The sequence below is a fragment of the Cannabis sativa genome, chromosome 1 (assembly GCF_029168945.1).
Source record: "Cannabis sativa cultivar Pink pepper isolate KNU-18-1 chromosome 1, ASM2916894v1, whole genome shotgun sequence".
NCBI lineage: Eukaryota > Viridiplantae > Streptophyta > Magnoliopsida > Rosales > Cannabaceae > Cannabis > Cannabis sativa.
This window is the reverse complement of record NC_083601.1, coordinates 15767264-15839352: the sequence shown is the minus strand read 5'-3', so window position 1 is coordinate 15839352 and position 72089 is coordinate 15767264. Positions and strand designations below refer to the sequence as shown.

The 72089-nt window shown below is 31.9% G+C and overlaps 7 protein-coding genes and 1 long non-coding RNA gene across 9 annotated transcripts; 2 read left to right on the top strand and 6 right to left on the bottom strand.

Annotated features, from left to right (window-relative positions):
* Window positions 1-17748: 17748 nt before the first annotated feature.
* Window positions 17749-19852, top strand: LOC115705183 (uncharacterized). The gene is made up of 3 exons (XM_030632434.2): window positions 17749-17913; window positions 18960-19154; window positions 19385-19852. Exons 2-3 carry the CDS (start codon window positions 18973-18975, stop codon window positions 19569-19571), a joined length of 369 nt encoding a protein of 122 aa, XP_030488294.1. The 5' UTR covers window positions 17749-17913; window positions 18960-18972; the 3' UTR covers window positions 19572-19852.
* A 5933-nt stretch (window positions 19853-25785) lies between these two features.
* Window positions 25786-26390, bottom strand: LOC115704235 (uncharacterized). The gene is made up of 2 exons (XM_061119112.1): window positions 26015-26390; window positions 25786-25929 (listed from the first exon to the last, which is right to left on the bottom strand). The coding sequence occupies exons 1-2, from the start codon at window positions 26345-26347 to the stop codon at window positions 25786-25788; spliced, it is 477 nt and encodes a 158-aa protein (XP_060975095.1). The 5' UTR covers window positions 26348-26390.
* An 18094-nt stretch (window positions 26391-44484) lies between these two features.
* Window positions 44485-47684, bottom strand: LOC115704234 (uncharacterized). The gene is made up of 6 exons (XM_061117944.1): window positions 47494-47684; window positions 46603-46777; window positions 46287-46390; window positions 46027-46198; window positions 45807-45941; window positions 44485-45695 (listed from the first exon to the last, which is right to left on the bottom strand). The coding sequence occupies exons 1-6, from the start codon at window positions 47682-47684 to the stop codon at window positions 44598-44600; spliced, it is 1875 nt and encodes a 624-aa protein (XP_060973927.1). The 3' UTR covers window positions 44485-44597.
* Window positions 47685-52775: 5091 nt separating this feature from the next.
* Window positions 52776-53873, bottom strand: LOC133031236 (uncharacterized). Its single transcript, XM_061104692.1, has one exon. The coding sequence runs from the start codon at window positions 53871-53873 to the stop codon at window positions 52776-52778; it is 1098 nt and encodes a 365-aa protein (XP_060960675.1).
* Window positions 53874-53926: 53 nt separating this feature from the next.
* On the bottom strand, window positions 53927-54868 carry LOC115704233 (uncharacterized). The gene is made up of 2 exons (XM_061104695.1): window positions 54205-54868; window positions 53927-54119 (listed from the first exon to the last, which is right to left on the bottom strand). The coding sequence occupies exons 1-2, from the start codon at window positions 54535-54537 to the stop codon at window positions 53976-53978; spliced, it is 477 nt and encodes a 158-aa protein (XP_060960678.1). The 5' UTR covers window positions 54538-54868; the 3' UTR covers window positions 53927-53975.
* A 1091-nt stretch (window positions 54869-55959) lies between these two features.
* Window positions 55960-57343, bottom strand: LOC115705184 (uncharacterized). Its single transcript, XR_004009414.2, has 2 exons — window positions 56951-57343; window positions 55960-56706 (listed from the first exon to the last, which is right to left on the bottom strand). It is a non-coding gene; the product is annotated as an uncharacterized LOC115705184 (long non-coding RNA).
* Window positions 57344-58142: 799 nt separating this feature from the next.
* On the bottom strand, window positions 58143-60971 carry LOC115704232 (uncharacterized). The gene is made up of 6 exons (XM_061117894.1): window positions 60922-60971; window positions 60676-60814; window positions 60358-60461; window positions 60090-60261; window positions 59865-59999; window positions 58143-59753 (listed from the first exon to the last, which is right to left on the bottom strand). The coding sequence occupies exons 1-6, from the start codon at window positions 60969-60971 to the stop codon at window positions 58653-58655; spliced, it is 1701 nt and encodes a 566-aa protein (XP_060973877.1). The 3' UTR covers window positions 58143-58652.
* Window positions 60972-66140: 5169 nt separating this feature from the next.
* LOC115704661 (probable phospholipase A2 homolog 1) lies at window positions 66141-68216 on the top strand. 2 transcript variants are annotated; one of them, XM_030631863.2, is made up of 5 exons: window positions 66141-66377; window positions 66563-66602; window positions 66716-66835; window positions 67550-67672; window positions 67780-68216. In XM_030631863.2, the coding sequence occupies exons 1-5, from the start codon at window positions 66279-66281 to the stop codon at window positions 67806-67808; spliced, it is 411 nt and encodes a 136-aa protein (XP_030487723.1). In that variant the 5' UTR covers window positions 66141-66278; the 3' UTR covers window positions 67809-68216. The 2 variants fall into 2 exon arrangements, with proteins under 2 accessions (XP_030487723.1, XP_030487722.1); XM_030631862.2 differs by having other exon boundaries at window positions 66150-66377; window positions 67550-68216.
* The last annotated feature ends 3873 nt before the right edge of the window (window positions 68217-72089 follow it).

Here is a 72089-nt window from a genome sequence, read left to right as displayed (position 1 = left end):
CATATCATATGTTTCACGATATCAATATGCTATCTCATTTAACCATTGTTATAATCTTAACGTGATTTAGAGATCCTCTATATAGATGATTTACATCGAGACGGGACCAATTTACCGTTTACACCCCTCAATGTATTTTGCCCATTTGAACACTTAGTTACCTGTAAATGATGTTTTAGTGATCTAATATATAGTCACTGAAACAAGAGCTCATCCATTTACTTCTATTTAACTAAGCTCAAAAGGAATCATCACTTTACTTCTATACACCAGTAGAAGCTATAGATTTCCATATTTATGTTTAGCACTCCCTATTCAGTTATGCTATCATGTTCCTAAAATATATGTATTATCCTGACTCAAAATAGGCTTTAACTAATAAATCAAAGAACAAGAATAGCACTCCTGAGATTGAGCCTAAGCATATCAGGATTTAGATTCTCTTAATCTAAGATCAACTTCTGACATTGACTTGGAAAGATACAACGGTAAGTTTACAATATCTTTAACCAAGTTCAATATCGGTCCAGTCCAATGCATACTCCATGCATTCGAAACCAGTATACTTTACCAATGTTTTGGAAAGAGCATAACACTTACTCCAAGTGTAAGTATACTTCATCGCTAATTATCACATCAGTGTAAATCCAAAACACTGATGAACAGGGACCAAATCTTTTGAATCATATAATCACAATCACATTCCACTGTATTGACGATACTGTAATTGTGAATAACTATATATTCTGGATTTAACTGATTTTTTGCATATATCAAGTATATGTATTAAACCATAAACATGTAACATACATGTAAACATACTTCACTTCTAAATTGATAACTAATCAGATTGTAATGAGTTTTATTTAGGGCATAAAACCCAACATCGTCCTCTAGAATTCTTCCTTCGGGGACTGCGGGATCGTGATCGCGGCACTGGCGATTTACGCTTATCTTTGCCTTTCTCCAACTCCGTCAAAGAATTCTCAATCCTCTTATGCGGTTCTGCCATGGCAAAGAACTTGACCAGCGATTCTGGTCTTCGAGCTTGCAGCTCCTTCCAGAAATCGGTTCTTGGCAGGACACCTGTTATTACCATACATACTAACGAAGACTCGGGAGCCTTCTCAACTTTTGTTACTTCAGCATTAAAACGCTTAAAATAGTCTTGTAAAGACTCACCAGGTTCTTGTTTGATGTTAGCCAAAGTGGTATAGGGCGGGCTATAGGTCATCGTGGCTTGGAAATGCGTGAGGAACAGGTCGACAAAGGTCTCCCATGTCGAGATAGAAGCCTCGGGCAATTGACTGAACCAATCGTGGGCGTTCTCTTCTAATGTTGCCGCAAGAATGCGACATTTTGCAAGCTGAGGTACCTGATCCACTTCCATAATAGTATTGAATTTCTCTAAATAATCAATGGGATTAGAGGTCCCTTTGTATTTTAGGGATTCGGATAACCGGAATCCCTTGGGGAGTCGAGCTTGTCGCACTTCTGCAGTAAAAGGAGAGGTCCCATGCAGCTTGTATATGGGTTTTCTCTGCTGTTCGAGCATTTTCAAAGCCTGCAAAAGCATGCTTTGATCAATACTCCCGGCTAAGGGAGCAGTGATTGGTGTTGCTACAGATGTTGTTGCTATTGCAGCGAGGTTTGCTGGGATATTAACCCCAGTGGTCGCAGCTGGTGCGTTAGGCGGGTTGGTGCAAGTATTTACACCCTGATCGCCCATTTGGGGATCACGAGGCTCTTCAACGTCACGAGGTACGTGGGACCGTGCCCTAAAAACAGCGTTAAGGTGATCACGTAGATCACCCCTGTGAACTTGATATCGTTCTCCCTGCGGTGTCTCCACAGAACCGAACCTAGTGTACCTGCTGGGTGTGCGGCCATGCAAGGATGAGGACGCAGATTCTACGTCATTGTCTCGCGAAGGTCTACTGCGAGGATTGCGTCGTTCGGGGTCTTCCTCGGTTTGTGCCTCCTGGTTGGGATACCTCGCCGATTGGTCCCTCGAGGTTGGTTGATTCAAGTCGAGTCCTTCTGGGTTGGTCCTCCGTTCCCTACGAGTACGGTTATTGCGACATCTAGAGTTAGTGACCTGAGGGTTTTCTGTGCGAGCAGTGGGTGCTCGAGGAGGACGTCGGGCCCTGTTCTGTCCATCCACCTCGGCTTGCAGGGCACGCAGCTGGTCCTGGATTGCGGTATACTGATCGGTGGTCAGGTGGACGATACCTTCGGACACTGCCGCCGGAGTGAAGGGTGGAAAGTGCCCCGTTGTGGCTGTTGGTGTAGACGTTTCCCTGGCGTGAGGGCCAGTAGTTTCAGGGAATAAGTTGAGAGGTCTGACATTACCTCGACCTACTTCGCAATTGATGACATCCACTGGTGGTGCTCTACCTCCTGACAACGGAACGTTCATCATTCTGATGTTGATGGATTCGTTGTTAAAACCTCTGTTTGCTTGGTTTCCAGCCATTATGATTTTCTTTCTGTATTAGTACTTCTTCCGTTTCCCACAAACGGTGGCAAATGTTGTCGAGCAAATTTCGCAACACCAAAAATGAATAATAATAATAATTATAAGGAGAAACAATATGATGAGCAATTGCGAGTATTCAACCTAGAACAGCGAATACTCGAACTGGGAACGTAAATGCTTGGTAAAAACTGGAAATATCAAGAAGACAAAGGAATATAGTGGTTCAGTCAGATCACGGTCTCCTTAGTCCACTGTTGCAAGAGTTTCATAGGTGTCATTTCATGGTGGATCACTCCTTTATATACAAAGCAAGTGTCCAATTAGTTACACAAGAATTGCATTCATTGTCAATCCGTTTGTATATTGATTTACAGTAATTAAACTAAAAACGTAAACATCAATAAATGAATAACAATTTCTATTCACTAAATACAGCAACGTATGTGTCTTCTAATATGCGAGTTGACTGTTCATATTCTAGTGTAAGCTCGCGGACTCAAGATAGACCTAACATTTAATTAAGTCTAGGATGCATGCGTTCTTGTATAGTCGCATTTATGGACATCGTATAACGAGCTGATAGAACCTAGACATGAGAGTCTATATTGGTTTATCGAGGCTGTCGGGTCGTTGAGACCAGCTCGCATCATAGAGACTCGATCTCTAAGTTTTCGCAGGAGGATCGAGAGGATACTCACACATATCCTGGTACATCCGAGTTAAATCCGTTCCTTGGTCCTACATAATGCGAGTCATACGAATGCGATTAGACTTGGTCATATTCGCATCATCTCGCTGATTCTAGCTCATGCGAGGTTTAAACTCGAGGAGTCTCTCATTGACAACTCAACTTTTCTTAGGAAAATTGAGTACACGTGTCTTTCAAACAGGAGTCTGGTCTCGAGTTTCTAGGTGAGAGAAATCTCACTATAACACTAGAAGAAGAAGAAGAAGAAGAAGAAGATGAACAAGATTATGGGGGAGTGGGTTTAAAGAAATGATTATACAACCTTTAATATATTTGAAAATAATATATAAAAATAATAATACCCAAAAAAGACAAAAAAAACTGTCACAAAAAGTGACATACATGTCAAATCCCACCTTTTTAAAGCAATAGTTTTAAAAAAAAAAAAAACGTGGCAAAAAGCACGTGTAAGTCACAAAATATATAAAAAGATATGCCCAATGGTAGTATACTGCCGAATAAAAAGAAAACAGTAAAAATGTAAAAACTAGCATGTTCCAATATAATTGTAAGAAATGGGGAAAAGTTAGTACTCCATGTAAATTTCCCTAAATAATTGTATGGTAAGTTGTATTTCGCATTTATCAACGGTATATAATCTGGTTGTTGTGGCTGTTTTTTCTTTGGCTATATTTTAATTAACAATTAAGCTTTGATTTAATTTTTGGTAGAAATTAATGACAGAGAGAGTGAAGCTTGATTGTGTCATTATACTAATTTTACAAATAAATATATCATTTCCTCTCTCTTAAGTAGTAATTTTTACAAAATTTAATATTTTTCTAAAAAAATTTAATTGATCATTTTTCATAGATATTTGTTTTAGGACTCGTTTGGTAAGTTGTATTAGGTCGTATTATATTGTATTGTACTATATTGAATTAGATTATATATCATATTTTTATATAATATTATGTTAAATTTTAATGTATACTAAAATATTATGTAGTTAGGAGCTCATAAAATTCAATATCACATATAGTTTTACATAAAAATATTGCATGAAATACAATTTAATATAATATTATACAATACAATACGATATAATACGGCGGACCAAACGAATCATTATTGTTTTCATATAAGGTCATGTATCCAATATGCAATCCTACCGTTATTATTTCTTTTTTTTAAAGGGACCCGTTATTATTCCTAATTATTGTTAAGATGAGTACTAGGAAAACTCTCTTTTGTAATCTCTTTTACACTTTCTTATTAATTAAGTGACATGTGTAACATTCTAAATTATGTTTAAAATAGTTATAATTATGCCCTCAATTAGTTTTTATTATATTGATAATTAAAATGACTCATCTCATTCACTTATTTTTTTTAATTTTTTAAAATTAATAATTAATTTATTTATTTTTACTGATAATTAAAATGCGTGATTCTATTTACTTGCTTATTTGTTTTTCATACAATAAAAAAACTTAATTAAATTATATTTTTTTTATTTATTAAAATTTTATTTTTTTTAATAGATAATATATGTACCACAATAATTCATTCTTTTAATTTCTTTTACAATAAATATTGGTTATTTACTTTATAAGAAATGGAAAATATTTCTTTTCATAAACATTTTGCACCATTTTTTTTATTATTTTTTTTTTTTGCTTCGTATCATTCTTTTTTAAAAAAAAAATCATGTTTTTTTGTTTTTTACATTTCCTTAAATTGTTCTTAAATTTTTCTCTGTTAAATCAATTAGTTTTTTGCCTATTCATGAAAAGAATTTTTTTTACTTAAAAAAAATTAAATAAAAATAAATGGATCTAACACATATTATTAACTAGGCATAATTATATTTAGTTTATTTTTTTTCTTTTGTTGTTTCTTTATATGTAGATTATAACAAACATAAAATAAGAAATAATTTAAAGAATAATATAATATGAAAAAAAAACTGATGCAAAATTTGTTGAAAAAAAGAAAGAGTTAATATTTTTTATTTTTTATAACATAACATAGTACATATTCAAAGTAACAAGCCAAAGAAAAAATTGGTAAAAAAGAATTTTACATACAACAATATACTCATGAAATTGTGGAAATCTTCACCGCACTTCAAAATTTAATAAAGAGTTATTGATGCATGGTTGGAGGTTCTGCAAATTTATTCACGAATTAAAAAGATGTGTTTCAAGATCTTTATCTTATGTTGTCATTAATTTTCTTATTCATATTCTACATTCCACTTTGCCCTTTTTATGTACTTTTACAATTGATAAGAACAAGTAGATTGTAAGAGCATTAATCAATACGTTTTCATTTTTAAAAAAATTTTGTCATTCTTGCTCTATGAAAGTAATTTTTTTTCTTTTTTATTTTTTGTACTAAAAACTAAGAGCGAAGTGATATATATGACATCCTAATTATTTATAAAAATTATTGGGTATATATATATATATACTAACTATAGATTTTATCATGAAAATATGACTAAAATGTAAGTTATTTTTTTTACATATTTTATCTCCTATTTATGTTGTATTTGTATTATTTTAATTTTTACAAACATATGACTTGATATGAAATAAAAGTAGATAATAATCAATGTATAAAAAATGGTATTAATTCTCATAAGAACTAAAAAGAAAATTCAATATAAATAGGATGTAAAATAAAATTATTAGTAGTTTTTTTAGAAAATAAAAATTATTGATATTTAAAAAATATAAACATGTAATATACACTTTTAATAGGATATACTAATTAAAAAATATTTTAATAAACAATATTATGTTAAAAAAATGATGTAATTGTATCTAATATATAAATTTTATACTAAGAGTTGCACATGCAATAAATAAAATATTTTATGCTTCCATATCCACTAATATTTCGGGACGGGCACACTTATAGACTTATAGCCCCAGTAAAAAAAATTGCGTTAAAAAATTAAATATTTTTCTTTTTATTTGATAATTATAGCACAAAAAATTAAAAAAAAACCATAAAAATAAATACATTAAATAAAGTAAACATAAAAAATAATTAATAAGAATTAAGCTCACACATAATAAAAATTCTGGGTCTGTCACTGCTAATATCTATATATTTATATAAAGAAAATTACTAAAGAATTAATTTGAGGTGACATTCTAAAATATTTTTTATCTATTTTATTTAAATTTCAGTGAATTTAGTTCATATGACTCATAGTAAGTTTTTTTTTTCTTTGTGAAAATTTCACACTATGAGTAATTGTTAACTTAATCTTGCCTAATTAGTTATAATTTTTTAGTTATTTATTTTGAGTCGTAAAATCAAAATTTATAATTTAAAAGTCGACTAATATTATTTTTTAATAGTACATATAATTTTTAAAAGTGGATTAATAATGTTTCTCAAAAGTATACATATATATTATTATTATTTAGGAATTTATTAATTTTTAATATTTTTTTTGTTAGCATTTTTTAATATTTGTCCCAAAATCATAATCTTTTTATATATTTTAAAAATAACAAATTATGTTTTTAATTACAATACTATTATTTTGTTTATAATACACACGCCAAAATTAATGTTATACTTTAAATTATATTACTCAATGCGTAAAAATATATAGGATATGTCTATAGTAGGTACATTAGTTTTGTCTCTATGGTAGGGATATTTTTATAGCCATAGATATTTAATCTAATGGTAATAAATTAGTGAGTGTATATAAATAGTTAATATTCAAAATGTACTAGATTATTGGTGAATTTATTCTTTTAATAATATTTTAAAATTAAATAACAATTCTTTTAATAATATTACTAATATAATATTCTGACCTCTTCGTTAATTCATTTTTTAGCATCTCTCTCCTATTATCGTTCTTCCATTGAAGAACCAATTCTCAAATCCACAATGACCATTCCCGACCTCCTTGTCGCCAACCCCGATCTCCTCGGCCTAGAGCTTGCGCTGCTGCTCGGGGTCGGTCAAGGAGTGCGAGCGGCTAAGGCAGCGACTGAGCCACCGCCTATGACAGCAATGGTGTGCCATCTACGTCAGCAGCGAGAGGAGGAATGGCGGCCGACGGTGTGGTGAGGAGTCTGGGGAGAAGTTGAAATAGGATTATAATTTGAAGTCAAGATATATTATGAACATGTATTTATTGAAACTTTGTTCTGCATTAAAAACTTATATTTCAAAATCGCAGTTGGCCCCTTTTCATAGGTTTACTTTGATAACCAATCTCAAGATTAGTTAGTTTTGTTTCATTGGTTCTGTTATTTCTGTTAAGTACTGTGTCTTAACTAACTACTTGTAACGGTTTTCTGTTTTGTAATTGTTCAGCTCTTTTGAGCTATATATACAATAAATGAATCCCTGAATGGGATAAGCTTTGCTTCAAGCCTTTCTTCCTCTATATTCTTTCTACTCTGTTTTGGTTCTTTCATGGTATCAGAGCTTTTGACCTTCGTCAATGGCTTCATCGGGCGACAACTCGTCACCCGCCAGTATTTCCGATCCAACTGCACCTTCTGCTGCTACTCCTTCTTCTTGGAATCCGTTTTCTCATTCTCTGACGTCCTCACTCACGATCAAACTTGATCGTAACAACTTCCTGGCATGGAAGTCTCAAGTTCTTCCTACGGTAATTGGTCATGAGCTTGATGAGATCTTGCTCACTGATCTTTCACCCCCTCGGTCCTTGGTTAATGGTGATCCAAATCCTTCCTTCACTCAATGGCGCAAGAAAGATCAACTCCTCCTTTCGTGGATCAGATCTTCAATGACAGAAGGAATTTTGGGTACTGTGGCAAACTACACTACTTCGAATGCTGTATGGAAGGCCCTTGAGCAAAAATTTTCCAGCCAATCAAAGGCTCGACTGTTGCAGCTAAAGAGTCAACTCTCCAATTCCCACAAAGGTAACAAGTCCATTTCTGATTATGTTGATAAACTGAAAGTAATTTGTGATTCCCTTGCTGTTGCTGGACACTCCGTCTCCGATCTTGATCTGGTTCTTCATCTATTAAATGGACTCGGACCCGAATTCGATTCTGTGGTCTCTGGTATAACTTCTCGAGGTGACACTTTGTCCCTTGAAGAAGTTCAAGCATTGTTGTTGGCTCATGAAACAAGGCTGGAAAGGCACTCTACAATGTTGGATTTATCGACAAAAATGGCAGCCAATCTCACCTTTGGCTCAAGAAATGGAAACTTCAGGTTCAGTCATACTGCTGGGAGAGGATCTGGTGCAGAATCCTCTTCAAGATTTCCTAATCGTGGCAATCAGCAAACCTATAATCCAAGAACTACCAACTCTAATCGCCCTTTGTGTCAAGTCTGTATGAGGTATGGGCATACTGCCCCAACTTGTCATTATAGGTTTGATAAAAACTGGGTTACGCCCAAAGCTCCCACTGCCACTTCTCAACCTCAAGCTCATCTCACAGAACAGTTTGTTGACTATGACCCTGCTGCCTTTGTTACTAATACCGTTCCTGATTTTGGCGATGATCAAGGATGGTTTGTCGATACAGGAGCTACTCACCACATTTCCTACAGTGAGACTCCTCTTGATACTTCGGTTCCTTACTCAGGCCATGAATCGGTTGCTGTAGGTGATGGTAAGAGACTCATTATTTCTCACATTGGTAAAGCATTTCTACCTGCCAAAAACTCTTCCTCTTTAGACTTGAATTCAGTTTTACATGTGCCCTCTATTACAAAAAATCTTATTAGTGTTTCCAAGCTTACTAATGATAACCATGTTTTTCTTGAATTTCACAAATCTTGTTGTTTTGTCAAGGACAAACAAACCGGGGCTGTTCTAGTCAAAGGGAAGCTTAAAGATGGTCTTTACCTTCTTGGTGATGATGGCTCCACTCTGTCAAACACATCTGTCCAGTGTCATCTTGCTGAGTCTGAATGTACCTTACTGCCTAATCAATGTACTTCTCCACTGTGTATTTCACATTGTGGTTCAAACTCTTGTAATTCGTTTGATATCAATAAAGATTGTTTTTCTTCCATGTCTAATTGTAAGGCTGCTGTTTACAATTCTGCATTTACTCATGATATCAATGTGTGGCATTGTAAGTTAGGACACCCCTCACCTGCTATACTTACCAAAATCTTGACCCAAGCTCACATTCCACACTCCTTAAAACACCTCAAGTTCTGTACTGCCTGTCAACAAGGGAAAAATCATAGACTCCCGTTTCCCTTGTCTACCTCTAGAGCAACACAACCATTAGAACTTATTCATACAGATGTGTGGGGGCCATCACACATTGCTTCCAAAGACAATTACAAGTATTACATTGTCTTCATAGACGATTTTAGTAGGTTTTCTTGGATATTTCCCATGACTGTCAAGTCTCAATCCTTTGAACTGTTCATTCAATTCAAGAGTTTGGTTGAAAAACAGTTCAATCTTCCTATTAAGAAAGTCCAAGCTGATGGTGGGGGAGAGTATAGAGTATTTGGCAAATTCTTGAGGGACCAAGGAATTTGGTTTCAACATTCTTGCCCTCATACTCATGAACAAAATGGTAGAGTTGAACGAAAGCATAGGCACATAACTGAAACCGGTCTTACTCTCTTAGCTCAATCGGGTCTTGATATGACTTATTGGTGGCATGCTTTTCAAGCTGCTACCTATAGCATAAATCGAATGCCTACCCCTGTTTTACAGCACTTGAGTCCATTTGAGTGTTTATTTCAACAACCACCTGACTATGGCATTCTCAAGACTTTTGGGTGTGCTTGCTTTCCACATTTGAGACCTTACCATCACCACAAACTTGAGTTCAGAACAGAAGAGTGCATTTTCTTGGGCTACTCTCCCAAACACAAAGGGTATCTCTGTGAAAATTCCCAAGGCAGGTTGTTCATTGCTCGAAATGTGGTGTTTAATGAACTGTGTTTTCCTGCAACTCGAGCAACAATACCCTCTCAGGTACATTCTGAACCCTCTATATTTCCTACAGCACAGTTCTCTACCACTAGTCATTCTGCAGTATCTAATCCTGTGCATCATTATGTTTTCCCACATGTTTTGCCTGAGACTCATGATGCATCTGCACCAGCAAGTAATCATGCTCCAGTTGTCCATGACGCATCTGCACCAGCAAGTGACAATGCCCCAGTTGTCCATGATGCATCTGCCCCAGTTGTTCCAGTTACTGCTGTGCCTGATGTCACTGCACCATTTTGTCATGACTCTCAAACACCTGATGTTGCTGCTCCTAGTACTATTGATAGCATGGTGCCTGCTGCTGTTACAGATGTTTTCTCTGGTGGTTCTGGTGCCTCAATACCATTAAGAACTCATCCTATGACTACTCGGTCTCAATCAGGAATATTCAAACCAAAGGCTTATCTTGCTACTCGACACAAGCTGCCTGAATCTCTCTTTCCCACAGAACCTAAGACTCTTAAGGCAGCACTTAATCATCCTGGCTGGTTTAACTCGATGAACACAGAATTCAAAGCTCTCATTTCACAAGGAACTTGGACTCTTGTTCCTTATGAACCTCACATGCACTTAATTGGGAATAAGTGGGTGCATCGGGTTAAGCTTAATGCAAATGGAACTCTTGACAGGTTAAAATCTCGGCTTGTTGCTAAAGGGTATCTTCAAAAGCCTGGTATTGATTTTGAAGATACATTTAGCCCTGTAGTAAAACCTGTCACAGTGAGGCTAGTTCTTACTCTTGCTATTTCATCACAATGGGAAGTTCGACAACTTGATGTGGCCAATACCTTCTTAAATGGCACTCTTCAGGAGACGGTTTATATGAGTCAACCACAAGGCTTTGAGGACTCAAACTATCCTACTCATGTTTGCAAGTTGAATAAGGCTCTTTATGGCTTAAAACAAGCCCCTCGTGCATGGAATGACAAGTTAAAAACAACTCTGCTTAACTGGGGATTTCAAGCATCAAAAGCTGACACATCTCTCTTTGTGTATGGTACTGGTTCTAACCTTATGATTCTACTTGTATATGTGGACGACATTCTTGTTACAGGTCCTAACAAATTTCTTATTCAAAATCTGATCTTGGATCTAAACACTCACTTCTCACTCAAAGACTTGGGCCAAGTTCATTATTTTTTAGGTGTTGAAGTGCATAGGAGTCATGAAGGCTTATATCTGTCACAAACGAAATACATCACTGATCTTTTACTCAAAGTTCACTTAGAGGGAGCTAAAAGCTGTGCTAGTCCTACTTCCACTTCCCACAAGCTGTCTCTAAATGAAGGGGCTCCTTTTGATGATGTCACATTATATAGGAGCACTTTGGGTGCACTGCAGTACCTAACTTTGACAAGGCCTGACGTTGCATTCATCATAAATAAGTTGTCCCAATTTATTCATGCACCTACTCATGTCCATTGGGAAGCTTGCAAACGGCTTCTGCGTTACTTAAAGGGTACTATTTCTGATGGAATCCTTCTAAAACCAGTATCCAGACTGTCCCTTTCTGCCTATTCCGATGCTGATTGGGCCAGCTGCGTCGATGACCACCGGTCCACGGGAGGCTATGCTATCTTTCTTGGTCCTAATTTGATTTCTTGGTCTGCTAAAAAGCAGCAAGTTGTTGCTCGCTCGTCCACCGAATCAGAATTTCGTGCACTTGCTAACACTGCTGCAGAAATCAAATGGCTTCGGTCTCTCCTTGGTGAATTGCAAGTCCAACTTGTTGATGTCCCTGTTATCTGGGTTGATAACCAAGGTGCAGCGTCATTGGCTGCCAATCCCATTTTTCATGCACGGTGCAAACATATTGAAATAGACCAGCATTTTGTCCGTGACCAGCTGCTCAACAAAGAACTTGATGTTCGTTATGTGCCTACCATTGATCAGGTTGCTGATATCTTTACAAAGGGTCTTCCCAAAGAGCGTTTTCATTATCTCAAAACCAAACTCAAAGTGGTGTCTACCCCTTTTCGTTTGAGGGGGGATGATAACCAATCTCAAGATTAGTTAGTTTTGTTTCATTGGTTCTGTTATTTCTGTTAAGTACTGTGTCTTAACTAACTACTTGTAACGGTTTTCTGTTTTGTAATTGTTCAGCTCTTTTGAGCTATATATACAATAAATGAATCCCTGAATGGGATAAGCTTTGCTTCAAGCCTTTCTTCCTCTCTGTTCTTTCTACTCTGTTTTGGTTCTTTCATACTTTACCTTCTTTTATCTTAAAATGTTTCTTTCATTTTTTTTTTATTTTCAAGAAACATTCAAAGTAATGTATCTGTATATAAAAGTAATCCGGTATTAGATTTGTATTAGAATTGTGAATAAAATTCTGATGCCATTCTTAAAAATTAATACCAAATCTGTCACACAAAAACGCCATCAACAAAAACTAATACCAGATCTGAAATCAACTTCCCCAAAGAAGCCAAGCCTTATCAGAACAAGCGACTGGGTTGTTGGGTTTTATGCCCTAAATAAAACTCATTTCAATATAATCAGATTTACTTAATATAGATCAGAAATAACATTTAATGTTGCATATATAATGTATGAATTCATCTGAAACCCTTTTCACATACTTGATCCTGTTTATCAAACACAAGGTTTTACTGATATGATAATCTACAACAGAGTTTACTTGCATTTGGAGAAGTGCTATGTTCTTTCCAGAGCATTGGTTAAAGTAAAGCTCAGGTTGGATGCATGGAGTATGCATCGCAAGGGACCGATATTGAACTTTGACTTAAATTTATTAAACTTACCGTAATATCTATTCAAGTCAATATCGCCTAGTTGATCCTAGATCAAATGTTCTTAATCCTGTTATGATTAGGCTCAATCTTGAAAGGCTATTCGTGTTCTTTGATTTGTTAGTTAAGCCTACTTTTAGGTCAGGGTGATACGTACATTTTGGGAACACGGTAGTGCAATTGAGTGGGAGCGCTAACATAAACATGGAATCTATAGCTTCTATCTGGCGAATAGTAAGCAAAGGATGATCTCCTTCGAGCTTGACCAAACGAACATAAATGGTGGAGTACTCATTTCACATAAGCTGAAATATCATTTATACGGGGTCAAGTGTTTTAAGGATAAAATACATAGTAGGGTGTTATGGTAATCTAATCCCTTTACAGTGTAGATCATTCATATAGAGGATCATTGATCACATTAGGATTATAACAATGGATAACTAATGATGCGTCTATATGGTGGAGCATATAGAGCATTCTATATACTGAGAGTGCAATTCTAAGTTCTATGCGTGGATTCAACGAAGAATTAATAAGTTGGTAAATTTTAGTAATAAATTCTTGATCTACTTATTGGAAGCTCGGTTATATAGACCCATGGTCCCCGCACTAGTTGAGATAATATTGCTTATAAGACTCATATAATTGGTTTTGATTAATCAATTATAATTCTCAAATTAGACTATGTCTATTTGTGAATTTTTCACTAAGTAAGGGCGAAATTGTAAAAAAAGAGTTTTAGGGGCATATTTGTTAATTATGATACTTTGTATGGTTCAATTAATAAATATGATAAATGACAATATTATTTAATAATTATTTATAGTTATTAAATAGTTAGAGTTGACATTTAAATGGTTGAATTTGAAAATTAGCGCTTTTGAAAAAATCAGATGCAGAAAAGGTAAAACTGCAAAATTGCAAAAAGTGAGGCCCAAATCCACTAAGCATGGCCGACCACTTTTGTAGGGAATTTAAACTGATATTTTCATTATTTTAATGCCAAATAATTCAAACCTAACCCTAGTGGAATGCTATAAATAGATAGTGAAGGCTTCAGGAAAATTACACTTCTGATTCAGAAAAAACTGAGCCTTCTCTCTCCCTATCTTTGGCCGACCCTTCTCTTTCTCCTTCCCTCTTCAATTTCGAAAATCTTAGTGTGAGAATAGTGCCCACACACAGCAAGTGATACCTCAATCATAGTGAGGAAGATCGTGAAGAAAGACTTTCAGCAAGAAAGAGTTTCAGCACTAAAGATTCAGAGAAAGAGATCCAGGTTCAGATATTGATAATGCTCTGCTACAGAAATGAATCAAGGGCTAGATATCTAAAGGGAAGGAGTCATTATATTCCGTTGCACCCAATGTAAGGTTTCCTAAACTTTATATGTGTTTATTTTGTCGTTTTAGAAAGTTCATATTTAGGGTGTTAATCAACATACTTGTGAGTAGATCTAAGATCCTGGTAAAATAATTTCCAACATGGGTTCCAATGGAGAATTTGGTACGAAAATAGGAAAAGTGAGGAAAAGTGGGGAAATGGAGAATTTGGTGAATTAGTTTTTTTGATGTGATTTGATGAAAAATTAGATTTTTGTTTTTTTTTTAAAAAAAATATAAGGTTAATTTTAGTTGATGACATCTACTTAATTTGTTTAATAACCAATAAAAGTTTTAACTTTTTGTGTCAGATTTTTTTTTTAATTTATGAAAATAAAAAATTGAATATGCTACATACAACTACATGTTAAACAATGTTAGACTCTCAAATGTCAAATAGATGAAGGGCTAAAAAAGTTTTATGTATAGTATAAAGACAAAACCAGGTCACTACCATAGAATTATTCAAAATATATATTCATATATATATTTACATAAAAAATTATAAAATATATATTTTAAAATATAATTGTATTATATGTATTAGACTTTTAAATTACTATTTTCTTTACATTATTCAAATGTTAATTGTATATATAATTTTTTTAATTTTTATATATAAATATATGTAGATTGGATTAGATTAGTTACTTTTATATGTTAATCAATATTCAATCTGCACAAGTACGGATTTTGAATTTTCCAATCCAATCAAATCCGCACAAGTGTGGATATCTGTACTTTGCAGATAAGATTAGATCAGCTATTTTATGACATCCCTAGGCTAGAGGGCTAGTTGGGGGGCTTCCAACTGATCTGCCCAGCGAGGAACACCTAGCACATGCCTGATTAAAGGAATGCCACGTGTCGTGATTACATTACGCTAATTCTGCTTAATCAGTTCAATAAGCCGAGTGATTAAAACAAGACAACTTAATTAAATAAAATAACTTGTTATAATAAGATTTATCTTTAACTTAAAACCAAAATAATATTAATACATATTCGAGATCTTGTAAAATCTTTTTGCAAAATATGATAAGTTGTTGTTTACATACAAGCCAGCCTAAGCGGCAAAATAGAATTTCTATACAATCCCCCTATTGGACTCAACTTGTGGTCTAGCTTGGCCGGAACAATTAACCATCAAAACCCTCAAACTCATGGTTGGCATGACACTGCTTTACCCTTGCTCGCACAATAGAGCACCCGTAAGCTAAGCCCCAACAAGAAAGCATACATATCACACTTAATATGCCACTGCGTAACTGTGCCACTGTAGTAATATAACACGCCACTGCACTTATAATGATGTCACTATATCTTATGTCTATATTGCATAGACACGACATGTTATGCTCACACGTCTATTTATTACATAAGACCTTATCAAGATTTTTCTCGATTTTGGTTATTGAGTCTAATCTAGTTATACCTTGATCGCATAACTCTCAACAAATAATTAATTAGCTATGCCTTAATCGCATAACCTTGTACATATACTCAATGGGAAATTTGACAATATATGCTTAAAAATGCATAAGAATTTAATACTCTAAAATTAATTAAATCCCAAAATACCCTCCTCATACCTTCTCTCTTTCTCTTGGCCCTCTCTTCCTCTCTCTCTAACTCTCACCAAACCCAACCAATACCCACGACCACTGAACCAGACCCAGACCAAACCCACGACCACCGCACCACCTTCGGTGAAACCCACTTTAAAGACGAAACGTAGGACAAAACTGAGGAGGATATCACGAAACTATAAAGAGAAATCGTGAAACCCAAAACCCCAAAATCTATGAGTTTGCAACTAGCTTGTTTTCTGCATTTATTTCTGGTTTTTGCGATGTTGCGAAACATCGCTAAATGTCGCAAAACATCGCTAAATGTCGCGAAACATCGCGAAATCATGAAACATCTCTAAATGTCTCCAATTCACAACATCGCTTATTTTCTGCATTTTTTCTAGTTTTTAACGATATCGCAAAACATCGCTAAATATCGTGAAATCGTGAAAACATCTCTAAATGTCTTCAATTCATAACATCGCAAAACACATCGCGAATATCATCGCTAAACATCGCAAAACATTGCTAAATATCACAAATCATCGCTAAATATCACAAATCATTGCTAAACTTCATCCCTAGCCTCAAATTTGTTCTATCATTGTAAATACATCGTTAAATATCGCAAAAAACTGATAAACCAGAAGAAAAAAATACAAAAAATGAGAGAGGTCATGAGAGAAGATGACGACGAGGCAATGTGACCGTAGTTCTGGGTCTGTGTGTTCGACGGTAGAGGTTCTGGGTCGGGGTTAACGCCGGAGAGTAAGAGAGAGAAGTTTTTTTGAAATGTAAAGGTATTTTTGGGAGGAAAAAATATTAAAAGTATATATGTACTATTTTCTAATTTGGTGTTATATTAAAACAACATATTTTATATATAAGCATACTAAACCAAATTTCCCTACTAAATTAATTCATATATTGCATGTATAAATATAGAAACTTTAGGGTAATAACCCCAACTCACATTTCTAACTAAGTATTCACGTAATATACAAGTGCATCTTCGCACTATACTCTATGTGCAAGGTTTGAATTCTTACTTAAATTCTAAAGTATGAGGACAATTTATAGTCCACAGGTGATCTGGAGCAAGTACTGATATTCTTAGTCAAAATTTTTGGTTTACATAATATAGGGTTAATCCCAAAATTACATTTAACAAATATTCACATTTAGGACTCCAACTCTAGACCAAGCAATAGAGCTCAAAACGAACTTGCTAACGGTATAAAGAACGTCCAAAATAAAGTTTGGAGTCAAAATTTATACCGAGAATTAAATGAGAAAAATTGAATTGTCCCCTCAGAGTTGTAAATAGTAATTTTGTAAAGAAAATATGTATTTTTGTAAATGATAAAAAAAATTAGTTATAACTGTAAATTTTCATAAAAGAAAAAATTATTGAAAACTTGACTCTACATTGTTTAGGGCTTAAGTTTAGAAATTATTGAAAATTGGGGTTAGTTGAAAAATATCACTTTTATTAATCAATTAATTAAATTTATCTTTAATTTTATATTTAATTGAAACATACCTCTGTTTATATGTATTGTACCCAAAATACCCTGACATAAGAGAGTCACATGGAGAGTATCTTGAAGTGATAGGGGCAAAATTGGTACAATATTTAAAAAAGAAGTAAAAATAATAGACTTTAAAAAAAAGGATAAAAATAAAAGAAGACAATATAAAATATAAAAAGGGTATAGAGTGTAATTTCCTGTTGAAATCTCTACAAATCAGATGGAGTGGGCTTGCTTAAAGCCCAATGAGCAGTTGTACAGACCACTTAAAGGGCCCGTTTTTTAACTTTTCAGTTCAGGGAAAGGTAAGTAAGAAGACATGAAATTAACGAAGGGGCTTAAAAATGTTGATATTTACAAAATGGCCCATCTCTGAAGTAAAACCACTTTCGTTCTAAAGCTCTAATCCCCCAATACTTTCTCATCGCCCACAACTCAGCTCCTAGCGGCGTAGAGTAGCAAAGTCTCACTCTTCGTATCTATTGGTTTGCATTCGAATCCAATCAACACAAAGGTAATTCCTTTCGATTTTGCAATTCGATCTGTTTCGATTTACAGCTCATCAATCTTTTTCGTTAGTAATTTTGTTTTGTTTTAGATCTGGTCTTTTAAACACGATATGTTTGTGTATGTGATTGTTCCATGTTCTTAATTTTGAAAATGAATATTCGTCTTTTCCTGATTGCTGTGTGTTTGGTTACCTTTTTAATTTATTTTGTTGTGTTTATGTGATTGAATATTGGTTTGCGATTGCTTTTGACTTTTGAGACCAGCCATCAGAATCATGGGTGTTCGGGATATATCTGAATTTAAGTTATACATACAGATATGTATTCGAGTTTTTTAAGTTCTTTGTTAATCGGAGTGTTTTGAAGATGTAGGGTGAGAGTCGGTTACTTGGTTTTTTTCTTGGCCGAAATTCTATATGGGTTTATGATTTTGATGCTAATTTTAATTAACGAGGAAGTGTAGCATTGATAATTTATTTTTAGCTGCTCTATTTCTTCTAAAAGCTTCTGATAAAGTTTGGAAATGTGGTCTAATTACAAAGAAAACATTAGTCCTTTGGGTGCTTTATGGGTATGACCAATCAACTGTTTATAATGTTGCATTGCAATTCTCAAATTCTTCATAGGTTTTAATTAAAAGTAAGAACAAGAAATCCAATGTTCATAATGATTTTTTAAGTGACATTTGTTGTACTTGCTCACAAAGTCTACTTTTTTCATCGTCTGATAGTTTAGGTCTTTGTTGCTCTTTGGACGCTAAAATGATGCTTGAAGAAGAAGTTTGGAATGTAGGCTTTGAAATCAGCTTTTTGATGTTTAAAAAATTATTAGTGTTAAATCCTTGTTTAGCAATCTAGCAGAAAAATTGTACTCCATCTATAAAATTATCACCTATAACTCAGAAAAGATTACATTCTTGCTTCTCTTTTTCCATTTTCAACCAAATAATGGGTTTGAGGAAAATGGGATTGCTTTACTAACTGGAATATTATTATGTATGGATTTTTTTACTGCATTTAAGATTAATTGAGTTTATGTTCTTAAATTTCAGACAATTGGAGTCAATGGCATCAAAGTTGCGACAATTGCAGTCTAAGGCTTGTCAAGCATCACAGTTTGTTTCCAAACATGGATCTGTCTATTACAAACAGTTGTTAGAGGAGAACAAGCAGTACATCCAGGACCCCGCAACCGTGGAAAAGTGCAATCTGCTTTCAAAACAATTGTTTTACACTCGTCTTGCTAGGTTATTTTCTTGTTACTAAACTCTGAATGCTCTTGCCTCTTCTAAAGTAATGACTATATCAGTTTGTTAGATCTTGTATAAGCTGTATTGAAAAAATATACATATTTAATTACTTAATTTGCTTAGAATTATAATTGAAAGCATAAAGGGCCATATAAAACATTGGATTTGCCTTCCTCTCCGGTCTTGTCAATTGTTATGCTATTCTGATTTATTTCCATACTTTGCAGCATTCCCAATCGTTGTGAGTCATTCAAGAAGGAACTCGACTATGTCAAGCAAATGTGGAAGAACAGGCAGGAATTGAAGGTTGAAGATGCTGGTATAGCTGCTCTGTTTGGGCTTGAGTGCTTTGCCTGGTTTTGTGCTGGCGAAATCGTGGGAAGGGGATTCACTTTCACCGGTTACTACGTTTGAGGATACCCTCCTTGGATAAAATGTGTTTAGAGGTTGCATGCGTAAGCCTTTATTTTTATTTGATTCATGGAAATTAAGGGAACACTACATGCAAGTTTTTTCTTTTTGCCTTGTTCTGCAAAATTTTTGAAGCTGAGAAATCGGTTGAGCTATTATGACAGCATTAATAATCCATGAATTCAAAGTGACTGGATGGAGCTTGATGTTTTGTTATTCTCTATTGGGAGCTATTGCTGCCAAATCATAATTAGTGATCACAATGCAAGATTTGTTGATTTTCACTTCTTTATTCCATATCACTAACCATCTCTTTGAGTGTTACACCAGAATCGCTTATATCCATCTGCGTTGATGTCGAAATATAGTGGGTTTTTTTATTTATCTGAATTTTCACTGTTTTAAGAAGTAGATTTATTCTCTCACATTTTCCCTAATCCACACATCCCATTGTGTAAGCTGTTATTGATGTTCGCATAATATTTCAGTATAAATTCTTAACATATTATGGAGAATTTCATTTAGCATACAGAAAGTACTGTATTCTATCAGTGTATTTCAGTATTCATACACAGAATTATCATATTGTATTCTTTCATTCCTAAACGAAACCTTTCTTTTGAAGAATGAAAAAACAAATCTGACCCAGACATAAACATCTTGGCTTTTCTTTTTTTTTTTTAATCCTAACAAAATTGCTGTATTTATATTTAAAAATTGATTCAAAACTCCTAACATAAATCGAAATCAATCGTAACCTAGAAAAAATCCCTTTCTCCATATCCTTCTCTCACTGTGTCTCCTTCACTCGGAGCTTTTCTATCAATCCCAGCCTCGTGGATGACTCCCTTTGAACTAATGGGAAATATTAGACATTCTTCCATGTTCTTCATAAAATACTCAATCAAATTTAATTTGCACGATTGAGTTCAATTTAATTAAATTTTTTTAGTGTGCATGTCTGTATTTGTATAAATTGGAATAGATTGAAAAATCTAAAATCCACACTTGTGTAAATTAAATGTTGATTAATAACATGTAGAACAATAAAACCTCTATCTAAGAATACCCCATTCAAGAATAATTTCTAATTTGTTATATATAAAAAAAAAGTCCTAATTTGAGCCAATTATAAATAAGAATAACTTCTATATAAGAATAATTATATCTTAATAAAAAATATATTTATTTTATAAATATATTTATCTAGAATTAATAATTTTATTCTAAATTGTAATATATGTATTAATATTATATTTACTCAAAAATAATTCTATTATGATATAGTAGTAAGGATTGTTTAATGTTATTGTTTTGTTGTTACATTGATATTTTTTAGTATTTTAATTTTTTTTTTTCTAGTAACTTCTTAATTAGAATATAATTTGTTTAGTCTCAAGTGTATTCTTGGATAGAGTATCTACTTATCTCCAATCCAATCCACACATATTTGTATATATTTTTTTAATATATATACAATTAATATTTTAATGCAAAAAAATAGTGATTTGAAAATTTTATAATACATATGATGTAAACATATTTTAAACTTAATAAATTAAATGTATATTCTATTTTTATATGTAAGGAAAATATAATCTAAAATAAAATTAAATATTTTTTTCTACATACAATTTTTTTTTCCTTTGAATTTGTTATTTTTATTTGATATAAAACAACAACAATTTATTTATTTTTTTCCTAATCACGTGAAAGAAAATATATTTAATAAATATTAAATAATTTAATATTAAAAAAATAATAAATCCAAAATATATTAAATCGTCAATGCAAACTCAAATTACTAAGCTGAATCATCCTAACCAACATCAATATTCTACCAAGACTAAGAAAACCCTGAGAAATTACACGATGGGTTATGCACCATAATTTACCAGACCCTAAAATTATATGGTTGGTTATCTAACAACTCCAACATCAATTTGAAGTAAAAGAAGAACGTACATGTCAAAAATGAAAGTTCTGAGACGGGAATCTGAACATCGTGCTTTGGGCGAATCAACGGTACCATACCACAACTAGAATGCAATCCAGGCCCTGAAGCCTTGAACCAAAAGCACAAACCTGCTCGATTAATATGTCGATGTCAGTTTGAAGTCCCCGTGATGGTAGCAAAGGATCTATGTTGAGATTTGGTTAGGTGCACTTGGGTATTCTTTTGAGATTGCATCCCTTAACCTATCAAATTCAATCAAAATTTAACTTTTAACATTCAATCCAAATGTAATTAAATATCTAATTTTTTTATATATATAATTAAATTAGATTAGATCTGTTCAATTCAGTTAAATTAGATTAAATGTTGCCGGTCCCTAATTGTGAGTATAGACAACACAGTGGGCTAATAATTATAGTTAATCGTTTTTCTCCAACAATGGCTCTTATCTATTGTCATTTTGTTATGTTAAGAGTGTCTCTAATGATGTACTATTTTACTAAATTAGTGTAGAATTATCACACAATTTCACTCCAATGACACATTATATTATGCACGAAATTGATGTCCACCAAATTCTACACTATTAATAGTGTTAAATTTTGAATCTACACCAATTAAGTGCAATTTTTTTTTCTTTTTTTGTATTCTAATTCTTATTTTATTTTATTTAAAAAAATAATCTTACATTTTAGTTCTCAAATTAAAATTTATCTAAAAAAAAATACTTAGAGATTTAAAATACTAACATATTTGAAAGTACAAAATAACAATAACAAAAATACTAATATGAAATAAACAAACAACATAATACTAAGTTATAAAACTTTAAAAAAACAGCATAAACTAAAAATAAACATTAAAAAAAATAATAATTTAATAGTCAAGTTGATAACTTTATTGATCTTAGCCTTGAAAAATATTAAAATGTTAGTGATATGGACTTGAAGTATTTTGAGAATCTTGATATTGGTGATGAGTTTTTTTTGCTTAGTCCTCATTTTCTCATTTTGAAAATGATCTCGTTTATTAGGATCAATTATAGAATTTAAATCCTTTTATTCATTTCTTAAAAGAAAGATTGTGTATGTGTAATGTTTAATTGATTTAATAAATATAATTACAAAAAAATTGATTTAATAAATATTTTATTTTATTAAATTATTTTAAGATTTTAAATTACCTATTTTAAGTTATTTATGTAAATTATATAAAATGCTAGATATTTGAAGTAAAATATATTTATTTGGTTGGATATTTAGTATTATATTTCGTGTGAATTATTAAAGTTATTGTACCAAATCGTAAAAAATCCTACACCAAAATAATATTACTATTGGAGATGGTGTAAATAATCTTTTGGGGTTTTTTCAATATTATACCTAAAATTGATTTTATTTATAAAAATACCTTTAAGAAAATTATTGGCACAAATACCGTTATGCCACGTCAGCATACATACCGAAATTTCAAATAATTACCGTATAGAAAAAACTGGAAAATCCCGTTTCCAGAAATTTTCGCTTTTTAAGAGAGCTGAAAAAGATAATCATTTAGTTGCTTTTAATGTAAATAAGATATCAATTGGTTACTTTTCCATTAAAAAAATTATTTCAGTATTTTACACATATATGTAAATAATAAAATAACTATTTTAATATGTAAGAAATATATATTTTTCTGTTTTCAAAAAAAGACGACTAATATTAAAAGAAATTTTTTTGTTTCATTTTTATATTTTTAAGCTATATTATGTTATTTTATTGTTTGAGATACCTTGGGATTACTTTTTTCTTTTTAATGTAACTCATATGATGTTTCAGATATTATTCAATTTATTTACAAATTATTTTATAAACCTATTAAAATAATTTTATAAAAATAAATTTATTTTTATTTAATCTTGTAATGTCTAAATATAAAAATATTGATGTCCATGTGATTACCTGAAAAGTTTACGGGTTAACAGTAAGTATATTTATTTTTGTTTAAACTTAATGTGTGACTTTTTTTAAAATTGTAACTCATATGATATTTAAGATATTATTTAGTTTATCTATAAGTTATTTTATAAGCCTATCAAAATAGTTTTATAAACAAAAATTATTTATAATTTAATCTTGTGACATCTAAATATAAAATAAAAAAAAAAAATACTTTTTAGTAACCTATCAAGTTATTTAGTACATTAATTTTGTTTAAATTAAAAGATTAATTACTGAACAAAATATAATAGAAACAAAAATATTAAATTTGATTTCAATTATGTTTTTATGTGACGTTCAAAAAATATATACTTCCCACATATTGAAAATGATCATCTTAAAAAATTAATTACAATAATATAACTCTTAAAAAACCAAAAGAGTTATTTGTGAAGAAAAAATAAATTTTTTAAAACTGTTTTTTTTTTTTTTGTTTGAGATGGATAAATTTTTTAAAACTTGTAAAAGAAAAAAAAGAGAGAAATGAGTATATAAAGTTAGAAATTTATTTATAAAGTTTTTAAAAAATATAAATAAAATAAAATAAGAAAGATATTTAAATGTCATGTCTTCAAAAAAATAAATAAATAAATAAAGTTGTCAGATGTTTGATGTTTGAAAGAAAAAAGTTCAGAAATAAAATAATAAAAAAAAAAGAAAAAGAAAAAGAGTCTCTAGAGACTCTAACTCTCGTCAGCTAAAAAAAAAGAAGAAAGGCTGACTTTTTATTTAGATACACAGTACCAATTTTGTTAAAAGGGTTTCGGTATTGACAACATTTAATTATTGGACGACATTTAGATAAATATTTTAGAAATTACGTATTGTGATGTAAATAACTCTAATCTTTTTCCTCGGGCTCAATTGGGTTTTTTTTTTCACCCATATTCAAATATTCAGAAAGAACAATATCATTATATATCGGTATGTACACAATTATGTGATACAATTACAAAGAATGAATGTTATAAACTCAACACATAAACTATCTTATGATCAACATTAATTGTCCCTCAAAAGAAAAGAAAAAATGTGAGGAAAAAAATTGTTGCATCCTTGTTTGTAACTTAGAATAAGTTCAATGGCAGCTCTTCTCTCTTTTGAGAGCCATGAATTTAGCGGCTATAACATCATAGTCTGGCAGCTTTGGATGAACATGCTTGGGTGTTTGAATAGGGAAAGTATTACACCCTTGAAAGTCTTCATTGGAAATATCCTTATTAGGCCTTTCTTGAATCTCCACTTCTTCATTCAGTTCTTCTCCATTCGTGAACATATGCTCTCTGCTATTATAATGACTCCTGGACACATTGTTTGGCTTCCTGAATGATGGAGCTTCGTAAATATCGTTGTCATCATCGGCGAAAAAATAGCATGGACTTTCCAAGCTGCTGCAGCTATGTCTAGTTCTGTGGTTGCAGCAGCAGCTGCAGCAGCATTCAGGTCTTTTCGGATAACATCTACGGTTTCTTGACAAAGAAGTAAACCCCATTTCTGAGTTGTAAAATTGGTTTGGTCTATTATTACCTTCATAATCAGCTGAAGTTTTCTTGTGTTGTTTTATTTGCTGGTGATGATATGATCTTTGGTTATTTGATGGTTGCTCACCATAGTAACTAAGGCATTCATTATCTTCTATGGTTTGATTTTCATGAAACACCAATCTTCTCCTTGTTCTTTTCTTACTAGAGACACTAATACTTCTCTCAGAATCTTTTAAGCTTGACTTAACCTTTTTGTTCCCCAATTGATCAGATTCATTAAGAGAACTGTCCTTGAATTTGAACAGTCTTTGGTCCTGAGAATCTTCATCTTTTGGAGTTGAAGACTGAAATTCTTCAATGTCATCCATATAAACTAACATTTCATCATGAACTTTTGGCAAGCTTTCTGAAGAAGAAGAAGAAGATGTAACAATTCTCTCTTCCTTGTTCATCTCCAAAAGATTTCCTTTCCCTTGTTGAGAATCTCCACAAGAAATATCTTCTTTCTCTGCTTGAGACTCTGAAATGATTGGCAACACCTTCTGTTCTGAAGTAACAGAAGAACCAGATAAACTTAGATCTTGCAAAGGCTTTGAAGTATGCAATTCTGATCTTTCTTCAGATATGCCATGATAAGAAGTTGGAACATCTGTAGTCAATGCTTGGTCTTCACTGCTTGTTAGCTTCATCTATTGATCATTTATGGAACAAAAGACATGAAATTTTAGTTTAGTAAAGAGAAAGAGAAAGAAAAGAAAATGTCACATTGTATTTTATATCAAACAGAAAATTTAAGGTACCTTCTGTTCTGCCCAATCATAATAGTAATCAAGTGCTAAAATATCTGGTGTGAGGCAATACTCCTTGACAATTTCATTCACCAATTTTTGCTTCATGTCCTCAGAAATTGACAGTGTGGAAAGTTTTTCCTTCACCTGTGATTTCAACAACTGTGTCAATTACCATTACATTTTTCTTAACTAATATCTTTATGTTATGTGAAATAAGACAAATGAGAACCTGAAGGTTAACATGATTCCCAGGAGACAATTCAAGAGCAACTGTTGCAAAATTCTGTCCATATCGCTTTGCGAAGAGCCTTCGAATCAGCAGAAGCTCAGGTAGTTCACCACACCATGGAGAGGCATATATGAGACTAGAAATTGCTTCATGAATATCATTTGGACAGTCTCTGAATGAACCAAAGGAACAAAAACCTTTAATACTTAGAAGAAAATATATACATTGAAAGACAATCCACCATATTTGATGGTACTTACTTAGTTTTCCGAATGTATGAGAATTGGACGAGAATGAAGTCACAAAAACATTCCAGCAATTCATAGGCTGCATTTATTGCTTCATCTTTGATCAACTGCTCAACCTATTTAAGAGAAAGTTGTTCAAATCATTAGCAAATGTTTAGAGATATTTAGCAAATGCTTTCACTGAGATCACATCAATGAATATTTAAAGACATAATTTGCTTAATTTCAGTTTAATAGAATATTAACAAAATTAGAGTGTAAATTCTATGTTTATATTTTGTAACTTTAACGGTTTCATATATAAGAAAAGCAGAGGAATAATATATACCCGACGAATAAAGGCAGTATTTTTTTGATGGCCAGTCTTAATAAGCTGAGCTAAGTCACTACGTGATTGTCTGACTATTGCATGTCTCTTGTTCTTTACTACTTTAAGCCGGCACTGTAACTGTTTGATCAGTCTTTTACTGTCAAAAAAAGAAACAAGTTTAGTCAAGAACAATCTTTAATTAAATCTCCATATACATTAGTAAAGATATTTTTAACAGTTTTTTTTTTTTATTATGTTCTCACCACTTTGAAGCTTTACGCCAGCCCCAAAAGAAGTCAAAAATGGCAGACATGGGGTTTGTTCCTGGGATGATAGTACTTGAAAAGAATAAATAAATAAAAGACAAAAGGTCTTTATAAGCTTATTTATTTGTTTATTATTTATTTTTTTTTTTTGATGAAATTTATTAACTTTTAGAGAGTGGGTCTGGAAAACGAAGGTCGTGGGTGTAACGCCCTTACTTACGTAAAATAAGATGCCATAAATAAACTGGCGTTAAGATACTAATGTTGCCTTTATTTTAAAAAAAAAAAAACACTTTTCAAAACATGGGTACCCAGTTGAAAATAAAGTATTACCACTTAGGGAAAAGTAATAGAAAATTTAAACGACAACATCCTCGATAAGTTTAATAAATTTTAAAAAAAACTTTCAGCGGAAGATGGCCAAGACCACACGCAGTTACATGATCACACGAGATACACCCCATGCTGCCCAGACTCAACTTGTCACCAAAAGCTTACAGGCTTACTTATCTGCACATAGGGGGTAAATAAGGGGTAAGTACGCAAAGCCCAGTAAGGAAAACAAAATACTATGTACCAGCATTCACACATCATAGCACAAACATATACATCAAACATACAACAACCTAATCATAAGTATAAATAGAGGCAGCCACACAAATACTGAAATACCACATACTCACACTCACAATCACACACCAGCTTCCATACAAATCTGGAGTGTCTTACGTTCTTAACCAGAACGCAGTACCAATAACCAGTGCACCCTTACGTACACTGCCTTACTTACCACATCACCATACATGTGTGGTTTCCAACCACTTCCAAGTACCTGGAACATGATTAAACAGCCATATACAATCCATCGACAAAACACTAATATTTCACCGAAACTATCACATTCCACAGTTTCAATACAATTTATTCAAGCAGTCATACTAGGTACTCAAACCATATAAAAAAAGCAAGTATAAAGTATAATTATTTTTCCTTACCTCAACTCCGCTGTAATTAACTCCTACGATACCTTCTAGGCCCTATAACAATTAGTGAAACCCTTAGTCCACCGATAAACTCAATATATTTATTATTCTTACTGTACAGCAAGTTTAGCCTAGAATTTGACTTATAAAACGTTTGAATTAGAAGTTCTACTGTTCACAAAGTTTTTAGTTAATTGAAAGACCTTTCTAACGGTATAAAGATCACCAAAATCGGAGCTATAACCTAGGAGTTATGCATGTTTTCTCAAAACAGTTTCTTTAAAATCCTGGATCATGCCGATTTCTGAATACAGCCTAAAAATAAAAGTTTTAAAAATAGTTACACCCCGATCTAGACAACACTTTCTTCATAAAAAATGTAGCTATTTTTCTAAGCTTTAAAACGAGATAAAGATCTTTTAAAATGGATCAAAATTGAGAGAGATATTGAATTTTTACTGAGGACACTTTTTCTGAAACGAAACTTAAAACGAAATACCATAACCGAGTAAAGATCCTAACTTTTGACTGGTAAGAACTCCGAACTAGGGAAAGGTTTCTTCAAAGAAAATATGGATTATTGAATTATCTTTCTAACAGTACAAGAATCGCTTGAAAATAATAGATATCGAGAGAGATATGAGACTTTTACTAAGGTAATATCGAAAAGAAATTTAAAAAAAAAACTGTAATTCGAAAGTCAGTGTAAAACATGAATTTTTGACATCGAAATACTCAGAATTAGGAAAGAGTTTCTTCATAAAAAATATAGATCATTAAATTATCTTTAAAACGGTACCTAGATCACTGAAAACGGACCTATGGGGAGAGAGATATGATAGTTTTATGAAAGCCTATTTCTCTGAAAACGAAAATAAAAACAAGTACGAATTTTACCTGAAGATTTCGAAGACACGGAACGATGATCGGTTGATTGCTAACCCCGAAGCTCTTAAGATTAAAACAATTGATTTGGTTCAATAGAGAGAATAAAAAAAAAGGAAATTGAGAGATGGTGAGAATAAGGGAATACGATACTATCTGGCTGCTAGGGTTATAGAGTATATACGTATATAACATATCGTATAATAGGTTTAAATTTAAAAATAAATATGTAACTAATCAGATAAAATTATGCTGATTTAAATTTAAATTTTAAATTTTAAACTAACTAACTAATCTAATGCTTCACTATTTATTTATCTCACTATTTAATATATATATATATATATCATTTTTTTTCTAATCACACACGCACAACAACAACAACAACAATAATAATAATAATAATAATAATAATAATAATAATAATAATAATAATAAAAATAATAATAATAATAATAATAATAATTTAATTGTATCACACTTAATATACCAAATACCAATATATGTATATAAACTGGATATTACATTCTACCCTCCTTAAAGGAAATTTCGTCCTCGAAATTAGACTTACCAAAAAGTTCGGGAAGTCTTGTTCTTTCATGTCTCCCTCCATTTCCCACGTTGCCTCCCTTTACGAACGGTTGCTCCACGAACTTTTACTAGAGGAATACTTTTGGACCTTAACTCCTTCGTTCCTCTCTCTATAATGCGAGCCGTCGCCACTTCATAACTCGAGTCTGCTTTAGCTCCATTCTTTCATAGTTCGGCACGTGTGATGGATCCGAGGCACGTATTTTCGTAGCATAGAAATATGGAACACATTATGCGTCTCGGCTAATGCGGTGGCAATGCCGATCGATAAGCTACTGTCCCTCTGTCAATATCTCAAAAGGACCTATAAATCTTGGACTTAGCTTTCCTCGCTTTCAAAACGCATAACCCCTTTCATAGGTAACACTCGAAGGAACACTTTATCACCCACGCAAATTCCACATTCGTCTCTTTGCGTCGGCATAACTTTTACGGCGGCTTTGTGCGATTTACCATTCTATTTGGAATCTTTTCTACGCTTCGGTGGCCTCTCTTACTAGGTACGGGCCTAAGTATCGCTTTTCGCCAACCTCATCCCGGTGTAGTGGTGATTGACACTTCCTCCCATACAACATTTCATAGGGTGCCATCCCTATTGTAGATTGATAGCTATTGTTGTACGAGAACTCCATTAGTGGCAAATAGTTGCTCCAGTTACTTGGGAAATCCAACGCACAAGCTCGTAGCATGTCTTCTAGTATTTGAATAGTTCGTTCTGATTGTCCATCAGTTTGAGGGTGGAATGCTGTACTCAACTTCAGTTTTTTGCCCAAAGCACTTTGCACACTTTCCCAAATTTTAGAAGTAAAAACTGAACCTCTATCAGATACAATGGTCTTTGGGACTCCGTGTAGCCTTACAATTTATTTTACATACAGTTCAGCATATTGCTCTGCATTGTAATTAGTGCGCACAGGCAGAAAATGTGCTGATTTAGTGAGTCTGTCGATAATCACCTAGATGGAATCACTGTTGTTTGTTTCTTCGGTAACCATCACAAAATCCATAGCAATATCTTCCCATTTCCACTCGGGAATATCAAGAGATTGCAACAGCCCTGCGGGTCTCTGGTGTTCGGCCTTAACTGGCGAGGTAAGACATTTCGCTACAAATTCTGCTATATCATTTTTCATTCCCGGCCACTAATACCTACCTTTCAGATCATTGTACATTTTGGTTGATCCTGGGTGTAAAGAATAGGGTGTAGTGTGCGCCTCTTGTAAGATTTTTGATTGCAACTCCGCTTTCTTAGGTACACACACCCTTGTCTTGTATAGTAGAATACCCTCTTCATTAACTGAGAAGTCCTCGACTTTCTCATTTTATAGTTTGACCCGCTTCTTGATTAAAAACTCATCTTGGGCTTGTTCTTCTTTGATCTACTCTAATAAATTTGATTCGATTGTGAGATCAACTAGCTTTCCTGTTACCAATTCTATGTCGGATCTCATGATTTCCTGTTGCAACGACGCTTCTAATGCCCTTAACATCGATAAGCTTGCATAGTTACGTCTGCTAAGTGCATTCGCCACTACATTAGCCTTTCCAGGATGGTACAGTATCTCACAGTCGTAATCTTTTACCAGTTCCAACCATCGCCTCTGTCTCATGTTGAGCTCTTTCTGCGTAAAGGGAATTATTTTAGGCTTTTGTGATGCAGTGTATATTTCACACTTCTCTCCATAGAGGTAGTGCCTCCGAGATTTTCAATGCAAAGACCAGCTGCTTTGCCAACTCTAAGTCATGAGTTGGGTACCTTGTCTCATACTCCTTTAGGCACTAGAGGCATAGGCTACCACCTTCTCATTACGCATCAACACACGTAGAGCCCTTGCTTTGATGCGTCGCAATATACTACAAATTTGTCTTTGTTAGTTGGAACACACGGGACGGAGTCTTTGTTATGAGTTTATCTTTCAATGTACGAAAGCTTTCCTCACATTTATCTTGTCCATGCAAATTTTTGTTGCTTTCGAGTCAAATTCGTCAATGGTGTGTCTATTTTTGAGAACCCTTCAACGAATCTCCTATAATATCCGGCTAGTCAGAAAACTCCGAACCTCACTTGCGGTTTTGGTTTTGGCCGGCTCTTCCTTTACTTCAATTTTCGCAGAGGTCCACCTCTACCCCATCTTTGGACAACCTTATATGCCCTAAAAACGCCACTTTCTCCAACCAGAACTCACACTTTTTGAATTTAGCATACAATCGATGCTCTTTGAGTCTTCTTAGAGTTAGCCTTAAGTGCTCCTCATGCTCTTCCTTTTTCATTGAATAAATGAGTATCTTGTCGATGAATACCACCACAAACTTATCGAGATACTCCTTGAATACTCTATTCATTAAATTCATGAAGGCTGTTGGGGCATTGGTTAACCCAAATGACATTACTAGAAATTCATAATGCCCATACAGTGTTTGAAATGCTGTCTTTGCGATATCTTCCTCTCACACTTTCAATTGGTGGTGCCCAGATCTCAAGTCGATCTTTGAGCAGACGATCGCCCCTTATGGCCCGATCAAACAAATCATCGATGCGAGGCAAGGGATACTTGTTCTTTATAGTCAACTTTGTTCGGCTCTCGATAGTCTATACACATCCGCATACTACCGTCCTTCTTCTTGACGAACAACAACGGCGCACCCCGAGGTGAGTAACTTGGTCTAATGAATCCCTTGTCTAAAAGATCTTGTAGTTGAGCCTTCAATTCCTTCAATTCATTGGGAGCCATGCGGTATGGAGCCCTCGAGATTGGTCTTGTGCACGGCGCTAACTCAATCACAAATTCTATCTCTCTATACGGGGTAGCCACAGTAGGTCTTCGGAAAAACTTCTTGGAATTCACATACTATGTGGATATTCTACGGCTTGAGGGTGGTTTCTCTGGACTTGTCTACTATCTTGGCCAAGTATGCTTGACATCCCGCACGTATCATCTTTTGTGCCTTGAGCTGTAACTAGCGGTAGGCTTGACTTGACTTTGACTCCTTCAAATACGAATGTCTCTACAGATTCAGGGGTGAAAGTCACTGTCCTCTTTCGGCAGTCTATTGTTGCTCCATGTCGTAATAGCCAATCCATACCCAAGATAAGGTCGTAATCCCTCATCTCTAGCTCTATTAGATTTCCACTAAGTTCTTTGTTTGCAATCCTTATTGACGTTTCTCACACTCCTCTAGATGATATCATACCCTCGCCCGAGGGCAACTCCATCATGAACTTATATTTAAAGTTTACATACGACAGTTCTAAATTATCTATTATCTTTAAACCAATAAATGAGTGCGTAGCTCCAGAATCAAATAAAACAGTACATAGTTTTTCGGAGATAGAAATCGACTGCAACCACGGTGTTACTAGTCTCGGCCTCCCCTGCGGTTAGTGCAAATACTCGAGTGGGACAAGTTTGTCATCCTTGAGTTGATCACCTTTTTGTGGACGGTCCTTCTTATAGTGGCACAGTTGCCCACACTTGTAACAAGTCTTGCCTTTCGGTCGACATTCTCCGGATGCTTACGACCACATGTTGGGCATAGCGGGTACTCCACATATGGCTTCTTCCCTTTGTAGTGATTGGACCCTATCTTGTTTCTCTTGTCGGCTTCGTTGTGTTGGTTACTTGGCGGTTTTCTTTTGTTATCACCACCTCCATTGCGGCCTTTACGGCCTCCCACCTTCTTTGTATTGTCTTTCTGTATACGACTTTCACACAACTCGGCTTCTAGGGCTTTTCTAGTACCTCGGCATACGTGGTTGCCCTTACTCGACATCGCTATGTCCCGACTTATTCGGGAGTCGAGCCGCCCGATGAAACGATGAATCCTCGAAACTCGGTAGGAACCGGATACGTACTGGCAAACTTTGCTAATCGTCAAATTGGCGAGCATACTCATGCTTGTAGACTTACCACCTCGGGTTCGTGAACTCATTAACTCTAGCGGCGTATTGCTTCACCTTAGTATTTTTTGTTAAAAACTTGTACAAAGTCGGCCAGTCATTGCGGCCACATCCGTGTTTTTTAATAACATCCCACCGGATGCGGGCATCCTTTTCAATAAACTAGCAGCACAAGCTACACTATCTCCGTTACCGAGCCGCATGTACTCAACATACCTTCCACTGTTCTTAACCATTCCTCAGCTTCCATTGGATCTGAGCCCCCTTCAAAATTTGGTGGGTGTTGCTTGCGGAACCTTTCGTATATTGGTTCCCATCGACCCTCCGGCACAGGCATGTATTGCACCGGCAAAAATTGATGTTGTCCTTGATTGGATTGTTCCTGACGGTTGTGAGCCTCTTCATCTCGCTTCCTAATTTCTTCCTTGAGACGAGCAACTTCTTGCGCCAAATCTTCTTGTTGTGGTGGCACCCCTACAGGGGCGTTTTGGTGTCCTTGACCAACTACCCCAGCAGGGACTTCGTGGTTGCCCCCACCTTGACCTGGTTGTTGTCCATTTACAGGGGCATTTTGATTCTCCTGGATCACCGCCTCGGCGAGGGACATCTTGGTTTCCCCTGCCTCGACCGCAAGCACTTCCTCGCCCTCGACCTCTAGCTCGGTCTCTTACAGCCGCTCTTTCATTCAACCGGATTGATCTTCTGGGTTCACCGTTTTCCATCAAATCCCTTAACTTGTTCTTCAAAAGAAAGGAGATGGTAGCGGTAAAGAAAAATAAAATAACCAAAGATGTATCCCGCTCAAAAAGGAAATATCTATACACTAAATTATATAAACTTAAAAAAAAAACGTAAATCATCAAGCAACAATTCACCATGTAAAATAAATAAATAAATAAATAAATAATCTTTACTCATAAAAAAATTACACTAATAAGAAAATTGTTTGAGTTATACTATAATTCTAACTCCGAAGAATCAGTTAATTGTTTCGATTAACCATACCCTAAACTTCTAGCTAACTAAAGGAAAATCAAAAGATAAAGACTAAACCAAATTTAACATATAAGACATAACATATATAAAGCATACATACTTGATGACAAGTTGATCCTTTGCAGCGATGGTGTGTATGTCGCGTGAATTCAAGATCAATGTAACTGTGGCTCTGGTACCATTTGTAACGCCCTTACTTACGTAAAATAAGATGCCATAAATAAACTGGCGTTAAGATACTAATGTTGCCTTTATTTTAAAAAAAAAAAAACACTTTTCAAAACATGGGTACCCAGTTGAAAATAAAGTATTACCACTTAGGGAAAAGTAATAGAAAATTTAAACGACAACATCCTCGATAAGTTTAATAAATTTTAAAAAAAACTTTCAGCGGAAGATGGCCAAGACCACACGCAGTTACATGATCACACGAGATACACCCCATGCTGCCCAGACTCAACTTGTCACCAAAAGCTTACAGGCTTACTTATCTGCACATAGGGGGTAAATAAGGGGTGAGCTGCAAAGCCCAGTAAGGAAAACAAAATACTATGTACCAGCATTCACACATCATAGCACAAACATATACATCAAACATACAACAACCTAATCATAAGTATAAATAGAGGCAGCCACACAAATCTTTGAAATACCACATACTCACACTCACGATCACACACCGGCTTCCATACAAATGCGGGTGTCTTACGTTCTTAACCGGAACGCAGTACCAATAACCGAGTGCACCCTTACGTACACTTTGCCTTGCCTACCACATCACCATACATGTGTGGTTTCCAACCACTTCCAAGTACACGGAACATGATTAAACAGCCATATACAATCCATCGACAAAACACTAATATTTCACCGAAACTATCACATTCCACAGTTTCAATACAATTTATTCAAGCAGTCATACTAGGTACTCAAACCATATAAAAAAAGCAAGTATAAAGTATAATTATTTTTCCTTACCTCAACTCCGCTGTAATTAACTCCTACGATACCTTCTAGGCCCTATAACAATTAGTGAAACCCTTAGTCCACCGATAAACTCAATATATTTATTATTCTTACTGTACAGCAAGTTTAGCCTAGAATTTGACTTATAAAACGTTTGAATTAGAAGTTCTACTGTTCACAAAGTTTTTAGTTAATTGAAAGACCTTTCTAACGGTATAAAGATCACCAAAATCGGAGCTATAACCTAGGAGTTATGCATGTTTTCTCAAAACAGTTTCTTTAAAATCCTGGATCATGCCGATTTCTGAATACAGCCTAAAAATAAAAGTTTTAAAAATAGTTACACCCCGATCTAGACAACACTTTCTTCATAAAAAATGTAGCTATTTTTCTAAGCTTTAAAACGAGATAAAGATCTTTTAAAATGGATCAAAATTGAGAGAGATATTGAATTTTTACTGAGGACACTTTTTCTGAAACGAAACTTAAAACGAAATACCATAACCGAGTAAAGATCCTAACTTTTGACTGGTAAGAACTCCGAACTAGGGAAAGGTTTCTTCAAAGAAAATATGGATTATTGAATTATCTTTCTAACAGTACAAGAATCGCTTGAAAATAATAGATATCGAGAGAGATATGAGACTTTTACTAAGGTAATATCGAAAAGAAATTTAAAAAAAAAACTGTAATTCGAAAGTCAGTGTAAAACATGAATTTTTGACATCGAAATACTCAGAATTAGGAAAGAGTTTCTTCATAAAAAATATAGATCATTAAATTATCTTTAAAACGGTACCTAGATCACTGAAAACGGACCTATGGGGAGAGAGATATGATAGTTTTATGAAAGCCTATTTCTCTGAAAACGAAAATAAAAACAAGTACGAATTTTACCTGAAGATTTCGAAGACACGGAACGATGATCGGTTGATTGCTAACCCCGAAGCTCTTAAGATTAAAACAATTGATTTGGTTCAATAGAGAGAATAAAAAAAAAGGAAATTGAGAGATGGTGAGAATAAGGGAATACGATACTATATCGCATTTGCTAGGGTTATAGAGTATATACGTATATAACATATCGTATAATAGGTTTAAATTTAAAAATAAATATGTAACTAATCAGATAAAATTATGCTGATTTAAATTTAAATTTTAAATTTTAAACTAACTAACTAATCTAATGCTTCACTATTTATTTATCTCACTATTTAATATATACATATCATTTTTTTTCCACCCACACACACGCACAACAACAACAACAAAAAGATAATAATAATAATAATAATAATAATAATAATAATAATAATAATAATAATAAAAATAATAATAATAATAATAATAATAATTTAATTGTATCACACTTAATATACCAAATACCAATATATGTATATAAACTGGATATTACAGTGGGGGAGTGAGGGGGTGTCAGACAGTTGATTGTTGTTTCTCACTCGAATTAATGAGCAAGAAATTTTATAAATCTGAACAAGGAAGCATGTATTTATAAGTTATAAATAAATTCTAATTCTATTCTAATTAGGAAAGTAAATTAGAATTTTAAGCTTAAATTTATATATTTTTAAAAGATAAAAGGGAAATCTTGGGCGCTAAGATTTATTTTTATAGTTATTGATCTTTGTGTATTTTTATCAAAATATCTAAATATAAACACCATTTAAATCCTTTTGTCCAAAAAAGATTTATCTCTAAACATTTTTCTTTTGTAAAATATTATTTTATTCTAGCTAATAAAAAATGATTATACATTTTTTAAACAGGAAAAGTTTTTCTGTTTAGATAAATAGAAAAATAATATTGATATCTGGAAGTAAGCAAAATTCCCAATCGTTGTGAGTCATTCAAGAAGGAACTCGAGTACGTCAAGCAAATGTGGAAGAACAGGCAGGAATTGAAGGTTGAAGATGCTGGTATAGCTGCTCTGTTTGGGCTTGAGTGCTTTGCCTGGTTTTGTGCTGGCGAAATCGTGGGAAGGGGATTCACTTTCACCGGTGACTACGTTTGAGGATACCCTCCTTGGATAAAATGTGTTTAGAGGTTGCATGCGTAAGCCTTTATTTTTATTTGATTCATGGAAATTAAGGGAACACTACATGCAACTTTTTTCTTTTTGCCTTGTTCTGCAAAATTTTTGAAGCTGAGAAATCGGTTGAGCTATTATGACAGCATTAATAATCCATGAATTCAAAGTGACTGGATGGAGCTTGATGTTTTGTTATTCTCTATTGGGAGCTATTGCTGCCAAATCATAATTAGTGATCACAATGCAAGATTTGTTGATTTTCACTTCTTTATTCCATATCACTAACCATCTCTTTGAGTGTTACACCAGAATCGCTTATATTCATCTGCGTTGATGTCGAAATATAGTGGGTTTTTTTATTTATCTGAATTTTCACTGTTTTAAGAAGTAGATTTATTCTCTCACATTTTCCCTAATCCCCACATCCCATTGTGGAAGCTGTTACTGATGTTTCTTAACATATTATGGAGATTTTCATTTAGCATACAGAAAGTACTGTATATTTAGAATTATCATATTGTATTCTTTCATAAGCATTTTCCTGAACCAAACCTTCCTTTTGAAGAATGAAAAAACAAATCTGACCCAGACATAAACATCTTGGCTTTTCTGTATTTTTTTTTTCCATCCTAACAAAATTGCTGTAGTTATATTTAAAAATTGATTCAAAACTCCTAACATAAATCGCAATCAATCGTGACCTAGAAATAATCCCTTTCTTCATATCCTTCTCTCACTGTGTCTCCTTCACTCGCAGCTTTTCTATCAATCCCAGCCTCGTGGATGACTCCCTTTCCATCAATTATGTAATACCTGAGAAAGTTTTGTATTTGGGTGGGTTTTTGAAAGACGTTAAGAAAATTGGGTAAGATTTTCATAGTAATTTAAATTCAGATTTATGACAGTTTGCCCTTTGAACTAATGGGAAATATTAGACATTCTTCCATGTTCTTCATAAATTACTCAATCAAATTTAATTTGCACGATTCAATTTAATTAAATCTTTCAAGTGTGAATTGGAATAGAATGAAAAATCTAAAATCCGCAACATAACATGTACAACAATAGAACCTCTATCTAAGAATACCCCATTCAAGAATAGTTTCTAATTTGTTATAAAAAAAAAAAGTCCTAATTTGAGCCAATTATAAATAATAATAACTTCTATATAAGAATAATTACATCTTAATAAAAAATATATTTATTTTATAAATATATTTATCTTGAATTAATAATTTTATTCTAAATTGTAATATATGTATAAATATTATATTTACTCAAAAATAATTCTATTATGATATAATAGTAAGGATTGTTTAATGTTATTGTTGTTACATTGAAATTTTTTAGTGTTTTAATTTTTTTTTTCTAGTGTAACTCTATGTAGTTATAACTTCTTAATTAGAATATAATTTGTTTAGCAAGTGTATTATTGGATAGAGGTTCTACTGTATCTCCAATCCACACATATTTCTATATATTTTTTTAAAATATATATATACAATTAATATTTTAATGTAAAAAAATAGTGATTTGAAAATTTTATAATTGTAAATATATTTTAAACTTAATAAATTAAATATATATTCTATTTTTATATGTAAGGAAAATATAATTTAAAATTAAATTAAATATTTTTTTCTACATACAATTTTTTTTCCTTTGAATTTGTTATTTTTATTTGATATAAAACAACAACAATTTATTTATTTTGTTCCTAACAATTTATTTATTTTGTTCCTAATCACGTGAAAGAAAATATATTTAATACATATTAAATAATTTAATATTAAAAATAATAAATCCAAAATATATTAAATCGTCAATGCAAACTCAAATTACTAAGCTGAATCATCCTAACCAACATCAATATTCTACCAAGACTAAGAAAACCCTGAGAAATTACACGATGGGTTATGCACCATAATTTACCAGACCCTAAAATTATATGATTGGTTATCTAACAACTCCAACATCAATTTGAAGTAAAAGAAGAACGTGCATGTGAGAAATAAAAGTTTTGAGACGGGAATCTGAACATCGTGCTCTGGGCGAATCAACGGTACCACAACTAGAATGCAATCCAGGCGCTGAAGCCTTGAACCAAAAGCACGAACCTACTCGATTAATATGTCAATGTCAGTTTGAAGTCCCCGTGATGGTAGCAACGTTGAAGGATCTATGTTGAGATTTGGGTTAGGTGCACTTGGGTATTCTTTTGAGATTGCATCCCTTAACCTATCAAATTCAATCAAAATTTAACTTTTAACATTCAATCCAAATGTAATTAAATATCTAATTTTTTTTATATATATAATTAAATTAGATTAGATCTGTTCAATTCAGTTAAATTAGATTAAATGTTGCCGGTCCCTAATTGTGAGTATAGACAACACAGTGGGCTAATAATTATAGTTAATCGTTTTTCTCCAACAATGGCTCTTATCTATTGTCATTTTGTTATGTTAAGAGCGTCTCTAATGATGTACTATTTTACTAAATTAGTGTAGAATTATCACACAATTTCACTCCAATGACACATTATATTATGCACGAAATCGATGTCCACCAAATTCTACACTATTAATAGTGTTAAATTTTGAATCTACACCAATTTAGTGCAATTTTTTTTTTCTTTTTTTGTATTCTAATTCTTATTTTATTTTATTTAAAAAAATAATCTTACATTTTAGTTCTCAAATTAAAATTTATCTAAAAAAAAATACTTAGAGATTTAAAATACTAACATATTTGAAAGTACAAAATAACAATAACAAAAATACTAATATGAAATAAACAAACAACATAATACTAAGTTATAAAACTTTAAAAAAACAGCATAAACTAAAAATAAACATTAAAAAAAATAATAATTTAATAGTCAAGTTGATCACTTTATTGATCTTAGCCTTGAAAAATATTAAAATGTTAGTGATATGGACTTGAAGTATTTTGAGAATCTTTATATTGGTGATGAGTTTTTTTTGCTTAGTCCTCATTTTCTCATTTTGAAAATGATCTCGTTTATTAGGATCAATTATAGAATTTAAATCCTTTTATTCATTTCTTAAAAGAAACATTGTGTATGTGTAATGTTTAATTGATTTAATAAATATAATTATTAAAAAATTGATTTAATAAATATAATTATAAAAAAATTGATTTAATAAATATTTAATTTTAATAAATTATTTTAAGATTTTAAATTACCTATTTTAAGTTATTTATGTAAATTATATAAAATGCTAGATATTTGAAGTAAAATATATTTATTTGGTTGGATATTTAGTATTATATTTCGTGTGAATTATTAAAGTTATTGTACCAAATCGTAAAAAATCCTACACCAAAATAATATTACTATTGGAGATGGTGTAAATAATCTTTTGGGGTTTTTTTCAATATTATACCTAAAATTGATTTTATTTATAAAAATACCTTTAAGAAAATTATTGGCACAAATACTGTTATGCCACGTCAGCATACATACCGAAATTTCAAATAATTACCGTATAGAAAAAACTGGAAAATCCTGTAACACCCTAACTAACATAGGCGTATTACGTGATTTTTAAACATGCTGTGCAGCTCGTTGCTAATCAACGAGGTTTGTGGAAAACGTGATTAATTAAAATTTTTGCTTTTTAATTAAACTTGTAAAATATAATTACAAAAAGACTCGGGATCCCGATTACAAAATCATTTACAAAATTTAACTGTTTATACATAATAAATGTCGCCTAGCGACTAGTTACAAAATCAGCCTCGCTGTCCCGAGGATCGTACTCTCCAGGCCTAACCGCCCCGACATGTACAATCTTCACAAGCTCGCTCACGGTCCATCAGCTTTAGCCTTGCCTTTACCTACACATAAACGTAGAACTGTGAGTCGACAGACTCAGTAAGAAAAGCATAATAATACTCATACATAATCCCGGTCATGATCAAACGCCCATACCCCTGATCATAACCCTAACTGCCGTGTCCAACACGATACTGAGTCCCACTACTGCCGTGTCCAACACGGTACTGAGTCACTACTGCCGTGTCCAACACGGTACTGAGTTCTGAACGTTCATAGGGACGGTACTATTGACACGTAACAACCTGATCGGTCGAACCGGTCATACTCCATTCTTGGTCATACTCCACTGTACCGACGTGTTACTATATCCACGATCGGTCGAGCCGGTCATACTCACGCGGGTCATACTCCGGCTCGTACCGACGGGATACGTCAATAGTACGGAACCACCAACCAAGTGTCGGCTGATCGGTCGAACCGGTCATACTCCTTCGTTGGTCATACTCCAGCCTGTACCGACGTGACAGGGTTGGATGGTTCGAAGCCAACATACATAACTAATGTAATCTAACAGGCTTCCTACATGCACGCTAAACATGTAATCTACATATGCATACTGTTATACTAATCTTACCTGGATTCCGAATTCAGGTGTGCCGGTCAACCTGACTGGAACTTTAACTGCGCGGCGGATTACAGGCTCCTAAACCATAAAAATCACAACACTATAAGTGACACGTTAAATCACTTCCCAGGGACTTAAACTAGGAACTAAAAGTTTTCCTATCGATAAAAAGCATGGCAATACCCCCTAAAACATAAAATCGAGAAAATCTAGGGTTTCTGAAAATTCCCCAACCGGTAGACCGGTTCTGCAACCGGAATTCCGGTTCTGGGAAAATTCAGAACCCCCATCCGGAATTCCGGATGCACAACCGGAATTCCAGTTCCTCGCAGGCAGCAACTTCAAAAATTCATAACTCGACCAATTCAACCCCAATTGGTACCAAACTTTCCAGACCTGTTCTAAACTATCCCTAGAACAAATCTAAGGCCTCAAAACCACCCAGAAACCACATATACAAAAATCACCATTGGAGCTCAAGCTTTGAGTTCCAAACTCAAGCTTGAGCAAATCCACCTAAACATGCATTCCACTAGCTTAATTCTACTTAAACTAGCATAAAATCATCTCTGAAAACAAACAGAAACTACAGCAATTACACAGAAATAGATTCACTATATTTTCCTCCAAAAACCACATTTTTGCATAGAAAACTCAAACTTTAAACAATCAATCCAACATGCTTTCTTCATCACATAAACAACCCTAATCTAACATGCTTAAACTCAAAACAACAACCAGATTTCAGCAGCAACAACAACAACTATTCAAGCATGCATTTCATCCATTTTCATAAAAATCTCAAGAAAACTAATTAGAAAAAACAAGACAAGAATTACCTTGATTAGAGACACACAACAAGCTGAAATTTACTTGAAATTGAAGAGGAAAAATCACCCTAGAAGCTGCCTCAAATGGCCGAAAAGAGAGAGAGAGAGTTGAGAGAGTTTTCTTTTGAGAAAATGTAATTTTTTCTAAGTTTGGGAAAAATGAAATAAAAGCTATAAAATCTCATTTTATTCAGCCAACAATTAAACACTTAAACATTTAAATTTTCAAATAAAAAGCTCACATAAGACAAAACACTAATGGGGCAAAAAGACCATTTTGCCCCTCCACCATAAAATCACATAAATCATACTAAAGGGGTATTTTTGGGACATTCTAGATTCCCGGCCATTCCCGACATTCCCAATGTCTAAAACCCGTCCCCAAACTACTAACATACTAAGTTGTGATTTCTACTGAGCCAAACGCCGAGTTCCAAAATACCGGACACCGGAGATGCAGAATATGCAAGCTACTGAATAACATAAATAACAGTACAATAAATTATTTAAATAGCTATAAATAATTCCATGATTAATCATAAACAACTGATAATTTCTAAATTAACTAAGCGGGCTTTACAAATCCCGTTTCCAGAAATTTTCGCTTTTTAAGAGAGCTGAAAAAGGTAATCATTTAGTTGCTTTTAATGTAAATAAGATATCAATTGGTTACTTTTCCATTAAAAAAATTATTTCAGTATTTTACACATATATGTAAATAATAAAATAACTATTTTAATATGTAAGAAATATATATTTTTCTGTTTTCAAAAAAAGACGACTAATATTAAAAGAAATTTTTTTGTTTCATTTTTATATTTTTAAGCTATATTATGTTATTTTATTGTTTGAGATACCTTGGGATTACTTTTTTCTTTTTAATGTAACTCATATGATGTTTCAGATATTATTTAATTTATTTACAAATTATTTTATAAACCTATTAAAATAGTTTTATAAAAATAAATTTATTTTTATTTAATCTTGTAATGTCTAAATATAAAAATATTGATGTCCATGTGATTACCTGAAAAGTTTACGAGTTAACAGTAAGTATATTTATTTTTGTTTAAACTTAATGTGTGACTTTTTTTAAAATTGTAACTCATATGATATTTAAGATATTATTTAGTTTATTTATAAGTTATTTTATAAGCTTATCAAAATAGTTTTATAAACAAAAATTATTTATAATTTAATCTTGTGACATCTAAATATAAAATAAAAAAAAAAATACTTTTTAGTAACCTATCAAGTTATTTGGTACATTAATTTTGTTTAAATTAAAAGATTAATTACTGAACAAAATATAATAGAAACAAAAATATTAAATTTGATTTTAATTATGTTTTTATGTGACGTTCAAAAACTATATACTTCCCACATATTGAAAATGATCATCTTAAAAAAAATAATTACAATAATATAACTCTTAAAAAACCAAAAGAGTTATTTGTGAAGAAAAAATAAATTTTTTAAAACTGTTTTTTTTTTTTTTGTTTGAGATGGATAAATTTTTTAAAACTTGTAAAAGAAAAAAAAAAAGAGAGAAATGAGTATATAAAGTTAGAAATTTATTTATAAAGTTTTTAAAAAATATAAATAAAATAAAATAAGAAAGATATTTAAATGTCATGTCTTCAAAACATAAATAAATAAATAAAGTTGTCAGATGTTTGATGTTTGAAAGAAAAAAGTTCAGAAATAAAATAATAAAAAAAAAAAAGAAAAAGAAAAAGAGTCTTTAGAGACTCTGACTCTCGTCAGCTAAAAAAAAAGAAGAAAGGCTCACTTTTTATTTAGATACACAGTACCAATTTTGTTAAAAGGGTTTCGGTATTGACAACATTTAATTATTGGACGACATTTAGATAAATATTTTAGAAATTACGTATTGTGATGTAAATAACTCTAATCTTTTTCCTCGGGCTCAATTGGGTTTTTTTTTTTTTCACCCATATTCAAATATTCAGAAAGAACAATATCATTATATATCGGTATGTACGAAGAATGAATGTTATAAACTCAACACATAAACTATCTTATGATCAATATTAATTGTCCCTCAAAAGAAAAGAAAAAATGTGAGGAAAAAAATTGTTGCATCCTTGTTTGTAACTTAGAATAAGTTCAATGGCAGCTCTTCTCTCTTTTGAGAGCCATGAATTTAGCAGCTATAACATCATAGTCTGGCAGCTTTGGATGAACATGCTTGGGTGTTTGAATAGGGAAAGTATTACACCCTTGAAAGTCTTCATTGGAAATATCCTTAGGCCTTTCTTCAATCTCCACTTCTTCATTCAGTTCTTCTTCTCCATTCGTGAACATATGCTCTCTGCTATTATAATGACTCCTGGACACATTGTTTGGCTTCCTGAATGATGGAGCTTCGTAATTATCGTTGTCATCATCGGCGAAAAAATAGCATGGACTTTCCAAGCTGCTGCAGCTATGTCTAGTTCTGTGGTTGCAACAGCAGCAGCAGCAGCATTCAGGTCTTTTCGGATAACATCTACGGTTTCTTGACAAAGAAGTAAACCCCATTTCTGAGTTGTAAAATTGGTTTGGTCTATTATCACCTTCATAATCAGCTGAAGTTTTCTTGTGTTGTTTTATTTGCTGGTGATGATATGATCTTTGGTTATTTGATGGTTGCTCACCATAGTAACTAAGGCATTCATTATCCTCTATGGTTTGATTTTCATGAAACACCAATCTTCTCCTTGTCCTTTTCTTACTAGAGACACTGATACTTCTTTCAGAATCTATTAAGCTTGACTTAACCTTTTTGTTCCCCAATTGATCAGATTCATTAAGAGAACTGTCCTTGAATTTGAACAGTCTTTGGTCCTGAGAATCTTCATCATTTGGAGTTGAAGACTGAAACTCTTCAATGTCATCCATATAAACTAACATTTCATCATGAACTTTTGGCAAGCTTTCTGAAGAAGAAGAAGAAGAAGATGTAACAATTCTCTCTTCCTTTTTCATCTCCAAAAGATTTCTTTTCCCTTGTAGAGAATCTCCACAAGAAATATCTTCTTTCTCTGCTTGAGACTCTGATATGGATGGCACCACCTTCTGTTCTGAAGTAACAGAAGAACCAGATAAACTTAGATCTTGCAAAGGCTTTGAAGTATGCAATTCTGATCTTTCTTCAGATATGCCATGATAAGAAGTTGGAACATTTGTAGTCAATGCTTGGTCTTCACTGCTTGTTAGCTTCATCTATTGATCATTTATGGAACAAAAGACATGAAATTTTAGTTTAGTAAAGAGAAAGAGAAAGAAAAGAAAATGTCACATTGTATTTTATATTAAACAGAAAATTTAAGGTACCTTCTGTTCTGCCCAATCATAATAGTAATGAAGTGCTAAAATATCTGGTGTGAGGCAATACTCCTTGACAATTTCATTCACCAATTTTTGCTTCATGTCCTCAGAAATTGACAGTGTGGAAAGTTTTTCCTTCACCTGTGATTTCAACAACTGTGTCAATTACCATTACATTTTTCTTAACTAATATCTTTATGTTATGTGAAATAAGACAAATGAGAACCTGAAGGTTAACATGATTCCCAGGAGACAATTCAAGAGCAGCTGTTGCAAAATTCTGTCCATATCGCTTTGCGAAGAGCCTTCGAATCAGCAGAAGCTCAGGTAGTTCACCACACCATGGAGAGGCATATATGAGACTAGAAATTGCTTCATGAATATCATTTGGACAGTCTCTGAATGAACCAAAGGAACAAAAACCTTTAATACTTAGAAGAAAATATATACATTGAAAGACAATCCACCATATTTGATGGTACTTACTTAGTTTTCCGAATGTATGAGAATTGGACGAGAATGAAGTCACAAAAACATTCCAGCAATTCATAGGCTGCATTTATTGCTTCATCTTTGATCAACTGCTCAACCTATTTAAGAGAAAGTTGTTCAAATCATTAGCAAATGTTTAGAGATATTTAGCAAATGTTTTCACTGAGATCACATCAATGAATATTTAAAGACATAATTTGCTTAATTTCAGTTTAATAGAATATTAACAAAATTAGAGTGTAAATTCTATGTTTATATTTTGTAACTTTAACGGTTTCATATATAAGAAAAGCAGAGGAATAATATATACCCGACGAATAAAGGCAGTATTTTTTTTATGGCCAGTCTTAATAAGCTGAGCTAAGTCACTACGTGATTGTCTGACTATTGCATGTCTCTTGTTCTTTACTACTTTAAGCCGGCACTGTAACTGTTTGATCAGTCTTTTACTGTCAAAAAAAGAAACAAGTTTAGTCAAGAACAATCTTTAATTAAATCTCCATATACATTAGTAAAGATATTTTTAACAGTTTTTTTTTTATTATGTTCTCACCACTTTGAAGCTTTACGCCAGCCCCAAAAGAAGTCAAAAATGGCAGACATGGGGTTTGTTCCTGGGATGATAGTATTTGAAAAGAATAAAGAAATAAAAGACAAAAGGTCTTTATAAGCTTATTTTTTTTTTTTTTGATGAAATTTATTAACTTTTAGAGAGTGGGTCTGGAAAACGAAAGTCGTGGGGGAGTGAGGGGGTGTCAGACAGTTGATTGTTGTTTCTTACTTGAATTAATGAGCAAGAAATTTTATAAATCTGAAGAAGGAAGCATGTATTTATAAGTTATAAATAAATTCTAATTCTATTCTAATTAGGAAAGTAAATTAGAATTTTAAGCTTAAATTTATATATTTTTAAAAGATAAAAGGGAAATCTTGGGCGCTAAGATTTATTTTTATAGTTATTGATCTTTGTGTATTTTTATCAAAATATCTAAATATAAACACCATTTAAATCCTTTTGTCCAAAAAAGATTTATCTCTAAACATTTTTCTTTTGTAAAATATTATTTTATTCTAGCTAATAAAAAATGATTATACATTTTTTAAACAGGAAAAGTTTTTCTGTTTAGATAAATAGAAAAATAATATTGATATCTGGAAGTAAGCAAAATTCCCAATCGTTGTGAGTCATTCAAGAAGGAACTCGAGTACGTCAAGCAAATGTGGAAGAACAGGCAGGAATTGAAGGTTGAAGATGCTGGTATAGCTGCTCTGTTTGGGCTTGAGTGCTTTGCCTGGTTTTGTGCTGGCGAAATCGTGGGAAGGGGATTCACTTTCACCGGTTACTACGTTTGAGGATACCCTCCTTGGATAAAATGTGTTTAGAGGTTGCATGCGTAAGCCTTTATTTTTATTTGATTCATGGAAATTAAGGGAACACTACATGCAACTTTTTTCTTTTTGCCTTGTTCTGCAAAATTTTTGAAGCTGAGAAATCGGTTGAGCTATTATGACAGCATTAATAATCCATGAATTCAAAGTGACTGGATGGAGCTTGATGTTTTGTTATTCTCTATTGGGAGCTATTGCTGCCAAATCATAATTAGTGATCACAATGCAAGATTTGTTGATTTTCACTTCTTTATTCCATATCACTAACCATCTCTTTGAGTGTTACACCAGAATCGCTTATATTCATCTGCGTTGATGTCGAAATATAGTGGGTTTTTTTATTTATCTGAATTTTCACTGTTTTAAGAAGTAGATTCATTGTCTCACATTTTCCCTAATCCATACATCCCAATGTGGAAGCTGTTCTACTGATGTTCGCATAATATTCCAGTATAAATTCTTAACATATTATGGAGATTTTGCTTACAGAAAGTACTGTATTGAATTGTACCAGTGTATTTCAGTATTCATACACAGAATTATCATATTGTATTCTTTAATTCCTGAACCAAACCTTTCTTTTGAAGAATGAAAAAACAAATCTGACCCAGACATAAACATCTTGGCTTTTTTTTTTTTTCCATCCTAACAAAATTGCTGTATTTATATTTAAAAAATTGATTCAAAATTCCTAACATAAATCAAAATCAATCCTAACCTAGAAAAAAATCCCTTTCTGCATATCCTTCTCTCACTTTGTCTCCTTCACTCGCAGCTTTTCTATCAATCCCAGCCTCGTGGATGACTCCCTTTCCATCAATTTTGTAATACGTGAGAAAGTTTTGTATTTGGGTGGGTTTTTGAAAGACGTTAAGAAAATTGGGTAAGATTTTCATTAATTTAAATTCAGATTTATGACAGTTTGCCCTTTGAACTAATGGGAAATATTAGACATTCTTCCATGTTCTTCATAAAATACTCAATCAAATTTAATTTGCACGATTAATTCAATTTAATTAAATCTTTTTAGTGTGCATGTATGTATTTGTATAAATTGGAATAGATTGAAAAATCTAAAATCCACACTTGTGTAAATTAAATGTTGATTAATAACATGTAGAACAATAAAACCTCTATCTAAGAATACCACATTCAAGAATAATTTCTAATTTGTTATATAAAAAAAAAAGTCCTAATTTGAGCCAATTATAAATAAGAATAACTTCTATATAAGAATAATTATATCTTAATAAAAAATATATTTATTTTATAAATATATTTATCTAGAATTAATAATTTTATTTTAAATTATAATATATGTATTAATATTATATTTACTCAAAAATAATTCTATTATGATATAGTAGTAAGGATTGTTTAATGTTATTGTTTTGTTGTTACATTGATATTTTTTAGTATTTTAATTTTTTTTTTCTAGTAACTTCTTAATTAGAATATAATTTGTTTAGTCTCAAGTGTATTCTTGGATAGAGTACCTACTGTATCTCCAATCAAATCCACACATATTTGTATATATTTTTTAAATATATATATATACAATTAATATTTTAATACAAAAAAATAGTGATTTGAAAATTTTATAATACATATGATGTAAACATATTTTAAACTTAATAAATTAAATGTATATTCTATTTTTATATGTAAGGAAAATATAATCTAAAATAAAATTAAATATTTTTTTCTACATACAATTTTTTTTTTCCTTTAAATTTGTTATTTTTATTTGATATAAAACAACAACAATTTATTTATTTTTTTCCTAATCACGTGAAAGAAAATATATTTAATAAATATTAAATAATTTAATATTAAAAAAATAATAAATCCAAAATATATTAAATCGTCAATGCAAACTCAAATTACTAAGCTGAATCATCCTAACCAACATCAATATTCTACCAAGACTAAGAAAACCTTGAGAAATTACACGATGGGTTATGCACCATAATTTACCAGACTCTAAAATTATATGGTTGGTTATCTAACAACTCCAACATCAATTTGAAGTAAAAGAAGAACGTACATGTCAAAAATGAAAGTTTTGAGATGGGAATCTGAACATCGTGCTTTGGGCGAATCAACGGTACCACAACTAGAATGCAATCCAGGCCCTGAAGCCTTGAACCAAAAGCACAAACCTGCTCGATTAATATGTCGATGTCAGTTTGAAGTCCCCGTGATGGTAGCAAAGGATCTATGTTGAGATTTGGTTAGGTGCACTTGGGTATTCTTTTGAGATTGGCATCCCATAACCTATCAAATTCAATCAAAATCTAACTTTTAACATTCAATTCAAATGTAATTAAATATCTAATTTTTTTTATAATTAAATTAGATTAGATCTGTTCAATTTCAGTTGAATTAGATTAAATATTGTCGGTCCCTAATTGTAAGTATAGACAACACAGTAGGCTAATAATTATAGTTAATCGTTTTTCTCCAACAATGGCTCTTATCTATTGTCATTTTGTTATGTTAAGAGCATCTCTAATGATGTACTATTTTACTAAATTGGTGTAGAATTATCACACAATTTCACTCCAATGACACATTATATTATGCACGAAATCGATGTCCACCAAATTCTACACTATTAATAGTGTTAAATTTTGAATCTACACCAATTTAGTGCAATTTTTTTTTTCTTTTTTTGTATTCTAATTCTTATTTTATTTTATTTTAAAAAATAATCTTACATTTTAGTTCTCAAATTAAAATTTATCCAAAAAAATACTTAGAGATTTAAAATACTAACATATTTGAAAGTACAAAATAACAATAACAAAAATACTAATATGAAATAAACAAACAACATAATACTAAGTTATAAAACTTAAAAAAAAAACAGCATAAACTAAAAATAAACATTAAAAAAAATAATAATTTAATAGTCAAGTTGATCACTTTATTGATCTTAGCCTTGAAAAATATTAAAATGTTAGTGATATGGACTTGAAGTATTTTGAGAATCTTGATATTGGTGATGAGTTTTTTTTGCTTAGTCCTCATTTTCTCATTTTGAAAATGATCTCGTTTATTAGGATCAATTATAGAATTTAAATCCTTTTATTCATTTCTTAAAAGAAACATTGTGTATGTGTAATGTTTAATTGATTTAATAAATATAATTATAAAAAAATTGATTTAATAAATATTTTATTTTATTAAATTATTTTAAGATTTTAAATTACCTATTTTAAGTTATTTATGTAAATTATATAAAATGCTAGATATTTGAAGTAAAATATATTTATTTAGTTGGATATTTAGTATTATATTTCGTGTGAATTATTAAAGTTATTGTACCAATTCGTAAAAAATCCTACACCAAAATAATATTACTATTGGAGATGGTGTAAATAATCTTTTGGGGTTTTTTCAATATTATACCTAAAATTGATTTTATTTATAAAAATACCTTTAAGAAAATTATTGGCACAAATACTGTTATGCCACGTCAGCATACATACCGAAATTTCAAATAATTACCGTATAGAAAAAACTGGAAAATCCCGTTTCCAGAAATTTTTGCTTTTTAAGAGAGCTGAAAAAGGTAACCATTTAGTTGCTTTTAATGTAAATAAGATATCAATTGGTTACTTTTCCATTAAAAAAATTATTTCAGTATTTTACACATATATGTAAATAATAAAATAACTATTTTAATATGTAAGAAATATATATTTTTCTGTTTTCAAAAAAAGACGACTAATATTAAAAGAAATTTTTTTGTTTCATTTTTATATTTTTAAGCTATATTATGTTATTTTATTGTTTGAGATACCTTGGGATTACTTTTTTCTTTTTAATGTAACTCATATGATGTTTCAGATATTATTCAATTTATTTACAAATTATTTTATAAACCTATTAAAATAGTTTTATAAAAATAAATTTATTTTTATTTAATCTTGTAATGTCTAAATATAAAAATATTGATGTCCATGTGATTACCTGAAAAGTTTACGGGTTAACAGTAAGTATATTTATTTTTGTTTAAACTTAATGTGTGACTTTTTTTAAAATTGTAACTCATATGATATTTAAGATATTATTTAGTTTATTTATAAGTTATTTTATAAGCCTATCAAAATAGTTTTATAAACAAAAATTATTTATAATTTAATCTTGTGACATCTAAATATAAAATAAAAAAAAAAATACTTTTTAGTAACCTATCAAGTTATTTGGTACATTAATTTTGTTTAAATTAAAAGATTAATTACTGAACAAAATATAATAAAAACAAAAATATTAAATTTGATTTTAATTATGTTTTTATGTGACGTTCAAAAAATATATACTTCCCACATATTGAAAATGATCATCTTAAAAAATTAATTACAATAATATAACTCTTAAAAAACCAAAAGAGTTATTTGTGAAGAAAAAATAAATTTTTTAAAACTGTTTTTTTTTTTTTTTTTTTGTTTGAGATGGATAATTTTTTTAAAACTTGTAAAAGAAAAAAAAAGAGAGAAATGAGTATATAAAGTTAGAAATTTATTTATAAAGTTTTTAAAAAATATAAATAAAATAAAATAAGAAAGATATTTAAATGTCATGTCTTCAAAAAATAAATAAATAAATAAAGTTGTCAGATGTTTGATGTTTGAAAGAAAAAAGTTCAGAAATAAAATAATAAAAAAAAAAAGAAAAAGAGTCTCTAGAGACTCTGACTCTCGTCAGCTAAAAAAAAAGAAGAAAGGCTGACTTTTTATTTAGATACACAGTACCAATTTTGTTAAAAGGGTTTCGGTATTGACAACATTTAATTATTGGACGACATTTAGATAAATATTTTAGAAATTACGTATTGTGATGTAAATAACTCTAATCTTTTTTCTCGGGCTCAATTGGGTTTTTTTTTTCACCCATATTCAAATATTCAGAAAGAACAATATCATTATATATCGGTATGTACACAATTATGTGATACAATTACAAAGAAAGAATGTTATAAACTCAACACATAAACTATCTTATGATCAATATTAATTGTCCCTCAAAAGAAAAGAAAAAATGTGAGGAAAAAAATTGTTGCATCCTTGTTTGTAACTTAGAATAAGTTCAATGGCAGCTCTTCTCTCTTTTGAGAGCCATGAATTTAGCAGCTATAACATCATAGTCTGGCAGCTTTGGATGAACATGCTTGGGTGTTTGAATAGGGAAAGTATTACACCCTTGAAAGTCTTCATTGGAAATATCCTTAGGCCTTTCTTCAATCTCCACTTCTTCATTCAGTTCTTCTTCTCCATTCGTGAACATATGCTCTCTGCTATTATAATGACTCCTGGACACATTGTTTGGCTTCCTGAACGATGGAGCTTCGTAAATATCGTTGTCATCATCGGCGAAAAAATAGCATGGACTTTCCAAGCTGTTGCAACTATGTCTAGTTCTGTGGTTGCAGCAGCAGCAGCAGCAGCATTCAGGTCTTTTTGGATAACATCTACAGTTTCTTGACAAAGAAGTAAACCCCATTTCTGAGTTGTAAAATTGGTTTGGTCTATTATCACCTTCATAATCAGCTGAAGTTTTCTTGTGTTGTTTTATTTGCTGGTGATGATATGATCTTTGGTTATTTGATGGTTGCTCACCATAGTAACTAAGGCATTCATTATCCTCTATGGTTTGATTTTCATGAAACACCAATCTTCTCCTTGTTCTTTTCTTACTAGAGACACTGATACTTCTTTCAGAATCTCTTAAGCCTGACTTTACCTTTTTGTTCCCCAATTGATCAGATTCATTAAGAGAACTGTCCTTGAATTTGAACAGTCTTTGGTCCTGAGAATCTTCATCATTTGGAGTTGAAGACTGAAACTCTTCAATGTCATCCATATAAACTAACATTTCATCATGAACTTTTGGCAAGCTTTCTGAAGAAGAAGAAGAAGAAGATGTAACAATTCTCTCTTCCTTTTTCATCTCCAAAAGATTTCCTTTCCCTTGTTGAGAATCTCCACAAGAAATATCTTCTTTCTCTGCTTGAGACTCTGAAATGGATGGCAACACCTTCTGTTCTGAAGTAACAGAAGAACCAGATAAACTTAGATCTTGCAAAGGCTTTGAAGTATGCAATTCTGATCTTTCTTCAGATATGCCATGATAAGAAGTTGGAACATCTGTAGTCAATGCTTGGTCTTCACTGCTTGTTAGCTTCATCTATTGATCATTTATGGAACAAAAGACATGAAATTTTAGTTTAGTAAAGAGAAAGAGAAAGAAAAGAAAATGTCACATTGTATTTTATATCAAACAGAAAATTTAAGGTACCTTCTGTTCTGCCCAATCATAATAGTAATCAAGTGCTAAAATATCTGGTGTGAGGCAATACTCCTTGACAATTTCATTCACCAATTTTTGCTTCATGTCCTCAGAAATTGACAGTGTGGAAAGTTTTTCCTTCACCTGTGATTTCAACAACTGTGTCAATTACCATTACATTTTTCTTAACTAATATCTTTATGTTATGTGAAATAAGACAAATGAGAACCTGAAGGTTAACATGATTCCCAGGAGACAATTCAAGAGCAACTGTTGCAAAATTCTGTCCATATCGCTTTGCGAAGAGCCTTCGAATCAGCAGAAGCTCAGGTAGTTCACCACACCATGGAGAGGCATATATGAGACTAGAAATTGCTTCATGAATATCATTTGGACAGTCTCTGAATGAACCAAAGGAACAAAAACATTTAATACTTAGAAGAAAATATATACATTGAAAGACAATCCACCATATTTGATGGTACTTACTTAGTTTTCCGAATGTATGAGAATTGGACGAGAATGAAGTCACAAAAACATTCCAGCAATTCATAGGCTGCATTTATTGCTTCATCTTTGATCAACTGCTCAACCTATTTAAGAGAAAGTTGTTCAAATCATTAGCAAATGTTTAGAGATATTTAGCAAATGTTTTCATTGAGATCACATCAATGAATATTTAAAGACATAATTTGCTTAATTTTAGTTTAATAGAATATTAACAAAATTAGAATGTAAATTCTATGTTTATATTCTGTAACTTTAACGGTTTCATATATAAGAAAAGCAGAGGAATAATATATACCCGACGAATAAAGGCAGTATTTTTTTGATGGCCAGTCTTAATAAGCTGAGCTAAGTCACTACGTGATTGTCTGACTATTGCATGTCTCTTGTTCTTTACTACTTTAAGCCTAAGATCAGAATCGTTTGATCAGTCTTTTACTGTCAAAAAAAGAAACAAGTTTAGTCAAGAACAATCTTTAATTAAATCTCCATATACATTAGTAAAGATATTTTTAACAGTTTTTTTTTATTATGTTCTCACCACTTTGAAGCTTTACGCCAGCCCCAAAAGAAGTCAAAAATGGCAGACATGGGGTTTGTTCCTGGGATGATAGTACTTGAAAAGAATAAAGAAATAAAAGACAAAAGGTCTTTATAAACTTATTTATTTTTTTTGATGAAATTTATTAACTTTTAGAGAGTGGGTCTGGAAAACGAAGGTCGTGGGGGAGTGAGGGGGTGTCAGACAGTTGATTGTTGTTTGTCACTCGAATTAATGAGCAATAAATTTTATAAATCTGAAGAAGGGAGCATGCATTTATAAGTTATAAATAAATTCTAATTCTATTCTAATTAGGAAAGTAAATTAGAATTTTAAGCTTAAATTTATATATTTTTAAAAGATAAAAGGGAAATCTTGGGCGCTAAGATTTATTTTTATAGTTATTGATCTTTGTGTATTTTTATCAAAATATCTAAATATAAACACCATTTAAATCCTTTTGTCCAAAAAAGATTTATCTCTAAACATTTTTCTTTTGTAAAATATTATTTTATTCTAGCTAATAAAAAATGATTATACATTTTTTAAACAGGAAAAGTTTTTCTGTTTAGATAAATAGAAAAATAATATTGATATCTGGAAGTAAGCAAAATTCCCAATCGTTGTGAGTCATTCAAGAAGGAACTCGAGTACGTCAAGCAAATGTGGAAGAACAGGCAGGAATTGAAGGTTGAAGATGCTGGTATAGCTGCTCTGTTTGGGCTTGAGTGCTTTGCCTGGTTTTGTGCTGGCGAAATCGTGGGAAGGGGATTCACTTTCACCGGTTACTACGTTTGAGGATACCCTCCTTGGATAAAATGTGTTTAGAGGTTGCATGCGTAAGCCTTTATTTTTATTTGATTCATGGAAATTAAGGGAACACTACATGCAACTTTTTTCTTTTTGCCTTGTTCTGCAAAATTTTTGAAGCTGAGAAATCGGTTGAGCTATTATGACAGCATTAATAATCCATGAATTCAAAGTGACTGGATGGAGCTTGATGTTTTGTTATTCTCTATTGGGAGCTATTGCTGCCAAATCATAATTAGTGATCACAATGCAAGATTTGTTGATTTTCACTTCTTTATTCCATATCACTAACCATCTCTTTGAGTGTTACACCAGAATCGCTTATATTCATCTGCGTTGATGTCGAAATATAGTGGGTTTTTTTATTTATCTGAATTTTCACTGTTTTAAGAAGTAGATTCATTGTCTCACATTTTCCCTAATCCATACATCCCAATGTGGAAGCTGTTCTACTGATGTTCGCATAATATTCCAGTATAAATTCTTAACATATTATGGAGATTTTGCTTACAGAAAGTACTGTATTGAATTGTACCAGTGTATTTCAGTATTCATACACAGAATTATCATATTGTATTCTTTAATTCCTGAACCAAACCTTTCTTTTGAAGAATGAAAAAACAAATCTGACCCAGACATAAACATCTTGGCTTTTTTTTTTTTTATTTTTTCCATCCTAACAAAATTGCTGTATTTATATTTAAAAAATTGATTCAAAATTCCTAACATAAATCAAAATCAATCCTAACCTAGAAAAAAATCCCTTTCTGCATATCCTTCTCTCACTTTATCTCCTTCACTCGCAGCTGTCACAGCTCCCTCTCCCTTTTCTATCAATTCCAGCCTCGTGGATGACTCCCTTTTCCATCAATTCTGTGATTAAATTTTTGAAAGACGTTAAGAAGATTGGGTAAGTTTAGAAATTACAAGATGGGTTATGCCCTAGAATTTACCACAGACCCTAAAACAATATGATTGGTTATCTCACAACTCCAACATCAATTCGAAGTTAAAGAAGAACTTATGTGTTGAAGATGAAGGTTTTAAAACAAGAAATCGACAGTACCACAATTGGAATGCAATCCAAGCGCCAAAGCCTTGAACCAAAAGTACAAACCTGCTCGATTAATATCGATGTCAGCTTGAAGTCCCTGTGTTGAGATTTGAGGGAGGTGCACCTTGGTATTGAGATTGGCATCTCATAACCTATCAAATTCAATTAGAATTTAACTTTTAACATTCAATCCAATTCAATTGTAATTAGTTATTTAATTTTTTATAATTAGATTATATTAGATCGGTTCAATTTGATTGAATTAGATTAAATGTTGTATGTCCCTAGTTGTGAGTATAGACAACATAATGAGCTACTAATTATAGCTAATCGTTTTCCCTCCAATAATGACTCTTTTCTATTGTCTTTTTATTATGTTAAGAACATCTCTAATGTTATATTATTTTACTAAATTGTTGTAGAATTATTACATAATGACACATTATATTATGTACGAAATTGATGTATACTAAATTCTACATCATTAATGGTGTTAAATTTTAAATCTATACCAATTTAGTGAATTTTTTTTTTTATTCTAACTCTTATTTTATTTTATTTTAGAAAATAATCTTACATTTTAGTTCTTAAATTAAAATTAATCCAAAAAATAACAATGGATTCAAAATAGGGATTATTTCACAAAAACATAAAAACAACAAAAAAATTATAAAAATACGGTTTTAGAGAATTTTAAATATTTTTATGACTTTTTTGATTTTATTTACAGAAAATACAGTCTTTTTATAATGTAATCTTGTTAATTTGTTGTTGATTTTTTGTATCTGTATGTTATTTTGATATTACTTTTATGTAGTTTTCTTGTTGATTTTATGTTGTTTTCGTGTTAATTTTTGGAAAATCGTGAAAATGTAACAAAAAAAAAAAACATTCTTTGAACGTAAAAATCTAAATATTTTACAAAAAATGGTATCTTATGTAATCATTCCTTCAAAATACTAACATATTAGAAAGTATAAAATAACAATAACAAAAATACTAATATAAAATAAAATAAAAACAAAATAACACTAAGTTATAAAACTTAAAAAAACAACATAAACGGAAAAAAAAAAAAAAGACAATTAATAATTTGATAGTCAAGTTGATCGTATGAGAATTTTAGTCTTGAAAAATATTAAAATATTAGTGATATGGACTTGAAGTATTTTGAGAATCTTAATATTATTGGTGAGTTCTTTTTTGCATAATTCTCGTATTCTCATTTTGAAAATGTTCGTGTTTATTAGGATTAATTATAAAATTTAAATCCTTTAATTATTTTTTTTTTTAAAAAAAAATGTGTAGTATTCAATTGATTAAATAAATATTTTATTTTATTAAATTAATTTAAAATTTTAAATTAACCATTTTAGGTTATTTATATAAATAATATAAAAGGCGAGATATTGTAAGTAAAATATATTTATTTAGTTGTATATTTAGTGTGAATTATTAGAAGTGTTACTGTAAAAAAAAAATCTTATATTAAATTGGTGTTACCGTTAGAGATAGTCTAACTAATTTTTTTCCTCGGGGCTCAATTAGGTTTTTTTTTTCTTCACCCATATTCAAATATTGAGAAAGAACAACATCATTATATATATCTGTATGTACACAATTATGTGATACAATTACAAAGAATGAATGTTATAAACTCAACACACAAACCATCTTATGATCAGCATTAATTATCCCTCAAAAGAAAAGAAAAAAATGTTAGGAAAAAAAATTGTTGCATCCTTGTTTGTCACTCAGAATAAGGTCAATGGCAGCTCTTCTCTTTCTTGAGAGCCATGAATTTAGCGGCTATAACATCATAGTCTGGCAGCTTTGGATGAACATGCTTGGGTGTTTGAATAGGGAAAGTATTACACCCTTGAAAGTCTTCATTGGAAATATCCTTATTAGGCCTTTCTTGAATCTCCACTTCTACATTCAGTTCTTCTCCATTCGTGAACATATGCTCTCTGCTATAATAATGACTCCTGGACACATTGTTTCGCTTCCTGAATGATGGAGCTTCGTAAATATCGTTGTCATCATCGGCGAAAAAATAGCATGGACTTTCCAAGCTGCTGCAGCTATGTCTAGTTCTGTGGTTGCAGCAGCAGCAGCAGCTGCAACAACATTCAGGTCTTTTCGGATAACATCTACGGTTTCTTGACAAAGAAGTAAACTCCATTTCTGAGTTGTAAAATTGGTTTGGTCTATTATCACCTTCATAATCAGTTGAAGTTTTCTTGTGTTGTTTTATTTGCTGGTGATGATATGATCTTTGGTTATTTGATGGTTGCTCACCATAGTAACTAAGGCATTCATTATCTTCTATGGTTTGATTTTCATGAAACACCAATCTTCTCCTTGTTCTTTTCTTACTAGAGACACTAATACTTCTCTCAGAATCTCTTAAGCTTGACTTAACCTTTTTGTTCCCCAATTGATCAGATTCATTAAGAGAACTGTCCTTGAATTTGAACAGTCTTTGGTCCTGAGAATCTTCATCATTTGGAGTTGAAGACTGAAACTCTTCAATGTCATCCAAATAAACTAACATTTCATCATGAACTTTTGGCAAACTTTCTGAAGAAGAAGAAGAAGATGTAACAATTCTCTCTTCCTTGTTCATCTCCAAAAGATTTCCTTTCCCTTGTTGAGAATCTCCACAAGAAATATGTTCTTTCTCTGCTTGAGACTCTGAAATGGATGGCAACACCTTCTGTTCTGAAGTAACAGAAGAACCGGATAAACTTAGATCTTGCAAAGGCTTTGAAGTATGCAATTCTGATCTTTCTTCAGATATGCCATGATAAGAAGTTGGAACATCTGTAGTCAATGCTTTGTCTTCACTGCTTGTTAGCTTCATCTATTGATCATTTATGGAACAAAAGACATGAAATTTTAGTTTAGTAAAGAGAAAGAGAAAGAAAAGAAAATGTCACATTGTATTTTATATTAAACAGAAAATTTAAGGTACCTTCTGTTCTGCCCAATCATAATAGTAATCAAGTGCTAAAATATCTGGTGTGAGGCAATACTCCTTGACAATTTCATTCACCAATTTTTGCTTCATGTCCTCAGAAATTGACAGTGTGGAAAGTTTTTCCTTCACCTGTGATTTCAACAACTGTGTCAATTACCATTACATTTTTCTTAACGAATACCTTCATGTTATGTTATGTGAAATAAGACAAATGAGAACCTGAAGGTTAACATGATTCCCAGGAGACAATTCAAGAGCAACTGTTGCAAAATTCTGTCCATATCGCTTTGCGAAGAGCCTTCGAATCAGCAGAAGCTCAGGTAGATCACCACACCATGGAGAGGCATATATGAGACTAGAAATTGCTTCATGAATATCATTTGGACAGTCTCTGAATGAACCAAAGGAACAAAAACCTTTAATACTTAGAAGAAATTATATATATATATATATTGAAAGACAATCCACCATATTTGATGGTACTTACTTAGTCTTTCGAATGTATGAGAATTGGACGAGAATAAAGTCACAAAAACATTCCAGCAATTCATAAGCTGCATTTACTGCTTCATCTTTGATCAACTGCTCAACCTATTTAAGAGAAAGTTGTTCAAATCATTAGCAAATGTTTAGAGATATTTAGCAAATGTTTTCACTGAGATCACATCAATGAATACTTAAAGACATAATTTGCTTAATATCAGTTTAATATAGAACATTAACAAAATTAGAGTGTATATTCTATGTTTATATTTTGTAACTTAAACGGTTTCATATATAACAAAAGCAGAGGAATAATATATACCCGACGAATAAAGGCAGTATTTTTTTGATGGCCAGTCTTAATAAGCTGAGCTAAGTCACTACGTGATTGTCTGACTATTGCATGTCTCTTGTTCTTTACTACCTTAAGCCGGCACTGTAACTGTTTGATAAGTCTTTTACTGTCAAAAAAAGAAACAAGTTCAGTCAAGAACAATCTCTAATTAAATCTCCATATACATTAGTAAAGATACTTTTAACAGTTTTTTTTTTATTATTATGTTCTCACCACTTTGAAGCTTTACGCCAGCCCCAAAAGAAGTCAAAAATGGCAGACATGGGGTTTGTTCCTGGGATGATAGTACTTGAAAAGAATAAAGAAATAAAAGACAAAAGGTCTTTATAAGCTTATTTATTTGTTTATTATTTATTTTTTTTTGATGAAATTTATTAACTTTTAGAGAGTGGGTCTTGGAAACAAAGGTGGTGGGGGAGTGAGGGGTGTCAGACAATTGATTGTTGTTTCTCACTTTATGAATCTGAAGAAGGATGCATGTATTTATAGGTTATAAATAAATCTAATTCTATTCTAATTAGGAAAGTAAATTAGAATTTTAAGCTTAAATTTATATATTTTTAAAAGATAAAAGGGAAATCTTGGGCGCTAAGATTTATTTTTATAGTTATTGATCTTTCTGTATTTTTATCAAAATATATAATATAAACACCATTTAAATCCTTTTGTCCAAAAAAGATTTATCTCTAAACATTTTTCTTTTGTAAAATATTATTTTATTCTAGCTAATAAAAAATGATTATACATTTTTTAAACAGGAAAAGATTTTTTGTTTAGATAAATAGAAAAATAATATTGATATCTGGAAGTAAGCAAAATTAACTATATATATATATATATAAAATAAAAAAGAACATGCAGAAATAGATCTTCGTTTAGACTTTATTTTGAACAGTATCCAAGCAATTTTTATATTTTATTATTTTTTTACTATAAACAACTATTTTTATCTTAATTTGGCCACAATAAGTTATTTGAAAATTCAATAAACACAATCATAAAAAAATAACAAAATTAGAAATATTTCCATTAGACCAGTTGCAATTACGGTGTACGTCGGTTGATTTAATCGAGTTATTGGGTTGCAAATATTCAATTGTAACCCGCCCAATTAAAAATTAGAAAAAGTTCAACCCGCCCAATAATTTTATCGGTTTGGTCGGGTTAATCCGTCCAAAGCGTTCTTCACTTTTTTCTGATAAATAATTATTATTATTAGTTTCTAATTCAAAAAATTAGATTTAAAAAAATAAAAATACATTATTTATATTTCAAGTTAAAAAATATTATAGTCTAAATTAATTTTAAAAACTTTTATATAAGATAAATATAATTGAGTAAACATGAAATAATTGAATAAAATAATAATAAAAAAATAATATTGTATAGATTTTAAACTTCAACTTCAATATCCAAATACAATAAAAATTATTAACTATAAAGTTAAGATTTTAAGTTAAATACTAAAATGACCAAATTTTAAATACAAAATAGTTTGACTAATAAATATAAGTTTTGTAATATATTATATACATTTTATTAAAAAAAATATATATTAATTGGTTTAATTCGGTATAATTTGATGGTTTAGAATAATTTGTAAACCCCCAATATTTATTGGGCGGTTTGGATTTTCATTATATTATTTCGAGTTGTATTTTTTGTCAATTTATTCATTTTGATTTGGACGATTTATTCGAGTTGGGCGATTTGTAAACTTTATTAAACACCCCTAGTCATAATATAAGTTGTTGACTTCACTACAAAGTTGATTTTCTGCTTACTTGTTATAAGTGTATTATATATTCTTGATAAAATAACTCTTAATAAACAATAATTTTATTTAATAATTGAATAAATATTATTTTAACATGGTGTGATTAATTTATATATATATACTGTATATTGAGATGGGTATTTGGTATAAGGTGTTCAAAATAATTTAATTATAGGGAATATTATGAAGGAGAATATGATTGTAGGAAAATATGTAAACTGTGTTTGGCTTTGTATGATGGTAATATGTAATCATATTCATGTTAATTAAATTACACTGTTTGGTTGAGCACATGAATCTTATATACTATTTTAAAAAATAAAAATAAAAATATTTTTTTTATTATATATTTAATGTTAATTATATATAAAAATAAAATAATTATTTATGAAAGAATTATATTTATTAGTTAGTAAATATTAAATTTTATTGTATTTTTTACTAATTAAAATAAACATTTCTATATATTTTATTACTAGGTTATTTATTTTTGTTCACTATGTTATTTATGTACACCATCTGCATAAAATTTATGTATAATAAATATATATATGTTATTGTTATTAATATAAAAATAATTCAGTTAAAAAAAATCGATCTCACATACTGAATATATATATCGTAATATTTTATTTATAATAAATGATAATATATATTATTGGTATTTAAATTTATTTATTAATTCAAAAATACTATTCAAGTTAATATAATGTAAGGTAATAATTTAATCTTATCCTTTTTTAAGGTATCAACATTACTCTTTTTAGGGGGCGTTTGGTACGAGGTGTTCAAAATAATTTGATTATAGTGAATATTATGAAGGAGAATATGATTATAGGGAAATGTGTAAACTGTGTTTGATTGTGTAGGGTAATATGTAATCATATTGCTGTTAATTAAATTAAACTGTTTGGTTGAGTACAAAAATCTTATATATTATTTTAAAAAATTAAAATTAAAATATATTTTTTTATATATTTATTTAATGTTAATTATATATAAACATAAAATAATTATTTATTAAAGTAATTTATTTATTAATTAGTAAATATTAAATTGGATAATTACCCCATATACTGTTTTTTTAACTTTTTTTTTTTTTTTCAAATTTACGGTTTGGGTTTCTAGAGTGGTTGCAGCGCTAGTGGCAATATGGATTTTATATGATTTTTTTTGTTGCAATTTATGTTGAAGCGTTAGTTGCAATAGAGGTTTCTATGTAGAATTTCGTAAAAATGCAAAAAAAAATTATTTTGAAGTGTAAAAATTAAAAAGCTCCTATTAAATTTTATTGTATTTTTTAGTAATTAAAATGAATATTTCTATATATTTTATCACTATATTATTTATTTTTGTTTGCTATGTCATTTATGTGTACACCATCCGCATAAAATTTATGTATAATGAATATACATATATTATTGCTAATAATATAAAAATAATTCAGTTAAAAAAACCGATCTCACAAACTAAATATATACCATAATATTTTATTTATAATAAATGATAATATGATTGGTATTTAAATTTATTTATTAATTAAAAAATTCTATTCAAATTAATATAATAGAAGGTAATGATTCAATCCTACCATTTTTTAAAGTATCAACATTACCCTCCTCAAGGGTAGTTATAATACTAAAGAGAATAACATTCCAAGACTAAAAACTCGGAACAGTAATTTGTTAGGTGGTGTATAATATAATGCAAATAAAAAACTAACTAAAATAAAAAAATAAAAATAAACTCACCGCTTACAATAATCTCAAATCAAACCATATGTCAAATTAGAGGTGACAAAATGGTTTAACACATGTAAGGAGTGAGGAAATTAGGTGTTATATTGGATTCTCAAACACTAAACCCATCTCAATAGACGGTATATATTTTTATGTTAAATTTTGTTAAAAAAATAAATATTATTTTTAATCTAATTTTTCACAATTATGTTCCAATAAAAAAAGTATAAATTAACTCAAAATGTCAATATATTATTTATTTCTTTACCTTTAAAAAGTTTAGGGTGATTCTACAATGCACACCTTTAAAAGGGATGTATTGAACACATTTGACTTGTTTCAGCATCCAGAAAAATTTTTTAGTCTAATTTTTTTCATCTTCATGTACGTTATAGCTATTTACGATAACTTACAAAATTTTGAGAAATTCAGATTAATTTACAATATAGAAAATAATGTTCAAACTGTCTATTTTACACGCGTATAAAATAAAATAGTCACGCGTGCAACACACTGTTTGAACGTATTTTTCGGCATGTTAAACTTTTCCAAATTTCTTAAAATTTTGCAGGATGTCTTAAATAACTATAACGTACATGACTATGAAAAAAAATTTGACTAAAAAATTATTTCGGGTGCTAAAATAGATAAGAGTGCATCAATGTATCCATTTTAAGGGGTGCATTATAGAATTTCCCAAAAGTTTATATTAAGTTTTATTAAAAATGTATAAAAAATTACTTAATAAATAATAACAATTTAAAAGGCTTTCAAATAAAAACATTTAAGTGGTGACAAAAATCTAATATTTATTGGGAAATTTATATGGTATACTAACTTTTACTATTTTTTTACAAAAATACTGTAGGCGGTATTTTTTTTTTACTTTTTTACTGTGTTTTTTTATAAGTTTCATACTGCAGTATATTGTATTAAGTTTTCACTGTGTTCTACTGGTGTTTTTTAGTTGTTCTACTGTTGTTTTGAGTTAATATGTTTTGTATTCTACTGATGTTTTATAAAAACATAATATTTTTGAAAAAATTTCCGTGTGACAGTATTTTTTTAAAAATTAACTTAAATTCCAGTATTTTTTGTAAGTTTTCCTATTTATTTTGGACCCAATATGAAGGATAAATTTTGAGGGATAATTCAAAAAAAAAAAAACAGAAAAATACTGGAGTTTTAACATTTTTACGGTTTTTTATATTTTATTTATATAAAATATAATCTTTTAGTGTATTTTTATATTATATTTTTATTATTTTGTTATTGATTTTTGTTATTTAGATATTATTTTGTATGTTGTTTTGATGTTTTTTTTTTTTTTAACTTTCGTATAATTTTTTTTTGTGTTTTTATAAAATATCGTAAAAATATATATATATATATAAAAAAAATCTTTTAAAAATAAAAATGTAATTTTTACAAAAATTAATATTTTATATAATTATCTATAAATTTAATCTATAGTATAGTTTGTACCAAATTTGTCACATTTTTTGTTTGTGTCATATTTTGGCACACTTTTTGTAATAGTACTGTAATACTGTATTCTTTTTAAGAAAAATGCTAATATATAGCCAAAAATGAATTTTATAGCACTCAATTAGAAATGGAAATTCAGCCCAAAAAAAAAAAAAGTTAAGCTAATACTGTCGTTTAATGGTTCATAAAAACAATATTGTCGTTTAATTTAATAGCTACTAATGCTATGTTGGGTTTTAGTTTATATTGTCGTTTGGGCCGAAACTCTTGTTGCAAGCCCACTAAATACAGTGAGCAGAAAAGGCCCTTTCACAGTTACAGGCCAGAATTGGATCCACGTTACTGCACGGAACTGGAAAACACCAGACCCTAAAGGGTACTATTGTAATTTCAAATGAGTAATTACGAATCTCGACCAATAGGAAAGGGAGCTAGAAATCCAAGGAACTAAAATGAACGACATAAAAACTACAAGTGACGAAGCCGTGGGTGTAATTTACAGAAAACTCCCTTCTGAGCTTCGTCTTCTTCGAGTCGAGTAAAGAGAACCAAAAAGCGAGCGAAAAATGCATGGCGTTCGTCTCAGTATCGTTTCTGGATTCACTATCGTCTTCATTTTCATCTTCCTTACCGTAGGAGCTCGGTGTTCCAACAATGATTCCGAGGTAACAAGCAAAAACTTCCCTTCCCTGGCTCCTGTTTGTTTGGAAGCCTAGCAACCACTCAAATTTTATTGGATCTAATTTAATTTTTCGTAAAATAAAAGCACACATTAGACTTAGAGACGCTTCCTCATTGTCATTGTAGCGTAATGAAAATGAAATTGTTTGCCTGTTTATTGGATGGACAGGTTAGATGCAGCAAAATCTGCGTTGCAGAGAATTGTAATTGTCAGTAATTATGTCGATTTTCTTAGATTTCGTTTTTAATTAGAAAAATATTTAAATTATACATAAATGTGTTTTGGTAACTACTAATTATCTCATAATTTTATTTCAATTAGCTGTTGGGATTCGATACGGGAAGTTCTGCGGAGTAGGGTGGACTGGCTGCCCTGGTGAGAAGCCATGCGATGATCTTGATGCTTGTTGTAAGATTCACGATGAATGTGTCACCAAAAAAGGTTAGTTTTCTTTTTTAATATAATTTTTTTTTGTTAATTTCTAATTTTGTGGATTTGGCTTGAGGAAAACGACAAATACAATAGTTTATAAAAGTTGTGACTTGTGAATTGTGATCATAGACTGCATAGTGGGCTAATAATTATAGTTAAGCGTTTCGCCTAACTTAAACCAAATATGGCCTCAGTAGGTTTGGTGATTTGATTTTGAGCATTTTTATTATTAGGTATCACTATCAGTCTTGTTCAAAATCACTATAAAATGTGCTATTCTCTACAAAATTAAAATATGTGGAACTGGTGTCAAATTACTTTACTAATAGCAATTTGCAACACTAAACAGTAAACACTAGTACCCTTTGGCAATTTCTCTATTTGCATGGACTTCTCTTATTTCAATTAATTCTTATTAGTCAACTCATTTGCTTTAATTGCTATTTATTGGTTTATTTTGTTTTGTATTTCATTTATGGTTCCCACTGTCATGAAAGCATGAATAAGCCCTGTGATTTGATTTATTTTATCCGATTTTTCTATCATTTTCTCTATTTTTTCCTGCAACAGTATAAAATTTTAGAAACTCCTGTACTGAATATTATACTTTGATACTTTTTTACGTGGGTTTTCTCTATTTTCTTTTTGTTATATTAAGTAACTTGCTCTTTTTCCTCGGTGGCTCAATTGGTTCTTTTTTTTTTTTTTTTTTGGTTTGTTAAGGTTTGACAAATATTAAATGTCATGAAAAGTTCAAGAGCTGCATTAAGAAAGTACACAAGTCTGGAAAGGTTGGATTTTCTCGGGACTGCCCTTACGAGACAGCAGTGCCTACTATGGTACAGGGTATGGATTTTGCCATTATGCTCAGTCAATTTGATAATTCCAGGGCTGAACTGTGATTAAGCATTAGAAAAGGTAGCAAAAACTTAACCCCATTGAATTTGAATCAGCTCAAATGGACAAGTGGATTGAAAAATGAAAAGGAAATGGAGACAGTTTGGAAAGTGTCATTTAACTGAAATGAAAATTGCAAGTGAAGGCAGGATTTGATGACCCCATTTAATTTTGTATCTTTTTTTTCTAATATTGATAGAAACCTTATACCTTACCCAAAATATAAAATAAGAGAATCGAATTTGTATAATGTTTCTAGTTGTCCCATAATTTATTAGGAATATATGATGAAACGTTTTCACATAATGACATAAAATATATTCATTTCTGAGTCACACTCAATAAAAGAATTAAAAATGTGACAGTACTTTCATTACTGTGATGGAAAATTCACATTTTGTATCTTTATTGTTGTGCCTTACGTGTATTCATGGAGTTTCTTTCTTTGAATAATAATGTACATATTTCTTTTCGTATGTACTAAGACATACCCACTTTTTGAACAACCGTGTTTTAATTCATGATAGTTCCTCTTTTAAGCCCCCACAAAATTAATAAATAAAAGAAAAAGAAGAATTATTTATATCTATGTGTAGCTATATTGTGAGAGAAGTAATGTATTTTTTTTTTTTTGAAAGAAAGGGTGCCCACTAAACAGAAAGGAACTCAAGAAGGTCGCAGGGGTCATCGCCTATCCAAATCGCAACCTCATCTAACCCCAAGGCTCGATGTGCCAGGTTATCAGCAAGAGCGTTGGCCTCACGATTGACATGGGAGAGCCGAGCATTAGGGATAAGAGATAAGGCTTCCTTAATTTGGCAGATAAGATCTCCAAAAATCGAAACGTCTTCCTTGTTATTAGCTAGTGCATCAGTAATGGCTTTACAGTCCGTTTCAATTTCTTGAACCAAGAAATGCTCGTCTATGCACCACCGTAAAGTCGAAAGGAGGGATTTTGCTTCGAGAGTAGCGACAGCTCCTCCCCCAATATAAGGTTGAGCAAGGGCTGCTACTACCAAACCATCGCTATTTCTGATAATCCCACCAAAACCCACTTTCCTGCTGATCTTTGAGATTGCAGCATCCACATTTAACTTGAGGAGTCCTGTCGCCGGAGGAGACCAGGAGACCGGATTGTTCCGCGCTCTTGAAATTTGCACTGGAGTCGCCTGGGAATCTTGGTACTCCGCAAGATAAGAGTGCGCCAGATCAAGGATTGCGTGAGTCTGATCGTGAGGTTGTCCTCTTAACACTTTGTTCCTGTTGAACCAAATAAACCAAGCAGTACAAACAAACAATTCTACTTCTTTCTTGGTTAGAGAGGTGTATATCATGTCAGCTATATCATGAAACATAATCTCAGAAGAGCAAGAAAAATGTAAGGATAAAATTGCGTACCTTTCCGTACTCTTCTAATGCTCGACGGAAGAACAAAGCATGTGACACGTATTCTTCGTGAACCCACGGCGATCACACCTCGGAGAGTGGATAATTTTCCTATAGGCTAAGTTTTGGGCGGTAGGGAGGGTTGAGTTTGTGGCTCTAAAGGCAAAGTGTTTAACCTTGGCAGGGAGATTAAGGTGCCAAAGGTTTTTCCACCAAGGGGAAGGGGAGGAAGAGGAAGGGATATCAGGGGGGGAGGTAGAGGATAGACTAAGGTGGTAACCTGATTTGACAGAGTACACTCCTGATTTTGAAAATTCCCAAATCAGTCATCGTAGAAGGGGTAAGAGGGAGGGGAATGGCCGGAATTTGGTCAACCACATGAGTCGGGTAACATCCCCGTAGAGCAACGGTATCCCAAGTCATAGAACTAGTGATGAAAGAGTCAACTCGTCAGAACTGGGAAGATGGGAGAGATATGACGAAAACCCGGATCCAATGATCCCCGGTGGTACTAGTGTTCGCCCATTACCAATTTTTGAAATAATTCCTTTGTGCGGCAGCCTCTTTTCCCCGGCAAATGCTACGCCAAACAAACGATGGAGAGTGACCGGGAGAGCTATCTAGGAAAGAGGAGTGCGGGAAATATCCGCGACGAATTTTTGACACTGTTGAGTTTGGTTGTTTAAGGATGCGCCAAGCTTGTTTTGCAAGCAGGGCTTGGTTAAAATGAACAAGGGAACGGAACCCTAGACCGCCATCCCGTTTTGACTTGCAAAGTTTTTTCCAGCTTTGCCAATGAGTCTTAGGGCGGTTGTTTTCGTTGACACCCCACCAAAAGTTAGCCATAATGGACTCGAGAGAATGGCAAGTAGCAACGGGAAGACGAAAACAAGCCATCGAATAGGTTGGGATGGCCTGAATGACAGATTTGAGAAGCGTTTCTTTTCCTCCTTTAGAGAAAACTTTATTCTTCCAGTTGTGCGGGTGGCCCCGTACTTTATCATGGAGATAGTGAAACAATTGCTTTTTAGTTCGCCGATGTGCGGGGGAGTCCTAGGTATTTCTCGAAGGAGGAGCGGACGGGATGCTCAAAAAGTCAGAAATTAGGGTTTGATCTCTGAGCGCGACATTGGGAGAAAAATAGAGAGAAGATTTTTGAAAGTTCACTTTCTGACCGGAAGCCCTCTCATACAGGAGCAGGACTTCTTTGATGGAGTTGCACGAGCTGATGGAAGCTTTGCAGAAAAGAAAACTATCATCAGCGAAAAGCAGATGAGAAATCGGGGGGCTCGACGGGCTACTTTGAAACCCACAATGGCATTATTTCTTTCTTGTTGGTGCAAAAGGGAGGAGAAACCTTCCGCACACAAGAGGAAGAGATAAGGGGAAAGGGGATCGCCCTGGCGAATACCTCTGGTAGGAATTACATTACCAACTACTTTGCCGTTAAGATTAAATTGAAACGAGGCCGTGGAAATACAGGCAAAGATTAGATGGATGAAACGGGGGGGAAATTGGAATTTCCGAAGAATGGCGACAATAAAAGGCCACTCAACTCTGTCAAAAGCTTTGGCCATATCGAGTTTAACAGCCATCCAACCCGTTTTCCCTTTTGATTTAAGCTTTATGGAGTGCGCGACCTCCTGGGCTATGATGATGTTGTCCGAAATAAGTCTGCCAGGGAGGAAAGCGCTCTGGTTGGGAGAGATCAAGCTGCTGAGGACAAGTTTAAGCCTATTAGCTATTGCTTTCGAAATAATCTTATAAGCTATATTGCAAAGGCTAATAGGACGATACTCAGAGATGGAAGTGGGTTGCTTGACTTTAGGGATTAAAGTAATGAGAGTGGTGTTCAGGGGAGCCACATCACCAATTCCATTGAGAAAACTTGAGGCCGCTTTAAGGACGTCAATTTTAACTGTTGACCGCTAGCTTTGTAAAAATTAGAATTGAAACCATCCGGCCGTGGGCTTTGTCCGGGGGAAGTTGCGAAAAAGCTTTTTCGATCTCATCCATGGAAAATTCTTCATTCAGAGAGATTTTTCCGTATCGGATAAAAAACAAGAGATGCCTTCCGGGGCTTTTTGCATATCCTCTTCAACAGCCGGGAGGAAGAGAAGAGTCGGGCAAAATGAGATTCGATCTCCCGAGTAATATCCTCCTCATTAGAAAGAACACCACCATTTGGTAAGTGGAGCTTGTGGATAGAGTTGATCTTTTTCCTATGGGATGCAAATCCGTGAAAAAATTTTGTGTTCTTATCCCCCGAGCCACCAACGAGTCCTTGCTCGTTGCTTCCAAGAAGTTTCCTCCTTGTACGGGAGGGTTTCGAGATTGGCTTGAAGATCTTTGATTTTTGCTATGGTGCCGTCATCCCACACAGAGAGGAGCGGGCCCTTTCCAACTCTTTCTCAATCTTAGAAATGTGCTTTTTGAAATTGAAATCTTTCTTATGGTTCCAGTTGCTAAGGCTCGTAAAGCACATCCGTCGAGAGAAGTAACCGGATTGGGGATCGCGTCATTATGGGCCGAGCGGCCTCCAGATTTATCGAAAGCCGGGCTCGGTTCGGGTCCTTTAACCAAGCATTTTCGAAGAAAAGCGTTTTCTTGTATCCTTTTGCGGGAGCCGGGCGGAGCGTATCTAACTCCAAAGCTCGATGATCAGAGCCAAAGAAACCCAAATGAGAGAGAGCGGCCTCAGGGAAGATATTGGTCCAAGCACTATTGATGATTCCCCAATCTAATCGTTCTTGGATGTTTCTGTGGCAGCCACATTGTTATTCCAAGTGAGTAAGGGCCCCGTTGGCTCGAGGGGGAGAGATTAAAAGAGTCCAAAAGGTTTCGAAGTCGCCCGAGGGACCCTCATCGGGATTACCGCCTTGTTTGTCATGCGAGAAAAGGAAAGCGTTAAAATCCCCTATGATGAGCCAAGGGATATTTGGGTTATCCCTACCAATTCTTTTCAAAAGTTGCCAGGTGT

Coding starts and splice junctions, on each gene's coding strand:
- LOC115705183 (XM_030632434.2), top strand. CDS start 18,973: ATGGCATCAAAGTTGCGACAATTGCAGTCTAAGGCTTGTCAAGCATCA. Junction 19,155..19,384: donor TTTTACACTCGTCTTGCTAG/GTTATTTTCTTG, acceptor CATACTTTGCAG/CATTCCCAATCGTTGTGAGT.
- LOC115704235 (XM_061119112.1), bottom strand. CDS start 26,347: ATGCAGCCTATGAATTGCTGGAATGTTTTTGTGACTTCATTCTCGTCC. Junction 25,930..26,014: donor GGAATCATGTTAACCTTCAG/GTTCTCATTTGT, acceptor TTGAAATCACAG/GTGAAGGAAAAACTTTCCAC.
- LOC115704234 (XM_061117944.1), bottom strand. CDS start 47,684: ATGCAACCTCTAAACACATTTTATCCAAGGAGGGTATCCTCAAACGTA. Junction 46,391..46,602: donor ATACTGCCTTTATTCGTCGG/GTATATATTATT, acceptor TCTCTTAAATAG/GTTGAGCAGTTGATCAAAGA. Junction 45,942..46,026: donor GGAATCATGTTAACCTTCAG/GTTCTCATTTGT, acceptor TTGAAATCACAG/GTGAAGGAAAAACTTTCCAC.
- LOC133031236 (XM_061104692.1), bottom strand. CDS start 53,873: ATGAAGCTAACAAGCAGTGAAGACCAAGCATTGACTACAGATGTTCCA.
- LOC115704233 (XM_061104695.1), bottom strand. CDS start 54,537: ATGCAGCCTATGAATTGCTGGAATGTTTTTGTGACTTCATTCTCGTCC. Junction 54,120..54,204: donor GGAATCATGTTAACCTTCAG/GTTCTCATTTGT, acceptor TTGAAATCACAG/GTGAAGGAAAAACTTTCCAC.
- LOC115704232 (XM_061117894.1), bottom strand. CDS start 60,971: ATGTCTGCCATTTTTGACTTCTTTTGGGGCTGGCGTAAAGCTTCAAAG. Junction 60,262..60,357: donor TCATACATTCGAAAGACTAA/GTAAGTACCATC, acceptor TGGTTCATTCAG/AGACTGTCCAAATGATATTC. Junction 60,000..60,089: donor GGAATCATGTTAACCTTCAG/GTTCTCATTTGT, acceptor TTGAAATCACAG/GTGAAGGAAAAACTTTCCAC.
- LOC115704661 (XM_030631862.2), top strand. CDS start 66,279: ATGCATGGCGTTCGTCTCAGTATCGTTTCTGGATTCACTATCGTCTTC. Junction 66,603..66,715: donor CGTTGCAGAGAATTGTAATT/GTCAGTAATTAT, acceptor TATTTCAATTAG/CTGTTGGGATTCGATACGGG. Junction 66,836..67,549: donor TGAATGTGTCACCAAAAAAG/GTTAGTTTTCTT, acceptor TGGTTTGTTAAG/GTTTGACAAATATTAAATGT.